General features: G+C 50.9%; 1 protein-coding gene, 1 long non-coding RNA gene and 2 pseudogenes across 7 annotated transcripts; 2 read left to right on the top strand and 2 right to left on the bottom strand.

Annotated features, from left to right (window-relative positions):
- Positions 1–16,127: 16,127 nt before the first annotated feature.
- On the bottom strand, positions 16,128–44,943 carry LOC141955349 (E3 ubiquitin-protein ligase RBBP6-like; annotated as a pseudogene).
- Positions 44,944–48,332: 3,389 nt separating this feature from the next.
- LOC141955345 (ADP-ribosylhydrolase ARH1-like) lies at positions 48,333–55,074 on the top strand (annotated as a pseudogene).
- Positions 55,075–55,374: 300 nt separating this feature from the next.
- Positions 55,375–60,633, bottom strand: LOC141955346 (transcription elongation factor SPT5-like). 5 transcript variants are annotated; one of them, XM_074895191.1, is made up of 8 exons: positions 60,577–60,633; positions 59,832–60,020; positions 59,112–59,181; positions 58,829–58,933; positions 57,821–58,095; positions 56,735–56,938; positions 56,539–56,631; positions 55,375–56,348 (listed from the first exon to the last, which is right to left on the bottom strand). In XM_074895191.1, exons 5-8 carry the CDS (start codon positions 57,998–58,000, stop codon positions 56,328–56,330), a joined length of 498 nt encoding a protein of 165 aa, XP_074751292.1. In that variant the 5' UTR covers positions 58,001–58,095; positions 58,829–58,933; positions 59,112–59,181; positions 59,832–60,020; positions 60,577–60,633; the 3' UTR covers positions 55,375–56,327. The 5 variants fall into 5 exon arrangements, with proteins under 5 accessions (XP_074751292.1, XP_074751291.1, XP_074751290.1 ...); XM_074895190.1 differs by having other exon boundaries at positions 59,016–59,181; XM_074895189.1 differs by lacking the exon at positions 58,829–58,933 and having other exon boundaries at positions 59,016–59,181.
- Positions 60,634–62,336: 1,703 nt separating this feature from the next.
- Positions 62,337–64,138, top strand: LOC141955348 (uncharacterized). 2 transcript variants are annotated; one of them, XR_012632515.1, is made up of 3 exons: positions 62,337–62,518; positions 63,734–63,937; positions 64,039–64,138. It is a non-coding gene; the product is annotated as an uncharacterized LOC141955348 (long non-coding RNA). The 2 variants fall into 2 exon arrangements; XR_012632514.1 differs by having other exon boundaries at positions 64,062–64,134.
- Positions 64,139–70,690: the final 6,552 nt, after the last annotated feature.

The following is a 70,690-nucleotide window of genomic DNA, read 5'->3' on the forward strand; positions in this document are numbered from 1 at the left end:
CAGCCAGAGAGCTCCCTCGGCATTTGGTATTTTAGGTCAGCTGGCTTTAGCTTATTGGAAACTGCAGGGAGATAAATGTCAAGGACTTTCTGAGTCAGAATTGTGGTACACTGAAGACATTCAGGTGTTCATTTGGGGGTTGGGTCAGTCTGTAAATGAATAAATGAAATGCAGAACCGAGCAAAAGCCATTTGAAAATTTCCCATGAAATCAAAAAGCAAACCTTCAGCTGTTTTCTTTCACCTCCCAGGAATATCAAAGGCAGGGAGCTGCACGGGTGAGCCTGGCGGCGGGTTCAGGAGCCCATATGGCACTGTGCAGGTGTTCCTGCAAAGGGCAGGGCTCGTTTGCAGCAGCTGGAAGGGAAATGTAGAAATCCCACTGTGTTCCCCTCGGTCCTGCAGGGCTGGAGATGAAACCTGCTGGCAGAAGTGCTGCTGGAAGCGCCAATGCGATATATCATTGCATCTCGGCGATTTCAACCTCCATTAGTTTGTAAACATAAGTATCCACGGTGGAAAACCTGATTTGCGGAACTCTGCTGGTCTAACGGAAGAGAAAATGGGACCGTCCAGCCTCTCTGCTCTGGCACAGCTAATCAGCATGGCTCAAAATCTAGAGACCAGTCCTGGTGATGAAAGGCTTGTGGACGGCCCTCGCCTCTGAACCAAAGCTCCTGCCGGCGCTAATTCCCCTGACGTCAGTGCTGACATCCCCAGCAGAGAATGTGCTCCCCAGAATTATTCCAAGCGATTGTTTAGTGAATAATTCTGGATAATGAAAATGCAGAGGGGAGGAATTGGAAAATCCTTCGCTGTCAATTCACAAAAGAGGAGAGATGGAGGAATTTGTCATGTCAATGGTTTGTCTGTGAATTATTCACTCACTTCACAAATAACCAGAATCCCTTTCTCCCCAGACCCGCACCCCACCCAGGAGGAGGTTCGCTGGCTTTGCTGTAATGTGGGTTTGACGTGCTGGTCGCTGGCGATGCTCCCACCAGCTCCCCGTGTTGAAGTACAATCGCACACACATTGAGGGGAGGGTCCCCGAGCCGTGAGGGGAGGTAAAACAGCAGGGCCAAACCCGGGAGTGATGCCAGCCGAGCTGTAACCAAGCGGAAAGGCTGTTAACGGCTATAACCTGATGCTGCGGTACCAGTACTGGGAGGGGACGCTGCATCAGCAAGGGCCGTCAGAGCGACGTTTTACTGTCTCCGTGCGCCCCAGCACCCGCTTGGCAGCAGGAAGGGAAATGCCGTTGAAATCCCTGTCGGAGGGAGGGAGAAGAAACACGTTGTGGTGGAAGGTGGAAGGTGAAGGAGGGTGGGATGGGAAAGGACGAATGATTGTTTTCAGCTGCCGTCCCTACGGTGCGCGTGCTCAGACAGAAAACCTGAGTCGGAGAGTGGGCAGAGGTGAGTTGAGCCTATGGAGCAGGGTCCGAGAGGGGAAAGGGCAGCACCAGCCCTGATGCACCCCAGTGCGGAACCTGCAGTTAATCGCAGGCATCTGGTCTTGCTTGGAGATGGCTGAGCTGAGAGCCTGGAGCACTTTGCTCCCAAACTTGGGCTGGGAAAGTAAGTTAGGGAGTGTCTAAATGGTCAGGAGGACCATGTGTTTATTTTTCTTACACTACTATGGAAACTTGCATTGGTTCAGCTAAAGACGCTATTTAATACCCCATTTAAGTTACCATGGTAAGAAATGTCTGCACCAGGGCTTTCAGGGTGCTCACGGAATCGGTTTGAAACCTCAACTAGAAAGTGGTATAATTTACGGAAGAGACAAGATCTTACTCTCGTTTTCATAAAATAGTGCTAAAATTGAGCCAGCTTCTTAAGAAGCTAAGATTATCATGCTAAGCTGAGTTTTCACTGAAGACACACATTTTAGACTAAGAAATGAGACTAGAAAACACCCACAACAAGAGCGGGTTATCATCTATCACCTGCATTACATCTGTACTCTCACACCTGTCTGAAGATCTGCTCGGGGCTGGTCTCTGTACAAGCACGGAGTGAGCTGCTGCTGCTGCCTCACAGCCCATATAGAGGAGAACTGAACAAGGGCAAAGGGACAGGACCACGAAATGGCTCTGATAATTTTTTACAGCCTTTGCATTTTTTCTCATGCCCAGGCTGTGGAGGAGGTGCTTCCCTGCGTGAAGAACAGAGGTGGCTCCAGTGCTGGGATCCCTCCTGCTGAGTGAGTAAAGAGAAACACAGTCGCACCCATCACTAATTCCGAGCAGGGGAGTGCTGTGTGGTGTTTTTACACATACAGCAGACTCTCCTGCGGGGCAACAAATTGTGGGAGAGGTGTTGTATTGCTCCTCAGTGACTCTGGCTGTTGCCGGATGGATAAGTTGGTTCACGGTGGGGGGAAATGTTTCCAGAAATGTGGCTTGTAAAGTGGCTGTTGATCTTATGAGATGCTGCAGAAAACATGTGTCTGGGGTATCACCTACAGTTCTGATTTATCTTTGGATGTTGCCCTGCATGCTCATGGTTCAGCGGAGTTATCCTCTGTGTGTGGGAAATACTGTGAAATGAGGTTTCATTAGGGTTCTCGTCCCTGGGAAGACAACTGAGGAGGCTCAGTTTAGTGGTCCCGGGGCTGGGAAATGTCATCCTTTCTAGTAAAGACCAAAGGTGAAAGGATTCATTCCAGCTGAGTGTGTGAGCAGGGCCAGGATGGGAAGATGCTGACAGGAGGTCCATGGACCAGTTTTACAGTCACAGCCTGGGGTTGAACGGGCTGAAATCCGCCTGCAGGCTCTGCCCAGGCAAGAGGAAAGGCTGTTGATGCTCCAGCTGGCTCTGTCCTATTTAACAACACCCAGCTGTGAAAATCCAGAATTACCAATCTGGAAAGGAAACCACATGGTGCCTGGTTTCCAGGGACCTTTTGCTCTGCTGCTTTAGCCGATGGGTTAGCCTCAGGGTTGGGTAGGAGCTGCTGGGGTCAAACTGGGGTGGTCTGTCCTGTTACCTGGGACTGTGGCTCAGGGCAGGAACAGCAGAAACGTGTGTTTCCCTCTGCAGAGTAGCAGCTGGACCTGGCTGCCCTTGATGAGGACTGAACGGGACAAAGCACAGCAACAGAGCCGACACTGCCCCGTACTGCACTTCCATGGTACGTCTGCTCTCCTGCGTGAGGAAAGGTCACTGCTCTTCAGTTGTACCTGGATTCTGAAGACAGCACACTTTCCTACCATTCCTCTCGATTCCGCCTTGACAACACAACAGAAAATGAGCAATAACAGGTTCTCAGGTCAGTTGGCTTGACACAGGTTTGGTGCGCTGCCCTTCGGGGGAACTCTGACCTGGCCGAGAGCAGCACGTTCCAAACTGGTTCTCTTCTGGGTGCTGCCCCACTCTGTCCTTACAGCAGAGGGTCGCCTTCTCCTCCCAGGATCAACAGGGAGTATGTCCTTTGCCAGGGGAGTGTCTCTGGATTTGCTCCAAACACAGCCAGGTGATGAACAAAGAGGGTCACTGTTGTGCATCAAAATTTACCCATCCCTGGGAAGCCTGTGGGAATTTTGTCCCTGGGACAGGATTTCAGGACATGTCTTCGTACAGGGCTTGCCTGTCTTTCACGAAGGTGCTGTAGAACAGCCAGAGAAAGCTTTCTTTCCTCAAGAGAGTAAGAAGAGGGTCGTGGAAGGAAACCAACTTTTTTTCTTTTTTCCGCCCCCAATTGAGCTGTCCAGTTTGAAGGGTGAGCCAAGAGGAGAAGGGATGAGATGACCCAGTGTGCAAGTGGCAGCAGAACGCTGTGTGTGGGGCTGCATTCACACCTCCATACATGAGGGAGGCCTTTGGGGGTGTCACTCTGCGTGTTGTAGAGCTGCATCTCCGGACAGCTGCGTGTGATGGGGCGTTTGGGTTTTGTACGTGAGGAAAGGGGGAGTCAGAGCTCCGCCAGCAAAAGGTGCGTGGAGATGGTGTGCTCTGATGTCCCTGTGCTGGAAGGAGCTGCGCAGGGCAGGCTGGGCTTTGTGCAGGCAGATGTGTTAAAGAGAGAGTGAATTCCGTGGTGTAAAGATAAAAATAGTCAAGCGTATGGGGTGCTTGTGTGTATGCATGCACGTGCATGCCTGGAGAGACCGTACAAAGTGAAAAATAACACCATGTGTCGTTAATTTGGGAATATGTTGGGCATTTGGGGTGAATGTGTGTCATGGATTAGTGTGTTTGGATCACGCGGGGGAAGGGTGTTGTGCCCTGGCGCTGCGCACACGGTTAAATGGTGAGAAGTGCACGATCGGGGATGAAAGTCTGAAGGATGAGCTGATTTCCCCGGCGTCCCGGCTCTCTCCCACTGTTCTGTCATGGCAGCCTGCGCAGTCTTTTATTGGTCCCATTAAAGGCAGTTGTCTGTGCAGGGATTGATTTCAGAGGAGCACAGAGTTAATTCCTTTCCACAATGAAAGACCCCATGTACAGAAAAGAGTCTCTGTCTGTCCCCCTGCACCCCTCTGGACCGGTGAGCCTGCGTATTTCGTGCCATCTCCTTACAGCTCTGGAAACCCTCACTGAGGTTACAGGGAGGGCAGAGATTGCACTTTGCCTGCGTGTAGATCCAAGGATAAAACGACAGATGTCTTTCATTAAACACCTCCAGAACGGGCTCTTCAGGAGGCAGTATGTGTTCAGACGCTGTCAATATTTCATAAAGCCGTAACAGATGTTGTCATAGATCCCCCATCCAATATGTGTTGCACCATAATCACTGACACATTGCACCGGGGCTCTCCATCCACCCCCCTGCCTGTCCCCCCGTAAGACAGGCACCCAGGTACACGGGGTGTAAATGAAGTGCTAACCCAGTGCCACAATAAATGTGAAGGAGTTTGAAGTTGTTTGTTACTTCAGGCACTTTCAGGCCCAAGGATAATGAAACAAATCTGTTTGCAGAAGGCGTTTTTATGGAAGGGTTTCAAAGTGAGTTGGCTCAGTGTAAATCTCTGGGTTGAGGCCGTTAGAAAGCATTTCAGCTGCAGCGAGGCAGTGGGCTGTGTCTCCAAGTCTGTGGGTGCTGGAAAGCAAAGGACTCAAATTAGCAGCATGGAAAATATGAATCCTGTCCGGAGTCTGCTGCCAGGTCAGCACAGGTAGGAGAGAGCCGAGTATGGCTGGGCCCTTCCCTCCCTGGCCCCACCAGCATCCTACTGAGCTTTCTGAGCAACTGTGGTGCTTCCAGGGGAGCTGTGTAGGGAAAGGATTGGACCTGAAACATTGATAGTTGGGATTTTCAAAGGAGCCTAATGGATGAAATCTGGTAGCCGGTATTGCTCAGGAGGTCAGACCCTGGCTGTGATAATCTGTGGGTGCATAGGCCGGGTTGCTGAACTTTCCGCACACACTGACAGTGCAAAAGTACAACCAGCACTTGGGTCAGAAGGTTAACGACGTCTAAACGCAAGAGGGCCAGAAGAGAAGAATGTGCTTGTTAAGGAAGAAACTGGTAAAGAAGGGACTCATTGGAATTGCAAAAGCAGGAACTTATCTGCTGGCTGCATGCAGGTAGCAATGTTTGTGGGAAGTGCCGAGGCTCGGAGCTGTTTTTTGAAATGAGCGTGTGCAAGAGTAACGCAAGGTAGAAACAAGTACATAAGGGCTTGCTGCTGTTTTGAGAATGCACAAGAATATATAAGGATTTGCTTGCTAATAAAGCTTGAGCTTAACTTCCAGTCATATTGATTGTCTGTGGTCTTGTCTCTGGGGGCCTGCACGGGAATTCATCCCCACAATAACCCTTTCTGCCCTCAGAGCCCATCAGTCTAAGGCAGGCCAGCTGTCACCCTCCACACTTACTCTTAAATTGCTCAAGCATTTGACATCCTAATGAATAAAGTAGAGCCATCCAAAATCAACATGGTGCACATTAAATAAATGGGGTTTGTAATTGTTTTCCAAAGGGAGTCCTGAAAGGAGATTCCACATCAAACAGCTTTGTTTCTCATGGAGACCCTAAATGCCTGGTCTTGACCCTGTCCCATTTAACGTCCCCAGCAACGAGACATGGGAAAAAAAGAGAAGCATCTGTTAAATCCTCGCTGATAAATATTGAAAGTGACACAAAGACTGGGGGTAAAAAGCAGCTCTCACAGAGCCCCAGTTAATGATATAGAGCCTCGGGTTTGCTTGACAGCCCTGGGTCAAGTAAGCATGGTATTTTGGTGTGGTCAAATGTCAGACCATTCACCTCACTTAACCGGGGGCATCTCAATGTTAGGTATGTGGGGTCCACGTCAAGTCCTAGGAAGGGTGGAGGCACCCCCAGAACATGAGCTATTCATTGTACTGTAGATGTCCCTTAGAGTGGGATGAATTGCCTCTGGACAGCACCTGTTTCTCTCTCCTGACTAAAGGGAGGCAACTTAGATGAGTAGCTTACTTAAAGCATGTAACTCCCAAATGGCTAAAGCCGGGGAATGAAGACCAGCTGTGGAGCCAGGGAATGCAGAGAATAATTGCAGGATCTGGTCACTGATGACTCGGGAAAGCCCTGGGGAGACAGGAGGTCACCGATGAGCAACTTGCAATCCTCCGACCCGTTTTGCGTAGGAAGATTATGCTGCCCCTGTACTTGGCACAGGACCCACTGTTCAAAAAGGGTGTGGAATTATTGGAGGAGATTCAAAGAAGAGCCAGAAAAGAATTAATGAATAGGAAATCCCAGCTTTTGGAGAGCAAATCAAGGAGTGTGTTGTGCTTAATTTAGCAAAGAGAGGGTAACAGCTGGCTGAGGGCACCATTACACCTGCAGGGAACTGTTCGTCCTGGAGAGCTTCACAACATGGCAGGGAAAAGCTGCGCAAGCATCGGTGTCTGGACAGCTTTGCCAGGGCAGCCCAGCCCAGGAGCAGGGTGCTGGTTTTTAACAGCCAAGGAAAGGATTTGGTTATATTGCTGGATTTCTCATCACTGGATGTTTTGGAAGCAATTAACTCAAAACCACCCTTTTTCAGGGTTATGTGATGCATCCTACTGTGCTTCTCACAGGGGTTTAAACAGGGTCATGGACTGTAGAAAATGCCTAAGAAACACCTCCTTGACTGAAATTTTATCATCTCTTGAGGCCCATGGGGCCCTGAGGGGAAGCACAAGGAATGTGTGCACGTGTGTGCAGGGGAAGGGATGATTTTTTGTGATGTGTGAAAAACATTAGCCTGAAGGCTCACAGCAGTCTTGAAATTGGATCAGAAGTGAGACAAGATTCTTTCTCTCAGAATAAGGTGCCCGTGAAGACGTTGGGTGCCAAATGGGTTGGCGGCCCTCGGGGAGGCTGGAAGTGCTGGAGAAGGGGAGGTCTGGGCTGGAGCCGGGGTGGAACTGGCGTCCCAGGCAGGGTGGGACTGAGGAGCACTCCTCTCCATGTCTCACTCCGTTGCACCCCTTGAAACAGTGCCCTAAGGCCAAGCATCAGTCTGTAAACAAAGGGGATTTTGGCTTTGATTCTCCATAAATCACTGCAACCATTTTCACTCTGGAGAGCAGTGTGAGGGCTGGAGTATAATGAGCTGGTCCATGGGGCAGGCAGGGAACGTTTTTATTTGACTCTTTAGGGCCCTGTGAGGTTTGACTTTGAGTTTCTGTGAAAGAAAACATTTGCTGATGTAAGGGAACCTGAAATAACTAGGAAAGCTTGGGGGCTGCTGACGCTTGAGTAAATCCAGATGTCCTGGTATTTGGTTAAACCTGAATCTGAACATTTGTGTATGTTTTTTACAACATTTACTTGCCCCAGGGAGCAATCTGTGGAGCTGAAATAAACCAAGAACTTCCCCCCCCCCCCCCCCCCCCGCGTATTTCCACCCTCTAGGAAGTGAAAAGCCTTGAGAAGATTGGATCATGCATTATTTTTACCCCTGCAAATAGTTCCCAGAGCTCAGGCTGTGGAAAATGCGCAATGCACGACCTCAGCATGCACCCGCTCTTGAAATGAAACTGGAGAGCTGAGACTGGACCTTTCATCTCATGGATAAAGCTTCAATAGGGCCCCAGCTGGGACCATGTCACCTCGAGGTGTCTTGGCAGAAGCATGGCCCCACTTTTCCCAAGCATCACCTCTCTGGATGGCTTGAGTGGGAAGCACCTTTGTTCCTCTGAGCTGCATTTCAGATTTCTGAGGACACCTGGCTTCCTGGCAACTTGGCTTCATCTGCTTGTTATATGTAACACATAACCTCCTTAATACTACACATGGTGTGTTTAACTGCTTAACGTACAGGCCAAGTACAGCTGTTCTGCTGATGTATCATTTGCATGATAAACGAGTACATTTTAAGCCACAAATAGATGCTTCTGTGAGCTACCTGCCTACACGTTGTGATAGTTTAGGCCCTGCCGGGACTGGAGACCACGTTACCGTTGTCCGTCCCCCACCCTCGGACCGAGTAGGGCACAAACCCCAGGTTAAAATAAGGAGAAATTTAATACAGCAGTGTAATAAACAATCTGAACAACAACAATAAACAGCAATAACAGCAAACGAGACAAAAGATATACAGAGAAATACCGCAATGGATACAGCCAGCCTGCCGCGCGTGCTCCCCGCGACCAAAGACACCAAGGAAAGCTTCCCACGCTGCACCTGACGTCAACATGATATGAATAACCCGGCTGGAGATCCCTTCCCCCTGCTGGGGAAACTTAACCCTATCCTAGCTGAACCAGGACATAATCCAGCCCTTTATACCATCTGCGTCATGTCCAGCTGCCATTTAGCAGTTAACAGTAACAAAACAATAATTTACACAGGCACAGCAGAGTTCACGGCATGTTCTCACCCAGAATCAAGTCCCCCTGTGGTACGCATCGGACCTCTCCATTGTCCAGCATCACCCACCAGGTACAACCAGGTCCTTGGGCAAAAGCAATCCCGTGGATGGGTTTGCCTTTGCCTTTGCCCGGCGCAGGACTGAACCAGACCATTTTTCCCAATATATTCCTCATGCGCACCACAGGGACTTTATCCCCATCTACAGCACGTGGAGGTTTTGACTGAGCCGGGCCAGCTCGACTGGCAGACCCTCTTGTGTTGACTAGCCAGGTGGCCTTTGCTAGATGCATGTCCCAGTCTTTGAAGGTCCCACCTCCCAGTGCTTTCAGTGTGGTTTTTAACGCTCCATTGTAGCGCTCGATCTTCCCAGAGGCTGGTGCGTGGTAGGGGATATGGCAGACCCACTCGATGCCGTGTTCTTCTGCCCAGGCATCTCTGAGGTTGTTTCGGAAGTGGGTCCCGTTGTCTGACTCAGTTCTCTCTGGGGTGCCGTGTCGCCACAGGACTTGGGTTTCAAGGCCCAGGATGGGGTTCTGGGCGGTGGCGTGGGCCGCTGGGTAAGTTTCCAGCCACCCAGTGGTTACTTCCACCATTGTGAGCATGTGGCGCTTCCTGTGGCGGGTCTGTGGCAGTGTGATGTAGTGGATCTGCCAGGCCTCTCCATATCTATATTTCAACCATCGCTCTCCATTTCGCTGGGGCTTCACCCGCTTGGCATGTTTGATTGCAGCACACGTCTCACATCCGTGGATGATCTCTGCGATGGTGTCAATAGTGAGGTCCACCCCTCAGTCTCGAGCCCACCTGTATGTTGCATCCCTACCTTGGTGGCCCGAGGTCTCGTGGGCCCACCGGGCTATGAACAGTTCACCTTTGCGCTGCCAGTCCAAGTCCACCTGAGCCACTCTAATCTTAGCAGCTTGGTCTGCCTGCTGGTTGTGTCCATGTTCATCAGTGGCCCGACTCCTGGGTACATGGGCATCCACATGGCGCACCTTCACAACGAGGTTTTCCACCCGGGCTGCAATATCCTGCCACACCTCAGCAGCCCAGACGGTTTTACCCTTACGTTGCCGGTTGCTCTGTTTCCGTTGCTGCAGCCATTTCCACAGGGCATTCGCCACTGCCCACGGGTCGGCGTAGAGGTAGAGCCTCGGCCACTTTTCCCGCTCAGCAATATCCAAAGCAAGCTGAACGGCTTTCACCTCTGCTAACTGGCTCCATTCCCCCTGTCCCTCAGCAGCTTCAGTGACCCGTCGTGTGGGACTCCACACAGCAGCCTTCCACCGTCGATGTTTTCCCACAATGCGACAAGACCCATCAGTGAACAGGGCATATTGCTTCTCCTCATCCGGCAGCTCGTTATATGGTGGGGCCTCCTTAGCACGTGTCACCTCCTGTTCTGGTGACATCCCGGAATCTTTGCTCTCTGGTCAGTTCGTAATCACCTCTAGTATCCCTGGGCGGCTGGGGTTCCCTATTCGAGCCCGTTGTGTTATCAACGCAACCCATTTACTCCACGTGGCATCGGTTGCATGATGTGTGGAGGAGGCCTTTCCTTTGAACATCCACCCCAGCACCGGCAGTCGGGGTGCCAGGAGGAGCTGTGTTTCAGTGCCGACCACTTCTGAGGCAGCCCGAACTCCTTCGTACGCTGCCAGTATCTCCCTCTCAGTGGGTGTGTAATTAGCTTCAGAGCCTTTGTATCCCCGGCTCCAAAAGCCCAGAGGTTGGCCTCGGGACTCCCCAGGTGCTCTCTGCCAGAGGCTCCAGGTAGGGCTGTTCTCCCCGGCTGCGGTGTAGAGCATGTTCTGAACCTCCTGCCCTTCCCGGACTGGCCCGAGGGCTACTGCTTGGGCAATCTCCCGTTTAATCTGCTCAAAGGATTGTTGTTTCTCAGGGCCCCATTCAAAATCGTTCTTCTTGCAGGTTACGTGGTAGAGAGGGCTCACAATCAGGCTGTAGTTGGGGATGTGCATCCTCCAGAACCCCACAGCGCCCAGGAAAGACTGAGTCTCCTTTTTAGAGGTTGGTGGGGCCATGGCTGTTATCTTGTTTACCACCTCCACTGGGATGTGGCGACGCCCATCTTGCCATTTTATCCCTAGGAATTGAATTTCCCTTGCAGGCCCCTTAACTTTCTTTTGCTTAATGGCAAAGCCGGCCTCCAGGAGGATTTCAATTATCTTCTTCCCTTTCTCAAAGACCTCCTCGGCTGTGTCCCCCATACAATAGCACTCTGGCGCTATCGGAATGGAGAAGAACGCGTTAGCAATGTCAATCATGGCGTACCACTTGGCTGCCTTCGACTCCAGTTCATACTGGAGCTCCAGCATGTCTGGCACGGCAGCACTCATCGCTGGCGTAACTTCATTCAGGCCACGGTAGTCCACAGTTAGCCTCCATTCGCCATTAGTCTTTCTCACAGGCCATGTAGGGCTGTTGAAGGGTGAGTGAGTTTTGCTGATCACCTTCTGGCTTTCTAGTTGGCGGATCAGCTGATGGATGGGGACCAGGGAATCTCGGTTGGTGCGGTACTGCCGCCGGTGCACCGTCCTGGTAGCAATCGGCACTCGCTGCTCCTCACCCTTAAGCCGCCCCACCACTGAGGGATCCTCTGAGAGGCCGGGTAAGGTGGACAACTGTTCAACCTCCTCCAGGGCAGCTACACCAAAAGCCCACCGGTACCCTTTTGGGTCTCTGAAGTACCCTCTCCTGAGGTAGTCTATGCCCAGGATGCACGGGGCGTCTGGGCCAGTCACAATGGGGTGCTTATGCCAGTCCCTCCCAGTCAGGCTCACTTCAGCTTCCAGTAGGGTCAGCTGCTGGGATCCCCCTGTCACTCCAGAGATGCAGATGGATTCAACCCCACTGTAGCTCGATGGCATCAGGGTGCACTGAGCGCCAGTGTCCACAAAGCCTTATACTCTTGTGGGTCTGACGCGCCAGGCCATCGGATCCACACTGTCCAGTAAATCCCATTATCCCTTTCCTCCACCTGGCTGGAGGCAGGGCCCCTCTAATCCTGCTCAGCATCACTCACTTCTTGTGAGAATGATTTACTGGTCCCCTCAAGAGGGTCAGACATAACGTTCACCATTCTGTTCTGCCTGGGGGATTTCTGACTGGACACTGGAGCTGCGCTCCTCTTGGAGGACTCCCCTTTGGTGATGGTCTTCCCTTTCAGCTGCTCTACTCATGCAGCCAGGGCGGCAGTGGGCTGTCCATCCCACCTCCTCATGTTTTCTCCATGGTCACGGAGGAAAAACCACAGGGTGCCTCGTGGTGTGTGCCTGCTGCTGCCCTTCTCTTGGGTGGGGAAACGTTTACTTCTAATGGCTGAGACATCAGCCCGTGCAGGTGGAACGTAGGACACGTCCTCTTCCACTCTCTGGACCCTCTGAGACAGTTCCTCCACAGCTGAGACCAGGGAATGCTGAGATGAAGGGAGATTTCCCTCATACTGCTGGAGCTGGCCAACCACTCCATCCACTGTCAGAGTCTGTGTGTCTGTCCCCCAGGACACTATTGCCAGAGCTTTCGAGTGCGCTTCTGGTGTGCTCTTCAGGAACTTTCGCCACATCAGGTGTGTGCAAGGGGCCTGATCTGGGTCCATGGGTGACTGCTCCTCATTCAGATCACCACAGATCATCTCAAACACAGCCAGCTCCCTGAGGTTCTGGATGCCTTTCTCAGTGCTGGTCCGTTTGCTCAGCTGACATAGGAGATCACCCTTGTAGGGGTGCCTCTCCCTTACACTGAGCAGGCGTCGCCTCCAAAGGCTGAGGGTTTGAGCCTGTTTCCCTATTTCCCTATCAGTGCCAGCCTCCTTGGCCAAAGACCCCAGCTGCCTGGCCTCTCTCCCCTCCATCTCAAAAGCACTGGCTCCATTGTCCCAGCATCGGAGCAGCCAGGTGCAAATCTGCTCGCCTCCCAGGCGGCCGAAATCTCTCCGCATATCTCGCAGCTCAGTCGGGGACAGAGATCGGACGATCACCTCTGGCCCTTCCTCCTGTTCCCGTGCTGGGCCTGGCTCATCCCCATCCCCCCCTTTGCGAGCTGACTTTCTGGTGTATTTGGCTTTCTGTATCGGGGCGACTGATCCCGGCCCTGGCTGTCTCTCTGGCTCAGCTGCTGTGCTGGTGGAGGCGACCGAGCCTGGCTCTGCCTGTGCCCCCGGCCCAGCTGCTGTCCCAGTAAGTTCACTCTCAGACCCTGCAGCCCTTCCTCCCCCTTGAGGGCAGTGAGTGGCCTTCAAAAGGACACGGCAGGCATGGGCAAGTCCCCAGCACGTCGCAGCGAGCTGTGTCTCCCGGGTTTTGCCAGGTTGCCGACACACCTTTTCTAAGCACTCCGCCAGTTTATCAGGGCTCTGCATTTGTTCGGGGGTGCAATTCCAAAGCCTTGGGCGTGCCCACTGACTCAGGTGCTTGCCCATCTCTTCCCACAGCCCTTGCCACTCACTGTTACCTGACCTCGGGGCAGGTTTCCGGGCACTGCTATTGTTAGAGAAATGCTGCATGGCCCAAAACAAGATCTGGCAGACGCCCCCAAACATTGTGCTGCAAATACACTGGCCTGAATGCTCCAAGAATAACTGAAACTCTCAAAACCCGAGAGGATCTCTTCCCCTGGCTCACCCACAGAGGGGGTGAGACCCCTCACAAAAGCCCAGGCAGCAAACAGGTACCACCCGCCCCCCCCAGCGATACCAGCACATTATAAGCAGTCCAGTGCCGATAGAGTACAGTAAGACCCTTGACACATTTTCCACCGATAACAACCACCAGCACTGGGATCATATACTGGATATAAGGATTAATCCAACCCCACCACGCAAGCAAGTGGGCCAGCATTGCAAACATTTTCTTATCAAACAAATACAAACAGAAAAATTACAACTAACAGATTGCTCTAACACACTCTGGTCAGGGTCTGTCCCTTTTTGATTCTTATTTCAACCCTGTTGTGCTCTACGTTGGTGCGCCAAAAAGGCTGTGGTGGTTTAGGCCCTGCCGGGACCGGAGACCACGTTGCCGTTGTCCCTCCCCAACCCTTGGACGCAAGTAGGGCACAAACTCCGGGTTAAAATAAGGAGAAATTTAATACAACAGTGTATAAGCAATCTGAACAACAAAATATCAATGATAACAACAATAAACAGTCATAACGGTAAACAAGAAGAAGATATACAGAGAAATACCGCAATGGTTACAGACAGCTCGCTCACATGCTCCCCGCGACCAAAGCCACAAAGGAAAAAGCTTCCTGTGCTCCCGTGCCCGGACCTGACGTCAGCATGGTATGAATAACCCAGCTGGAGATCCCTTCCCCCTTCTCTGCTGGGGAAATTTAACCCTATCCTAGCTGAACCAGGACAGTTATTTTTCATACACGTTAGCTATCAGCAAGCTTCTACTGGTAGCTATTTTCTGTCACGAGCCTTTTCTCCGCTAGTGTTCAGCTGTCACTCAAAATCCCATCACACTGGATAGTTCACTGAAAACTTTTTATTGTAAACAAAAAGTGACATAACTGGGCCTGCAAGTCATTCTGCCGATCTTTTAAATCTGATACCAGCTTCCTCTGCCAGGCAATTAAAAAAATATTCAACTGTGAAAATTTTCACAATACAGTAAACTCCACCCAAACTAATTAACAGTGATTAAAAATAAGATGCCCCTGCAAAGACTTTCATGTTACATGGCCACAACTCACAATCCTGTACAAACTGTTCACTTTTATAACACTCCAATGTAAAAGTCAAATAAGCAGCGATAGTACAGCTCAGGGTATGTCATGTCATGTTATTATTTGCAACGCTTGAATTCATTTACATTTTAACAAAATTTGTTTCTTCTGCTTCTTGTGCTTCTTACGCTGCTGCTTCTCTTTTTCTTGCTGTCTTGGCTCTCTCCTGCATTGGCAATCACAGAATCATCTAGGCTGGAAATGATCTTGAAGATCATCTAGTCCAACCGTTCACCCAGCACTGACAGTTCCCAACTACAGCAGATCCTTGAGCGCTAAATCGACCCGACTCTTCAACCCCTCCAGGGATGGGGACTCCACCACCTCCCCGGGCAGCCCATTCCAAAGCCCAACAACCCCTTCTGCAAAGAAATACTTCCTGACATCTAGTCTAAACCTTTCCTGACACAACTTGAGGCCATGTTTCTGTAATAGCAACAACATCGTAATTTTCCTGTTTTATCACAGCTACAAGCTCCTCCTGTTTGTTACCCATGCTGTGCGCTTTGGTATACATGCACTTCAGATGGGCCGATATTTTGCCCCCTTCAAATCTAGTTCAAAGCTCTGTCAATGAGCCCAGCTAACTCCTGCCCCAAAATCCCCTTCCCTCTCCAGGACAGGTGCATCCCGTCAAATGTCAAAAGATCAGGTGCCCTGTATACCAACCCATGACTGACGAATCCAAAGCCCTGATGGTAACACCAGTCTTGGAGCCACCCATTCATCTGCTGAATTCTCCTGTGATCTTCCTCATCCATCCCCCCAACCGAAGGGATGGAGGAGAACACAATGCTGCTGTGGCTTCGAGTCTGACTCTCAGAAGGGCCTTGACTAACACCTGGACTGCTTTGACTTTGACTTCTGCTTGCTTCAGGCAGGTCAGCTGCAGCAGGTGCTGCCATATCCTCTTTGACCTTATCAACAGCTTTTTCTTCCGGCTCTGTAGGATTTTCTCCTGCAGTTTCCTCATCTTTTGCAGACACATTACTCTCACTGTCACTTTCACCGTAATCTGGTACAAGTGTAGCTTCATCAGTCTCTTGAATTAGATCAGAAGAGAGCCACCAGGAGCTGCTTACCTGAGGCTTGGGCTTGACGTTTTGTCCAGTCGCGTTCTCTTTCTCAGTCTTCCCCTTTGGTGATGTTTTTGATACATCAGTTTCTGGTTTAGATGTCTTTATGGAAGTGGCTTCATTTTCTTTATCAACCTTTTCATCTACTCCTCTTTTTTCAGGTTTTGCCTTAGAAGGTTTGCTTTTCTCCATAGGTTTTTTTGACTTGTCCTTTTTGTTGGAGGGCTTCTCTGACTTGGTTTCTTTTGGATGGTCTTTCTTTACCCTTTTCTCCTTGGCTGGTCTGGTTTCTGGGGGATCTTTTGCCACTTTTGGGTGAACTTTCCGTGGAGTAGCAAGTCAGACAGCAATAGAATCTGCTCCCATAGGCTCATCTCTCACAGGGGTGGCATCAGCTCTGCTTGGGAGCATGAACAGAGAGTCCATTTTAACATCTTCTGCTCTAACTGCCTCTCTTTGTTTTCTCATAGATTCTAACAATTCAGCATTGGGAACTCCTTCATTCTCATCCCCTCTTCTTCTCTTCTGGTTTTTTTTTGTGTTTAGTGGGAGACTGGCCTCTACCTACTGAAGACCTTGAATGTGAATGGTGGCTTCTGTACGGGGGTGATCGTGACCTTGAACGGTGATAACCATGTGACCTTAACCTGGAATGATTGTGATGATTCTTCCCTTTGCCTCTTCTGGGATATGGCGGCAATCGCAAGTTGAAACAAGAATGGGAATGACTAGATGATTGATGGTAGGAGCAAGCGTGAGAAGAACCCAGTCTTGACTTGGAGTAGGTATATGAACTTCTAGAGTAAGAAGAAGCACTAGAGAGAGACTGGGACCTTAAAGAAACCAGAGAGCACACTCGCACACACACAGAGGAATTTAATTCAGAACAGTTATTTCTACATAACTGGGTTTAGTTTGTTTTTTCCTCTCCATATGCTTATGTCAAAGCTTCTTTCACTGCTGACAGAATGGTACTGCAGGCTGAAGAACTTGAGCACGTTTCTGCTTACAAGACAAACAGCTGCTGCTTTGTTAGTTTAGAATATACAGGAAGGGAACCTCTATTTCCACTCCCTTGTATTGCAGGAACTACCACAGGTATTGACTGGCCTCTACTGGTACCTGAACATTTCTCGCTGCACAACTACATGCAGTGCAAATCCTTTTTGTGGCAGTAAGGTGCAAAAAGAGCAAGTCTTAATGGCTACAGCACAGTATCAAACATCAGGAAAAGACAGCAAAGCTCAATTTTACAATGCCGCCTTAGTCTATTTAACTTCACTACTTATTTGGCAATAGGTACGGGATGCAAAATACTTGTACTGCAACCTTACATACAAGCCCATTTAATCCACACTTCTAGGCAGATGTCCTAGCAAAATCTTGCACATACCTCTAGCTCTAACCAAGGATAGTGTCGACATGTCAAGAAATATCATATCTAAAAGCTTCTAAACTCAGCCTCTAGTAACTTGACTCAATACCATTACTCTAGGAAAGAAACTGTCAGTCAACTGTAATCTCTGCCATAGCTGCGCTAGTAACCTTCATGTGAAACACTGAAACACCTCTCACTGCTTTTCCCTTGAATCATCCAACCCATCTAACAATAGCGAGTTTGAGTGGAACTCCTCCTGATTCTTCTAGACAATCTGCTTCTCCATTACAATATGTAAAGCAGTTACCTGGAAAACGAACGCCTACGCTCCTTTTGAATCTTCTCATATTCCATCTGTTTCTTAACAAAATCATTTGTAAACTCATCAAGTCTGGACTTTTCTTACCCCTATTAAAATAAGTTTGACTTCTATTACAATTATAGTTTGACCTTTATTACATAAAGACACCAACAAACAAAACATGACCAACATGAGAAAATGTATACTGCATGCAAATGCAGAAGGTGAACATCTTATTTAAGCAAAACCAGTTTAGAATTCCTACAAGTTTTAGGGAAAGTTTTAGAATGAATTCATCTTGTTTCAGTTCTGCATGTTTACCATCTGCAACGAAAAAGTATGTTGGACAAAACTATGTCACTTTTGCTTATGTCAGATGCATTTGTGTGTAACTGCAGTCCAATATGCTATGGAAATACATACATCAAAAACAACAGAACTTCATTGAGCCAAATACTTACTCCTCTTTAAGCCTGTTTCTCTCTGTAAAACAACTCCCTAGGTGAAGGGGGTGCTTGTGTTGTTGGGGTGGTATTTGGATGAGCTGTTGGTCCCCAAGCTGCTGATGTGTTTGCAGGAGCTGGGGGATATCCTGGGGCGGGGGCGGCGGGGCAGTGCACCCAGCAGAAGGAGGCTGCCCAGGTGGGAACTGAGGAGGAAGCAGTGGTGGTGGTGCCACCTGTGGAAGAGGAAGTGCCTGTGGTGGCAGAAGATACCAGGGAGGTGGAGGCACAGGCACAAAGACCGCTGTTGATGTTGGTAGTGATGGGGCCTGAGTCCTTTGGGTACATTCACTGTGCAGGCGTCCTCGACTTGAACTTCTAAAGAAACCCAAACCCACATGTCACTATTTGTCACACTCCACTCTGATTTTAGAGGAAAGCCAATGAAGGAGGAGCGTGGCGGCAAGCACTTCTTGTTCTCAACTTACGCATTTTTCTCCCCGTTTTCTGTTCATTTGAGACTATGCTCATTTCTCGATCCTCATACTTGCCTTCCACACCCTCACCCCCAACAGTTCCCCCCATCTTCTCTCCTTATACTCAGCTTTGCAACTGTGGATGGAGGCTGCCCGTGTCTAAGAGACTCGCACCTCCCATGTGCCAAGTGCCCACCATTCCTCTGCCACTCCTTGGTATGCTTAACACTTCACACTGCTGATCTTCAAAGCAATGCATAGATCTCAACTCATCTTCTCTCGAATTTCTTTTAACTTCTTCTGCATACACTTCCTATGTTGTTGCCTCATGATGATGTCTTTGGCCCGTTCTTGGCTCTGAAGCATTATTGTCTTGCTTTCTGAATCTGAGGTTTTAGACAATATGTGGGGTGGATCCTGATTTTTGTTTTGACTCATCTTTAATATTTTATAAGCACCATGCACCCTTACAATCTATCTATAACTAATACATAGCAAAAGGAAGGAGTAACTTGACGCTGCAATAAGAGACAAAAGAGACTCTCTCCAACTGAGAGAAAGCAGCTTGGCTATTTGAGATGGCTACATTGAGGAAATTCAGAATTGTCATAAAATGACAGCCTTGACTTTTCCAATAATTTGCTCAATCAGTATCAACTGTGTTGTGAAAAAAAAAGAAAGCTGGAGGTTGATTTCTATTGGGAAATGAATTTCTTCAGCCCTATTCTGCCAGTAATCAAAAGAGTGGCTTTCCACCTGATCCTTTACTTATATTTCATTTTTATATGTAATTATGGTTTCCTCAAAAACTGTTCATTTTTCAGAGTCCTCTTTTCAGTCATGTACTGGAGTTTAAATAATCTTACTGCAAGCACAGATCCCTTTGTTAAGGCCAGTTGCAATTAAGCCATTTAAAAATTGGAACCACCAGTATTCTCCACAACTACCCGTGCGTGCTTATTTAATGATAAATCACCTGTTGTACGTTATGTGTTACAGCCTCATTTAACAAGTTGTAAGTAGCAGTATGTTGCATTTCTGTAGAATCCCTACAGTTCCCAGCCTGGTCTGCCACATGCTGAGTGAACTGGATTGGCTCTCCTTCAATGACCTTTTCGAGTGGGGAGAGAAAAGAGAAAAAACAGAGCCAACATTCAGTTTAGCTGAAGATAAGTTTTTAAAATAAATTCTGAAGTTACAGTTACTTACCAATTGTGGGTATTGATTTTCCTTGGGGGCCAAGAAGACTTGGTGATGCTGGCTATCTTAGTGAAGGCACGTGATAGCTCTTACGATAAAACACTAATAGAAAACAAGATACTAAAATACAAGAATCACTGCAGATGTTGAAATAAAATTTACCTCCTGTTCCAACAAACTGCGGATTGGCAGAGAGGAAGATTTAGGAAGTTCAGCAGCAGTCACCAGAGCAGTAAGAGGTAGAACTACATCAGCATCACTACAAAAAACCCCCAGATTTTTATTATTCAAACAATGTTTTGAAGTGCTACTTGCAATATTAAGTTCAAGGTGAGAAAAGGCTGGCTGCTGTAATTGGGGAAAAAAAAAAAATCTTCGCCAGATTTACAAATGTGAAGCACTGACGACAAGTCTGTTTGAACTACTGGCATTTAAAGAGAAAGCTCACTGGAAAGATATTTTATTAAGCTAGCTGCACATGAAAGGATTAGAGTACATGCCACGATTGAGAGACAGGACACAGCTTGATGCAAGCAGAGTCAGAGAGTTTATTGCAGAAATCATTCATTTATATAGAAAATTAGAAGAAATTAGAAGACACGCGTCTTACATTGATTGGTTGCCATACTTCAACATTCTTTATCAACGCTCGTTGATTGGTAGTTAATTAAAACTCTAACAACAGGACTGTTTACGACTAAGTTGTTTTTGCAGACACTGAGTTGTTTTTCAGAGACTTTATATTTTCTTCTTCTCCGGCGCCACATGACTCATAGGGGCAGTAACTCTCCCCCACATCAGCACGTCTTTATTCCCCTTATCAGGCTGCCCAAGGCTTATGGCCTACAAGGTCCAGTACATCCCCTTCTCACAACAACAGTGAAGCAGGGCGCGCCGTCCTGTCTGCTTCTTTCAAGTCCAGCCCCACACCTCCCCCTTCCTGTTGTACAGAAAGAATCTTTTTCATAGAGCGTTCCATCAATTGTTGCAAACATTGTAACAAGCAAGGCAGAAAAAGCAATAAGAGAATAAAAACAGCCAGAGCATAAACAATAGTCTTTACTAAGCTTCTAAGCCACCCTGATAACCCCCATCCTCCAAAAAGCTTGTCTAACCAATCCTAACTATCATCTTGTTGGAGTTTAGAGACTCCTTTTTTAAGCTGTTGGATACTGGCATGAATCGATTCCGAGTGGTCAGAGAGATTCATGCAACACATGCCTTCAAAATCTTCACAACCATGGCCTTGTGCTAAAAGCAAAATATCTATAGCAGCTCTATTTTGTAATGTGGCATGGTGGATACTATTTACATCTAATAAAAGACCAGACAAAGCTTTGCTAGTGGCATTTGTTTGTTTAGCAAGCCAGCAGCCAAGTTTATCTAATGTTGCTAATGCTTTTCCAGCAGCGGCTCCTGGTAGCAGAAAAGAAGCAGCAAAGCGTTTACCCAAGGACCAAAATTCTGCATTTTCGTCACAATCAGGAGTATATGCATGAATGTCACGCTTCACTCTGTGGGATAAACGATGCTGCAAAATCATAGATGTATTAGGAGTCAAAACAGAAAGATGACCAAGGCTACATGGGCCTCCCTTTATGTGAGAAGGGATAATGGGCCATGCTCTATCTGCACAAATAAAGAATATTCCCGATGGTAACAGAAGTGGATTATTGCTAGACTTAGAGAGGTTTGTTGCTGTATAATTACACCAAACGCTGGCATTTTAAAAAATGGGATGGGTAGGGGAAACATCCCAGGCCTCAGATTGATCTTTTCCTGTATAGTTAAACTTAACACAAAACCCCATTTTTATCGATCCAAGAAGTTCAATTTCTTGTGGTTCCAGAGTAGCTTGTGGGAGAAAAGAGAGCCGTACATCCCACTTATCTGTCAAATTTTGCATCAGCGCTGGAAAGACGTGTTTTATACTTTCAGGTATTGGCCACTTATCTAATGGCAGGCCTACGAGACATGTAGAGGAGGGGTAATTAGGTGAAGCGGTAGCAAGGCACAAAGTGTCTTGCCCAGTTACATTTGCTAGCGTGACCCAAACGTTGACCTTAGGAAGTGCAGGGGGAAATGAATAGCCTCTCACTATTGTCATCAGTGTTAAAAAAGCAGAAACTATTTTAAAGATTTCTTTTTGCCCCCTTTTTTCTTCCATGCAAATTACTTCTTGCATTTTTCTTTGATCCCTTCCTAGGACAACCACAACATACACAAAAAACCCAAGGTTTGCAATACCCACATCGAGTACAGACAGTATCTATTATAGGTACTCCTTTGTCTTGACTCGTGTAACAATCCTCAGTTTATGAAGTTTGGTGAATATCCTCTGCAGCCTCAAAAGGATCAGGGAGTTGCTGTTCGGGAGGATGATCTGCAGATTGAGCAGAACCCTCGCTGGGCTCGTCAAGTGCTCGAGGTAGGGATTCACGGAAAGGACGCACGTTCTTTGCTGGAATCCACCTGGGGCCTTTTTCTGTGGAAACACAAGCATAACCTCTTCCCCACATGACAAGGGGATATGGTCCTATTATTTTACCTGTTTCTGGGTCATGAACCAACACTGGAGCTTTAACTCGTGTCTCAAACGAGGCATTCGCATTGAAATGTTGAACTATTGGAGGATTATTCTCTAACAAGGAACAATTCAAAAAGTTAAAAACATACAAAGCCTTCTGTAGTCGTTCCTCAGGGGTGGCAATCCCTGCTCCCCCCTTTTGTTGTTGTAATAAACGCTTTAAAGACTGATGAGAACGTTCAATCAGAGATTGACCTGTAGGGGAATGAGGGATGCCAGTAATGTGAGTTACACCCCAGGAGTCGAGAAAGGCTTTTGTTGTAGTTGAAACATGCAGGACCATTGTCTGTTTTTATCTGAGAGGGTATGCCCAAAGTGGCAAAGGCACGCGTTAAATGTTTATGAACATCACACGCCTTTTCTCCTGTGTGACAAGAAGAAAACAAAGCACCTGAAAAGGTATCAATAGAAGAATTAATATATTTCAGATTACCAAATTCTGGATAATGCGTAACATCTGTTTGCCATAGCTGTAAGCTCTGTAGACCTCTAGGATTAACTCCTCTTGCTATTGATGGAAAAGAATGCCTTTGGCAGTCAGGACACACAGCAATATTAGATGCTTGTTGAAAGGTAAGTCCAAACTGTCGTTCGAGACCTTCAGCATTCTGGTGTTTATCGTTGACTAACACAGCATTATATAGCCTAGGTTTACAACGTCACTTCCGTCCGCTTACATCATAACTACGCGCTATAACGCTATTTGCTATCTGGAGAGGGGTCCTACCTTTCCGTACAGCGCGACATCTTCCGACCGCCAAGCCCTAACTACTACATGACTGATTTGGGTGATTTTCCAGACCCGTCCGTAAATACAGTAAGTGCTTGTAACGGTCGATCACTCTTTTTTGGTCTGGATATCAAATGAATGCTGGCGTTGAGCAGTTTATGCAGAGGTGGATGGGATGTAAGTTGACCCATATAGTCTGCTAGTGCCATACTAAAAGAGTCTGATTGCTGATAAAGCCATTGTAAATATATGTTTGTCACAGGTAAGCAGACATAAACAAAGTCTTTCCCTGATAATGTTAGTAAGCGTTGTCTGGCTTTAATTATCAGAGAAGCAAACATCTCATGCTGTGTCAAAATTATTTTTGTAGATTGATTCGGCAAGAAAATCCATTCAATAATTAACAGTGGATCTGGTTTCTGAGAATCCCACTGAAAAATCAGCGCATGAAGTTGTCAAACGGGATTTAAAATAATTAGGTGAAATGGTAGTTCAGGGGCCCATCGATGAGCTTGCCTGTTTGTGATCGCTGTGGCAACCTTTTGCAAAGGGTTAACAGCCTCAGAGTCAAGACTGTGAGGAGAAAGTAAGTCAGTATCTCCTCTGAGCAGTTCAAATAAAGGATTTAAGTCTGCATTAGAAATTCCCAGCAGTGGTCGGACCCAATTAATTGTTCCCAACAGTTTCTGTACATCATGCAGATTTCTAATGTTTGTCTGTATCTGTAAAGGTTGAGGAATTACAGTTCGAATCCTGATGCGCCAACCTAAGTACTTAAATGGTGGTATTTTCTGATTTTTTTCTGGCACGATACAGAGGCCTGCTGAATTGACAGCAGTAGTGACAAGGGCTACAGCTTCCTCCATGACCTCGTGATGTTGTGCTGCCACTAAGATGTCATCTGTATAATGATATAACAAGACACTAGGCATTGCAGTCCTAACAGGACTAAGTACCTTAGCTACACACCACGGACAAATTGTAGGACTATTCTTCATTGTGGCAGCACAACCCACTAGTATCTTTGCAATGGAGCTTGCATGTTGACGCTTGGAACTGAAAAAGCAAATTTAGGAGTATCATCAGAATGTAGTGGGATATTAAAAAAGCAATCTTTAAGATCAATGACAGTCAAATACCAATTCCAAGGAATCATAGTGGGGGACGGGAGTCCTGGTTGGAGGGCTCCCATGTCTTCCATAGCGTCATTAATTTTTCTGAGGTCGTGGAGCAAACGCCACCTGCTGGTTTGGTTTTTAATCACAAAAATAGGCTAGTTCCAAGGACTAGTAGAAGGCACAATATGCCCTTTTGTTAACTGCTCCATAACTAATTCTTGGAGGGCGCGAAGCTTTTCGAGTGCTAGGGGCCACTGATCTACCCAAATAGGAGTATTGGTTTTCCATGTTAATTTAAGGGTGTTGTGCGCTTCAATGACCCCTTCTAAAAATGAGTTTGGATGGACATTCCCCACTGAGACAGCACATCATGCCCCCATAGAATCAAAGGAACAGGTAACACGAAAGGTTTAACAGAGGCTACATGCCCCTCTGGACCCTGGATCTGGATTAATTCTGCACTTTGGCGGCTGTTACTAGTTACTCCAATTCCAGCCAGTGCATGGGACACATTAGTCAGAGGCCATTGTGGAGGCCACTTGGCCTGAGATATTATTGTGCCATCCGCTCCAGTATCAATAATTCCACTTAGTACTACTTGCTGTCCCCTGCAGATAAGAGTACATTGATATATGAGTCATTTCTGAGAAATAGATTGCACCCATAGGATTTGTGGGTTTTCTGTAGACCCAAATCCTCCTTGCCTTTTAGGAGAGGGATTAGGAATGAGGGAGTCCATCCCTGCTGGAATCAATATTAATTGCGCTATACGACTACCTTTAGGTACTGTGCAGGGAGGAAATGGAGTCCATGCCATAATTTTAATTTCATCGGTACTATCAGAATCAACGACACCTGGTAGTACAAAAAGCCCTGATAATGTGGTAGATGATCTTCCTAATAACAGCGCCTGTGTATTAGAGGGTGAGGGTCCTGAAACATTTGTTGACAGCTGTGGGCGCATATGCCGGGTCGCGAACTGTCTGCGTCACTGACAATGTAAAAGTGTCATCAGCATTCAAGTTAGATTAACGATGTCTAAATTAATGACGCACTTGTGTTAGAAGACTAACGGCGTCTAGATTAACGATGGCTAAAAGCGAAAGTATTTTTGCTCATTAGGGAAGAAACAGATAATAAAGGAACCTGTAGAATAAGAAAGCAGAAATTTATCTACCGGTTGTGCACGCTTAGTAGCGCTTGTTGAAAGTGCTGAGAGGAACGAGTTTTTGAAATGAGCATGCGCCAGAGCAACGCACGGATTTGCTGTCACAAGAATAGATAAGGACTTGTTTTTCTAATAAACATCGGAGCTTGACTGTTAACCATATTGGTGTGTGTCTTGTCTCACAGCCTCGTCCTGCAGCTAAGGGGGTTCCTGCTACAGACAGCAAGTGAACTGAGCAATCAAGTATCCTTACTGTGTGAGCGGTTGTCAGGTCCAATCCAGCACTCCCGGCTGTTGCTGGACGCAGACTTGTGACGTTGCTGCTTCCCTCCGGGGGGGTTGGAATGCCAGCTGCAGAACTTGTATCTGCACGCGTTGCCGCCCCATGCTCCGCGACCAGTTTCCCTGTATCAGTTTGCCCTGAAAATCATACTTAGACCAACATTGATTAGCATAATGACGCCCTTTTCGGCATCTAGGGCAAATTCCAGGGTTTTGATGCTTAGCCCCCGCATTCATAGCCAGGCAGTTCTTTTTTAAATGCCCTGGTTTGCTACAGCCGTAGCAATTCCCCATGCCTGACAGACCACGCACGGCTGCAAAGGCAGCAGCCATGGCCTCAAATTTATGATCTATAGTGCCAACTTTATTACAAGCTTCCACCATTTCAACCAGTGTAGGATTCTGGTTAGGAAGGGATTTTAAGAGCTTCTTATAATCCGCATTAGCATTTTCTACAGCCCATTTCAACAACAAAATCTTCCGTGCTTCCGCATTATCTATCTGACGCTCCAGAGCCTCTTTTAATCTATCAATAAATTGCACATAAGGCTCTCGGGGTTCTTGAGTAATATTTGTAAAAGCTTTCTGCAGCTTTTGTGTGTCAGGGACTTTGAAAAAAGCCTTTTTCGCTTCCTCGTGGACCGCTTCCAGAACCTCCCGAGGGATATCCCGTGCCTGAGCTACCAGATCAGTGTGCTGACCCGTACCTGTAAGATGTTCTATAGTTAAAGCAGCCACAGCCTGATTTTCGTGACCCACAAATGTGAGAAGTGGTGCCTGGAGCCCTCTTCTCCAATGCGACTTCCCACAGTGAAAACTGAGTCGGAGTTAACAGTAATTCAGCTGGAGACTTTAAATCATGAGGAGTCATAACGTAAGTGTCAAAAATAGAGGATAACAGGCTCGCGAAATAAGGAGAGAAAAGCCCATGCTCGGTAACGGTACGGCGCAGCTCCTTAATTACAGAAAAAGACAAAGCCTCCCATTGTACCCCTCGGCCCTGATATATTACAGGAGCAACTATCATTTTAGCAATCTCGAGATTCCCCTCCTTTAAAGCTTGACGTTTTATCTTAGCCCACACATTGCGTGAGTTAGGGGGATATAAATCTGGCTCCTTCTCGAGATTTATTAGCTCTGGATCAAAGGGGTCATCCTCCAGAGGATAATTTACGGCACCGACCTCTGGAGGTCCTTGGCAGCTTTGACTTTCAGAAGGCAGAGAAGGGACCGTGGGGGAATTCCCTTTTGCTTTTACATCACCATCATCACTCTTTTCTTGAGCTTTTACGATTTCAAAAATGATCCTCCACCACGGAAGCATACGCTGTGCTTCTACGTTCCCCGATGTGGCAGAGTCCCACAACTTCACCCCCACGTCGTCCCGAAGTTCCCATGTCAAAATACTAGAAGCAGTTACATCGGGCATCTTCATCTGCACCCATTTAAGCACAGTTTTAAGGTCATGCCCAGAAATAACTTTCCCGTGCTTTTTAAGAAGAGCTTTCATAAGCTCATATACGTCTCTTTCTGGGGAAGACGCTTGATTCCCCATGTTTCGTTTCCCACAGCTCACCTCTCTACCCCGGAGGGATTTATTGCTGGCCAGCTCCTGCTTCTTTTCAGCAGCTCATTCAACGTTCTGCAGGACTCGCAGCAAGCCGCGCAGGCAGGCGGTTTCTCAGTCCAGTGATCACGACGACTGGTCGGGTCGCGTCGCTCAGAGCGCATTGCTCGCTCAGAGCGCATTGCTCACTCAGATCACGCCGCTCGCTCGGATCACGTCGCTCACTCGGATCACGTTGGGGTCATCAATTTGCCGCGATTGAGAGATGGGACACAGCTTGATGCAAGCAGAGTCAGAGAGTTTATTGCAGAAATCATTCATTTATATAGAAAATTAGAAGAAATTAGAAGACACGCGTCTTACATTGATTGGTTGCTATACTTCAACATTCTTTATCAACGCTCGTTGATTGGTAGTTAATTAAAACTCTAACAACAGGACTGTTTACGACTAAGTTGTTTTTGCAGACACTGAGTTGTTTTTCAGAGACTTTATATTTTCTTCTTCTCCGGCGCCACATGACTCATAGGGGCAGTAACTCTCCCCCACATCAGCACGTCTTTATTCCCCTTATCAGGCTGCCCAAGGCTTATGGCCTACAAGGTCCAGTACATCCCCTTCTCACAACAACAGTGAAGCAGGGCGCGCCGTCCTGTCTGCTTCTTTCAAGTCCTGTCCCACAAGTACATGTAACCCACACACCGAATCTCAGCTTTGGAAGATCCAAGAACTGAAACTCTCTGAAGAAATATTTATGTGCTAGTTCAGCCCTTGAAGGCTCTTGTCAATTGGGATCCTTTGTATTCAACGGTACAGCTGAGCCTGACAGTCTTCTGGGCAGAGCGGCTGTTTGCATTCAAGGCATAAAGCTGGAAGGACATAAGCCCTAAACAAAAGTACAGACTCTTAACGTTTTTTCATGACTTCACTGGCTTGCAAACTTAGACTGTCATGTTTGTAAATACTTCAAATTTACAGTGTTTCAATGTTTATTATCCCAAACTGGTTTACAAATTTACAGCGTTTCAGTGTTTATTATCCATCACTGACTACACTGTGTATTGCCAAGGATGACTCTGACATTGTAATATTGATGATAGAAATACTGGAGAAAATAGTAATGTGAAAACACATAGTCCATTTTAGCTTTACACTTTTGATGAAAAGATCATTTCCTCAGTACTAAGGAGAAATTAATGCACTCCAGAAGGTTTGACATAACTAACTGTTTACTTTAGGAATTGCTAGTTACTTAAAATCAAAGGGCTCCTGGGGAAAAAAAGTTCCTCTTTCAGGGTGAACTTGTACTGAATGACTTATAAACAAAAACCAAAACATACTTCTGAGAAAATGCTTGCCTGAGGCACACTTTCAACTTATGGAACTGTCCTCGTTCAAAGGGAAAAAAAACAACCCAGAACTTACACAATTGTCTGGAACCGTCACTAATGATACACAGCTTGCTAGCAGAGAAGCCCAAGAAGAAGAATCTAACTCACTTCAGTATTCTGGTGTCTTTTATGCTCACGTTGATCTATAGATTTACTTACCGGAAAGGTCCACCTGGCTTTTCAGCACAGAAAGATGGGGACACTGGTGGAGGGAGGCCAGAGACAACAACAGCAGAGTGACTGACTGGCATAAAAAGGGAAAAGAAGATTGACTGATTGACATAAAAAGGGAAAAAAGCTTTCTGACTTTTTTTTTCCTTTTTAAGAGAACAGTCCTTTCCTGTTCAGGATATACTTAAGTATTAAATGGAGCTGGTCACAAAGTAATTTCATTATCTCCTATTTCTACTTTCAGAAGATCAGATATGATGTTTTGGATTAACACATTCATCACAATAACTGTTTCCATAGCAGGCAATATCAACTGCATCAGTCATTATATCTTTACAAAGAAGACATAACAACACATCTGGAATAGGATTACCATCATCTGAGAAGGAGGACAGCTCCTCTGGTAAAAAGGGAGGCTTTTCCATCTTTTCTCTAGCATAAGCTTCCCTGGAGGGGGGGGGGGGGGGGGGAAGGAAAAAGAAAAAAGTTAGATGGATAAAGGAAAACTTTTTCAAGCTTTGGATTTTATCAAAGGAAGATAATTCTTCTCACTCCTCATTGGCCTTCAAAAACATAGACATTTAGTTTAAACTACTTTTCTATACCCATAAAACCAGAAGAGAGAGGGGTGAACAATTTTCCTTCCAAGAACTCTCCCATTCTTTGGATCAACTAAGAAATTAGCTCAGACTAGAAAAGTCATTTTTTGACAGCTAGAAATCAGATGTAATGAATCCCACCTCTCCTTTGCCAGAGGGTAAATGTAAATTGCAGGCTCGGTATAAAGTTAGGCTTCAAGTAATTACATTTTATGAATGAAAGTCTATGTTACGGCTTCTACAGAAGGAGATCCATGGCAGAAAACCAGGTGCTACCAAGTGCATTTTAAAACAGCCACTCTTGTCAGCAGTCAGTAGTATTTTCTTAGGTTACAGCAACAGGAAAACATCACTCTGTTTCACACACGGGATTTGATAAATGTCAGGGAGAGGAAATCTCACTCTAACAGCTATTTGTTACATTTTTCAAGAAGTCTTTGAAACAGAAAACAGAAGCAAAAGGAGCTTTCAAATAGAACGACTCCACTGTAAACACAACTGAAATGTTTTGTAGAAATACAGATTCTGAGCATACCACAGGTTTAACCAACTTCCAGGGGCATGAACAGCGGGACCACCCTATTTTAATATTAGAAAGTATCACATATTTTAAGGTTAAGATACAATGACAGTGCTTCTTCCCCTGTAATTACAGATGCTGGCCTGCTTGGTTGCATTGCCACTCAGACACTGACACGTGGCTTCTCTCCTTCACTTTTTGGTCAGACCAACTAACTCCATACTCACGCATTAACAACTGGTATTGCATATTTTCCAGTCTTTGTCAGCATTGCGCCCTTTGTATGGTGATCTTTCACCTCAGTCAAGAAACTACTTGTTCCTGTGCTCTGTTTAACTCTGGGAACAGACCCACAATTTCTGTCCTGTTAAGAAAAGAATTGCAGACATATCTCATCTTAAGATGCTAAATGAATTTCAATTATTTTTTAAGCAGGACAAGCCTCTAACTCTCTCCCTTTACCTAGCCTAAGGCTTGCTCAACTAAAATAGTTATTTTCCTAAATGAATATATAGCCAGGATGCTCCAAAGGCTCGAGTAGTGTTTTGAAACCATTCAACATTCTTCGGCTTAACTTCAGGTTCCTGAAGGATGAAATATCCCTCAGCTCACCATCCACACAGAGAAGAGACACAAGCCCCCTCGTCCTCCAAAGTGCAGTCCAGAGGGAGGGCTTAATGCAAGGCTCTGAACTGGCCACTGGGGAACCTGATATTCATCATCTACAGGTGAAGACTGAATTCCTTCCTCATGCATATACATTTAGTGAGTAACGTTAAATGACATGAATTAAGTGATTAAATGGCATGAATATTCAACCAGAGACTTGTGTAATTAAAACATACAAATATTCAATAGATAGGGTCAAGAGAAACACCTTTTTATGCAAAGTACTAAAACCTCTGAACTGTCATTAAAAGGAGTTAAAACCAGAAATATTTCCAATAATACTGAAAGAGATAAAAATATGCATGAAAGTGCACAGAGAAAGATCTCTGGACATATTTAATGTCCATGACCTAGAACAAAGAAAATGTCACATTTGTAATTCCAGATTTCCCTTAAATTTTGAAGGGCTTTGCACCGTTGGCATATAACCTCTGTGTTTCACCCCAAGAGAAACAATTCTTAACGTGAATATTCATGTATTTGTTATGTAACTGCCAAGGTAAATAAATTAAAAATTAAGTAACACCAGAAGTCCCCCATGATCTTACCTCATTTGTTGGGCAGTCCTTTCTATAGTGGCCAGGTTTTCCACAATGAAAGCAAACATATGATGGCGGAGGTGGACCCACAGGTTTCTTCACGTAACTACAAGTTTTTTGGGAAAAAAGAAAGAGGTATGCATGTGTCTCTCTTGTTCAAACAACCATCTCTACAATTTTTCCATAATCTTCAAAGAACAGATTTGACCTTATCAACACTTACATGACTGGATCATACTGATGACAAGACTATATCATCATAGCTTTTATTTTATCTTCTTCAGAAGCATTGGCTTCAGCCAGATTGGAAGTCTGTTTAACGGGTAATTAATTATTTGACACACACATTAGAAACACATTTAAGTCCACACAGCCAAAGACAACACTGCCCACCCCGTCCTGTAAAGAGCAGCACCACGCTAGCTGAGGTTGCATGAAAACAGCTGCTTACATGAAACAGAGTTGTCCTGAAGATGTTCTGGGGAGCCCTTACATGGTGTTGATGTGCCTGTTAACCTACTTGAGAAGAGCATTCTTGGGCACTCAAAACCTTAGGCTCTGTTTGTCCCTTACACAAAGACCTGTGTAACCAATCCAGTTTTCCTCCAAGTGGACTGAAGCTATGTGTAGAAAACATTATACTATCCAGTATTTTTAAGCTGATTTTTAAGCTGCTGACTATTTGAAGGAGGAGATCTCCACTGTGCATTTACCTGAGAGAGATGTATGCAAGTATGATTTACATTTTGCAGCCTTAAAAGGACACACGACTTCAGAGTCAGGGAAGTTGTTTTAGCTTGCTGAAATTCGGCTTCAGACACAGAAGCATTAAAAGCAATCAAGCTTTCATAATGCCTCAGCAAGGCAGAAGATTCTTGTCAGTACAATTTTGACCATCAGGTGCTGTAGGCAGCCCAAACTGCATGTCCCCTGCCTACTGACTTCTTCATATTATGTGATTCAACTACAGTCAGCACTACCTGCTTTTTTTTCCAGCTGACTCTGTCCTTTTAGCATATAAATTGTAACGGAAACCTTATGCAGAACTAGATCTTCAAATTATGGAAGCCATCTGCTTTTTTTAAAGCAGTATTTGCTCAGACGTCTTCATTATTACACAGTAGTGCAGATACAGGCAAGGCCTAAGGGAGTGACTGTGAAGGATTTACTTGGACCTTCAAGCAGCTATCATTCCGTCAGGTTTTGGTTTTATGTGCATTCATTCACAAAAGCAACCAAGTGGTTTCAACATCCTATGAAATCATTCCTATTGACATTTACAGAAAACTTTACAGATACTTGACTGATTTGTCTGAACCCAAGCAGTTTACAAAACACATCCAGAACCCACAAAGGAATAGACCACAATTCAACCATGGTATTCAACACACAGTAATAACCAAACAGAAAGTGCTCAGCACATTGCCTCCATGCTAAGCCAGCCTGAACAGAAGGGCTTAGAGTAAGTAACTGCTTTGAGCTGACTTATGTCCCTGCATTTTTCTGAAGCACTTGGATTTTCTCAAAAGCTTAAGTGTGTACACCGCTTGGGCAGTTTTTCACATTTTAGAGTAAAACTTCACATGAGTTTACAAAACCAAGGACATGTTTAGGGACAGCACTAATGGAGACCAATTTCTTTTGGTGGCTACCTTCCAAACTTTGTGAGGGGTTTTTTTGGTCAAACATACACAATTTAATTTCTACAGTGAGAGAGAGAAGAAGAAATCTCGTCCAGTGGGACGAGACTTGTCTTTCTTAGAAATTCACTCCAGCCTTTATTTTCAGAAGAAAGAACTAGCTCCTCTGCGTCAGGACCTGCCTTCTCTAATCTTCACAGATTTAAAGACTAGTAACTTAATTGGCTAGCACTAGTCCTTTCCACAAAGTGCAATCACTAGTGCTTGCCCAGACAAAGTTACACATTACTGAGCAAAAAAGCAAGCAGTTCCATAGCAAACCATGGCATTACAGCAGTCTCAGATGGTCACCTCTGCTAATATGCCACACATCCACATTCCTGCAAACAGGTACCATTGCCCGATTTGCACAGTCTGAATTCAAATAGATTAGATTGTGTTGTCCACTGTATATATACTGCAATTTATGAAACTGTGTAACAGTCTCTAACTATAGTGACTAGAAACTCAAAAATAGCCACGCAATTGTCCATGTTACAGCAAGGCTCCGATTTTGGCTCTTGCAAACACTCCCGAAATGTCCATCGCTTGCAGCCAATTAAATTCTTCCATAAAAATTGTGTTACTTCCCAATGCAAAATTAACAAGCCATATGAAAAATGGTGAGCAGCTTCTGAAGTGCTGCTTCTTTGTGTCTTGAAGATGAGTAATCTGCAACATAATGTTGAGCCTGGTAAGGTACTCCCACCTTCAATCTTCCCAAACTGGGAACTGCTCTTTACAGGGTAGTATCAAAATAGACACACTTTTTAAAGTTAAAATTAATCCTCTGAATTATTTCAAACTAAATTAAAGTTTTGTTCACATTACAACAGTTATCCAGATATAGATCACAGTAAAAGGTCTAAAAATATGAAGCAAACATTCTTCTTTAAGTGTTTGACAAGAATATATATACACCTTAGTAAGCTGGGCCAGAGAAATAGATGCAGAGGAGTCATCAATCTGTTCACAAAAAAGTAAACACATACTCAAGTTCTACAGCCAAAACATAGCAAGAGTTAACCTCTACTGTAGTCTGAAAGTCTGCACTATATCATCTGAATGTCACTGAAAGAGGCATTTCCAGCCTAGTGTAACTGTATTTGTTCAAAACAAAGTCCAAACCTATGACAAATTAAGAGTGCCAATGTGGTTAATGAGAAGAAACAAAAATAACCAAACCTGCTTGAGATCAATGTATTGCTCCAGAATATCTGAGACAGACCCTTGTCAAATGCTCACAACTGCTTAAAACTCAAAGGTGTAACGACGCTGTCAATTTTCAGTTAAAAGGATTTTTAAAAATATTTATTTGAGGACGAAGCATCACTACAGGAAACTTATTTTCAGTGTAGTTCATAAATTGATCAGTTAATGTTTCATCATTTATAAATGATAATAAAACACATGGTTATGCTTTTACAAACATTAATTTTTTTTGAGGCATCTCTGTTAGCTTACGGTAAGATGCCAGAGAACACGTGAAGCTAAAAGAATGTCAACCCTATTTATGAACACGTGATTTGTGTTTATACACATGCTAGTAAGCAAAAGGGAAAAGAACTCTTTTCAAGCAATAAAACCCCCTTTGAATTAAATCAAATACTATCAACATGGTTCGTGTAAATCTGTTACATTCACTACTAGGGTCACTGGGCCAGTTAAACTAACTGAACCTCACAGCGAAAGGCATTCATGTCCAAAAAGGAACTCTAACCAATCAGGGATAGAATTGCAGATCTCAGATTAGTGGTTTTAGACCTACATTCAAAAAGTTTTCAAATTACAGTTGATTGTATACAATTCCACAAGAATCAGAGGCTGTATTCTTCACAGAACACACAGACAGAGCTCATAGATTTCTAGATTAAGTTATCCTAACAGCTTATCAGTGATCAGATCCAATGATCCAGGGTTAGTGTGATGCCTCACATCATTCTCATGAGGAAAAAGCAGTTATAGTTGAAATGAAGAGGGAAAATAAAAAACAGTACATAGTAATTTTTATACTATAAGGACTCCTTTGAAATGTGTAGTTACACACAGTATTTGACCCAAGTGGCAAATCAGGATCTAGACCACTAGCAGTCAAGTATTTCCTTGTGTTACCTGTTTACATTTTAGCGGCTGAATGTTTTCAAACGCAAATAAAAATGCTGCCTCTTTCCCAAATGTAAATTCCAAGTGGTGGTATACTAAAGAAAAGCTTTAACTTTTGCAAAACTAAAGCAGCAGTTAACCCCCAAGTCACCCAGATTACAAAATGTACTGCAGGCAGAAGTTAAGAAAAAGAACAGGTATTACCCACAAATGCACCAGGCTCTAACCTTGTGCCAAAGTTTGTACACTGTATTAGAGACAGTGATGGACTCAGGGGCCCAAACAATATCACTTCAGTTATACAGTTTTAGGAACGAATACCCAAGTACTTCAGAGCACGGAAAGGAATCACTGAGCTGCACAGAACTGTCCCCAAAACACAGGGGATGTGTTGGGTTTGGTATTTGTTTGAACACCCAAGTCAAAAGTAATAAACAGTACCAAGTTAAACAACAACGGTTTCTCAGTGGGTTTTGATAACATTTTCCAGAACCATTAGGCAAAGAAACTGTTTAAAAACAAAAGCCAAGTGACACAAAGTGAAAACGGCAAAAAATACATTTCAAACAATTTTAATTGCAAGAAAGCAAAAGCACACAACCGCGTATACAAACGTACATATTACAACCTATAGACAGGCAGATGTAGAACATGGAACCAAGTTCAGTTGTGCAAGCCCTGAACCTACTTGATCTAACATGAAGTCATTCAGGAAATATTCTAGCATATTCAATATGAAATACAATGCATCACTAGGCACAAATACCAAGATTTGCATCAGAACAGTGCAAATGATGGCGTTACTCGGTCTTTGCTATATTGAATCAAATACACTGTCTTTACACTGTATACTATGTTTTACTGGAAAATATATTAAGTTAATGCTTGGAAAAATAATACAAGGCTACATTATTTAGAAATAAGTGCAGAATGTAGAAAAAAGTGTGAGGTTGTGTTTTTACATACTGCTTTTGATGCTCCACTCACTGGCTCCATTTGACTTCTAGAAGGAGAATAAAGAAGAATAAAGGTGATCAGAACTTAAAGCACTTTTACTGAGCATAAAGCAGTGAAAACAGATTATAAAACCTGAACATTAAAATACTATGTTCTGATAGTCTAGTGAATGTGGAAATTCATTCATCTGCATAAAGTGTCCTCTCTTGGTACATTCAGTGCAACTAAAAAAAAACCCCAAAATTACATTTCTACTTCGGCACCAATTATTCTGAGACCTGTAGCTGTAGAACACAACAGTGCAATAGGGACTCCTCAGATATTTTGTCTCTGCTACGTATGTATCAAAAAGATGAAATCTGTACTACAGTTTTGTGTCCTTAAATAATCAACCATCAAAATAGGAAGGCAACTTCAGCCAATCTGTATATCTGTATACCAAATACCAGGAACCAGTACTTTAGTTGCTAAGAAAGGACAGTGATAGTCTAGACAGTCCAAAGTGCAAGTTTACTTAAGTGAAAACAGTCATCTGACAAAGAAATAACGAGACAGTCAGCAGCACAGTCCTTAGAACAGTGTTCCTTTGTGGAAGCCCAAGCACTGTGTTCAGATATCCACCATACTTAGCCATGAAAGTGCCAAAATACTGAACGTGTTGCATAGGCTATATCAACTAAAAATAGTAGTAGAAATGTCACCTGAAAGCAGTTGCTAAGATTTTGTCTGATTTAGGAGCCCTGTGACACAAAAACAACAACAACAAAAAGGTCTTAATTGCCAGAATTTGCTTTAAGATAATCTTGAAAAAGCTGCAATATTTTAGGAAAAATATATTACATTTGAAAATTTGCTGAGGTTCCACATGCTCATTGATCTGTACCTGCAACCACTGATATAGTTAACAATTCATACATCTAGTTTGCATGGTTTGCCGGCTGGCAACCCTTCCTTCATCTTGCCTCTATAGCTAGTATGGAAAATACCCAGATCTGAGGTGTAAGAATACCTGCCATATCCTGCCCCTCCTTCCCCAAGTGCAACAAATAGTTAACACTGAGAATCAGACTCTTGTGAGGTGGGAACAAATTATGTTTATACTATAACGTGCATCTGTCTTTACTACAAAAGCAATAAAAGCAAACACATATAATAAGGAATCTCTCTACACAGAGGAAACAGGATCTACAACTTGGCTCTCAGAAAAATCAACCCAAGAACAAACCCAACAGAATCATCTTAAAAGTCACCATTGGTGGAGTTTGAGCCCCCGCGTCCCAGCAGGGCTAAAAATGTGACTCTACTGTGGGACAGACACATCAAAATCTATCCCATGACAATCAGAAGGAACTGCACCTTTAACAAGAAAGATACAATTCCAATGCCTCTGTAAAATAACCTCCATAAAAAAAGTTAACCCACTGAAAGCCCTCACAAAGACTACAGTACTTTATGGGTACTTACATAACACGTGTTTTGCTGGCAGCTTTAATTCCTCCAGCAGTCATTCTTCTAACAATTACCAGGGAGTTCTTGGGAATCAGGGCATTATCGTCTGTGTATTCTGAAAATGACATCAACACAGAGGAAAACATTAGTCAATTTGTAAGAATGTGTATTCATATGTAATTACACGGCACTTCAGAGAACCCCCTCACAGACATAAAAGCAAAATTTTATGTGTAACATCGTGCTTTTATTGTCTCAACACCCTAACAGGACCTTTCAAGAAATCTTCAGGTTTGAATATCAAACACAAGTAGCAAACTCTTTTTCAGTTTTTTAATAGTTTGAATGCAAAATGGTCTCAAAGGTCACTAAAGGAGGGTCTGCTAATGCATGAGGTTCTGTCCTGATCTGGCTTAAGCTGCTTCTGCTTCTGTTAGGCTGCCCCCCCAAGAGATCTTTGGAGAGGAACAAACCGCAGCAAAGTCTCACCTGCATAAACCAGATTTTAAAGCCTGACCAGCTTGCCCTGCAACAAAACTGCACACGGCTAAAGCATGAAAACTCTGCGCTGTTGCTTTCAGAGCTGTTCACCAAAAATGATTCACCTGTGCTGAAAGTGCTGCAGACTGACAGAACAGAAGAGAGCCACATTCTCTCTGTTTCTTGGAGCTTCATCCGTCGACAGCCACACTTGTCAAGCTCAGTGCTTTACATTTAAATGAAAATGAAACTGTCAGTGCTAGAAATTTTATCGCAGAAATTTCAGGGGGCGGAGGTGGGGTTTGAGCTTGCTTTCACTAGTAGGGCAGAACTGGCCCAAACTAAAGTGGTATTTCCCCTCGTAAGCTAATCATCTAGTTTGAATTAACCAAAGGGACATGATTTTTTTCCATTCATTTTTTTGCAGAGCAGAGAGACTCAAACTAAATTACTCATGAAGACAGCCTTGAAAAGTCCCCCTCCCCATCATTCACCATCCAGCCAGTCAGCAGGACAATTGTCTTCTCCGTCGTGTTCATCACCAGCTTCCAGAGCCCCTTCAGCACCCACTTCAGCACCATCTGCTCGCAGATCTTGGCGGAGCGTCAGGCTGCAGCGAGGGGATGGAGCTGAAAGTCCCGGCACAGCACCCTGCTGCCACCCCTTGAGCGGTCACCCTGACCCTGGAGGTCCCCCAGACTCCTGGGGGGGGCCCGGGGCATTGGGGAGGGGAGGGTGTGTCCCCGTTGCCCCCACACTCTCTTGCTGTCCAGGAGGTCCATGACGGGCTGCAGGACATTGTCAGCAGCTGATGACTGACTCACACCGCTTTGCTGAAGGGGGAAGAGCAAACGCCGCCGCCCTGTGCGCCAGCTCCGTTCATTGCCCCTGTTTACATCGGTTCCGTTTCACTTTTGCATCCCACTGACCTCCAGGCTGTGCCTGTTTATTGCTCACACGCTCACCAGACTCTGCAGGGGGTGTTTTTTGCTGCTGTTTTTCACAAAACACGGTGTTACACAACACTGCCGCAGTTTCCCAAAATTATTCTTCTAGCCTCAAGGTCAGTTCACCTTTTGGTAACCACTAGTTCTTAATTCCCACAGTGGGGAAACCTGGGGTGACCCAAGAGGACACTGGGGACCACAGGGGAACAGGTGACAACCAGACAGGTTGTGGGGCGCTCCGTTAGCCCTAACGAGGCTGGGGGAGGGCCTTGGGGACATCCCTGTCACCGCTGCCACCCCCATTTCCCACCAGCAGGTCAAGTCACACACTCCATGGTGCCCGCTGGGGCGCCGTCCCCTGCCGCCTGGCCATCAGCCCCAGCAGTGTCTTCCTCATGTCCAGCAGCAAGTGTCCCTGTCCCCAACCCTGTCCCCGCCCCTGCCGCTCATCTGGGAAACGAGAGCGCCAGGTCTCAGGCTCCTCGGCCACTGCTCCCACCGCCCTGTCCCCATCCCCTCCCCGCTGTCACCCCCCTGGGGTGACCAAGGGGACCTGAAAGCCCCCTTCTGCTCCCCAAATATCTGTATCTGCCCCCCCCTCCCCCCTTTTATGTGTCCTCCAACCGCAAGAACCTCCATGAGGCTCCGCAAACTCTCACGTCCCCTCCCCACCACCAGCTGGGCTGCACCCACCGCCATCACACCCCCCGGATGCCTGGGTCCCTCCTGGACACCTGCGTCCCTTGGGGTGGGGGGCAAGGAGGGGTCCCAGGGGGCAGGGTGTCCCTGAGCCCCCCTATCCCAGCAGGCACCTGCTACTCTCTGTGGGTGTTGGCTCAGGTCTCCAGGCCCAGGAAGAATTGAGGGGGTCCAGACACCCCCGCTCCCCAATAAAAGGCTCCTATGAAGCTGTCTGCCTTGTTGGGGACACCAGGGACATGGGGGGGACACTTGGGACACACACGAAACACATGGAAGGACAAGGGTCAGAGACACAGAAAGGATTTTATTGTTCAACTCGGCAAGCCCCCATCTGGGACAGCCACTGCCCTGGCGGGGCCACAGGTGTCCACAGGTGTCCTTGTCCGCTGCATGGCAGGACCAGCCCCTCCCGGGAATAAATTTTATGTGGTTAAAACCCCCAGGAACAGGGACAAGGACAGCGATGGGGATAGGGGTGGGGACAGGGACCAGGACACAGAAGGAATGGGGACAAGAACAGGGGTGGGGACAGGGATATGGGGACAAGAACAGGGACGGGATGAGGACAGGGATATGGGGACAAGAACAGGGACGGGGACAGGGATATGGGGACAAGAACAGGGGTGGGGACAGGGATATGGGGACAAGAACAGGGACGGGGACAGGATATGGGGACAAGAACAGGGAGGGGATGAGGACAGGGATATGGGGATGAGAACAGGGACGGGGACAGGGATATGGGGACAAGAACAGGGATGGGATGAGGACAGGGATATGGGGACAAGAACAGGGGTGGGGACAGGGACAGGATGGTGACAGGAGGGGACATCAGGGTGGCAGAGGGCTCCCCCCAAGCGTGCCAGCGCAGGCAGCCAGTGGCAGCTGGAGGGGCGCAGGGGGGTTGATGTCGTCATCATCCTCATCCCCATCCAGCTCTGTCACCCGGTTGTTCAGACGGTTGAACCGCTGGGCCCACAGGCTGTGGGGGACAGAGGGGACACAGTGAGGGACCCCAGCGTCCAGAAGGGGGAACTCCCAGGTGTCTGGGGTGGACACCCAGGCATCTGGGCACCCAGTATGAACCAGGATGTACCAGTATGAGTGGCGCTCATCAGGGCTGAGGCTGTGCCAGAGCTGCGCCAGCTCCCGCGTGACCGCAGAGGAGGCCACTCCTGGGTAGGCTCTGGCACCATTGTCGGGGGTGTCACCACCTCAGGACACCCCTTCGCCAGTCCCCGTGTTCCCCCACAGAGCTCATATGCCCCTTGGCTGTCCCCATCCTCCTGGGGTCCCCATGTTGTCCCAGGGTCCCCATATACCCCCTCCTCCCTGGGGTCTCCATCCTCCTGGGGTCCCCATGTCCTCCCTGGGGTCCCCATGTCCTCTGTGGGGTCCCCACACACTCCTCCTCCCCTGAGGTCTCCAACTTCCTGGGCCCCCATGTTGTCCCCAGGGTCCCCATGTCCTCCCTGGGGTCTCCATCCTCCTGGGTACCCATATTGTTCCCACATCCCTCTTCTCAGGTCCCCATGTCCCTAGAGTCCCCATGTTGTCCCCAGGGTGTCCATGTCCCCCCCAGGGTCCCCGTGTCTCCACCTCATGTAGTTTCTCCGGTTGATGCGGCAGAACATGATGAACCCATTTATACATCTCTTCTTGGGGCGGAGGGGGACACCCTGTCCCTGTGTGCGCGGTGACCCCCCCATCTCCACAGCCACCCTGGGGGTCACCGGGCTGCCACTGGCCGCTGCCTCCTGCGATGCCACTGCTGGGGCCTGCGGGGACAGTTGTGTCCCCTAGGGGTGACACTGGGAGGGGTGACATCGGAGGAGGAGAGGTGACACTTGTGCGCTGACAGTCCCTACCTGCGGGCCGAGATAGACGTCTGCGAAGAGATCTGGGGGGGGATGGTGACACTGAACTGGGGGGGCACAGACACATTGTCACACCCCCCCCGGCCCCCGCAAACCTACCTTGTAGCACTTCATCAGGGGGCCCCGGGGGGGGGTGGCGAGGCCAGCAAGGAGGGGCTGAGCCCCAGCAGCCCCTCCCGCTCCGGAGAGGGGCTCAGGGGAGCCCCCCCTTCCCAGTCCAGTGCCTCCCAGCAGGGCCCAGTAAGGCCCATCCAGGGGTCACTGCCCCCCCTCATCTCCTTTTCTTCTTCCTCCTCGTAAGGCACCAGCTGCTGCTTGGGGGGGCTGAGGGGGGCAAGGAGGGGGTCAGCACCTGGCAGTGCCCCCATCCATTTGCCCCCCGCCCATCACCTACCTCCATGTGCCTCTAGTGCTCGGTCCCGCCTCCGTACTCTCACTGTCACTGTCACTGTCACCGGGGTTGCCTGTGGACATAGGAGGTCTGTCACTGGGGGGGCAGTCCCCCAATGCAGAGGGCCTTAGGGGTGGCCTGTAGAGCTTGAAGTGGGGGTGGGTGGGAAAGGAGGAGGTCGGGGGGGGTCTCAGCAAGTAGAGGGTCCCAGGGAGGGTACTCAAAAATTTGGGGTGGGGGGTCAGGGAGTGTGTCCCTGGATGTGGGGGGGATCTCCATTACCTGCATCACCCTGGAGGACACTCAGGATTCCCTGCAGGTACTGGATGTACCCCAGGACATTCTCTAGTATCTGCACCTGGGGAGGGGAGTCCGGGAGGTCCAGATGGGTGTGGGGGTGAAGCTCCCCTCAGCCCCCAGGGCCCCCGCTAGATCTCCCAAGCACCCAGATGACCCCCAGCACGCAGATCCCCACCCCAGTCTCCCCCTGGCGCCCTGCCCCCCATCAGCCCTCTCTGAGACCCCTCCCCAGCACTCAGGATCCTCCCACAGACCTCCCTGACACCCTGCCCTCCCCCCTAACACCACAGTGTGTCCCCACTATGAAGGGTGACCCCCCTGTACCTCGGTGTGGGGTCCCCCATCACCACGGGGCCATGGCACCATCTGTTCCAGGTCCAGGAGCAGCAAGCGCCAGTTCTGGCGAGGGCGCCTGGGGGGGGACACCACAGGGAGGGACGAAAAAGGGTGACATGGGGGAGCACACATGGGGGGAAAACGGGGGGGGGCATGGGGGGCTGCACCGATGGGAGGTACATAGTGTGGACACTGGGGAGCCATGGGAGTACACGGGGGGCATGGGAGGACATCAGGGGAACACCGAAGGGGGGGACACTGGAGGGGAGGTGACACAGGGGGGCACAGGATGGCAACACCGAGTCCCATTGCGGGGAGACGGGGGGCACCAGGAGAGGAAGAGGTGACACCACAGGGCAGGGTGAGGGACGGCTGGAGGGGCACTGTGGGGACAACCAGGGGGTGACAAGGGGGTGGGGGTTGACACGCGGCAGGGTGTGGTGCCTCCCCTTCCCCCTCACCGGCGGCTGCCAGTCTGATTCGGGTCTTGGGTGCTGCCTCCCTGCTGCGACATCTGCTGGGGAGGGGCAAATGTTGGGGTCAAACGGCCTCGGGGCGTCAGACCAGGGGGGAGGGCACATTGCCGGGGGTCCAGGGTGAGAGGAGGGATCAGACCCGGGGTGGGGGCAGAAATCACAGGGGGTTCCAGGTCCAGGGGGTTCCCAATTCAAGAGGAGGGCTGAGAGCCTTGAGGGGGCCAGGCCCAGGGATGAGGGGGGCCAGGCCCGGGAGGGGCAGGCCCAGACCCGGGAGGGGCAGGCCCAGACCCGGGTGGGGCAGGCCCAGGCCGGGTGGGGCAGGCCCAGGCCGGGTGGAGCAGGCCCAGGCCGGGTGGGGCAGGCCCAGGCCGGGTGGGGCAGGCCCAGGCCCGGGTGGAGCAGGCCCAGGCCGGGTGGGGCAGGCCCAGGTCCGGGTGGAGCAGGCCCAGGCCGGGTGGGGCAGGCCCAGGCCGGGTGGGGCAGGCCCAGGCCCGGGTGGAGCAGGCCCAACCCGGGGTGGGGCAGGCCCAGGCCCAGGCCCAGGCCCAGGCCCGGGAATCCCGCCCTCACACCTCTCCTGCGCTCCGCTGGCACCAGCCCGCGGTGGGGCGTGTCCTGCGCCAGGGGGCGTGGCCAGTCCCACGCAAGCCGCTGCTCCGGTTGGACGAGGCTGCCGGGGGGGCGGGGCCTGCACGCGGGCAAGGTCCGGTGGGATGCTCGGTGGGATGTGGGCACGTCGGGGGCGGGGCCAGCAGCAGCCGCCTCTCGCTCTCATTGGCTGTTCTCCCCCCCCACGGCGCCTCGTTTTTCCCGCCGCGTGGAACCGGGTCTGAGAGACCGCGGGGACGGGCAGTGGGCCCCGGGAGCAGCGGGTCGGCCCGGGGGAGCTTGAACAACCCCGGCGGGTGGATCGGACCCGGGAGGCCACGGAGGGTGACACCCGGTAGTGCCGAACCAGCTCTATTGCCCCAGGGTGGGTGAGCACAGGCCTGGAGGGGGATCACTCCTCTGGGGGGGCCCAGAGCTGGGGAGCGGGGCTGGGCCTGAGGGGACACCGGGGAGCTGCGGCGAGCAGGGGGACACCGGGAGGAGACTGACTGAGGGGGACTGGGAGAAACCGGGGGGTCCTGGGGGATCAGGCAGGACCAGGGGGAACCCAGCAAGATTTTGGGGACCCAGGGCGACCCAGCAGCACTAGAGGGACATGGGGGCACCCCAGCAGGGACACAACAGGGGGACTCGGAGGGACAGTGAGGACCCTGGAAAGGAACACACAGGATCAGGGGGACACTGGGTCACACCAGGGCAAGACATGGGGATCCCAGGGCGAGCTGGGAGACCCTGCAACACACTGGGGACATGGGGTGACTGGTGGGGACATTGGGGGCCATGAGGTGACCCAGGGGGGCACTGGGGACCCCGAGGGGAATGATCAGGATGAGGGAGATCATGGGGCACACGAGGGTTACCCAGGCAGACCCCAGAGGACACCTTAAGCTGACTCAGGGTGATACTGGACATCCCAGAGGTCCAAGAGAGCGTTTTGGGGATCCTGGAGTGACCCAAAGGGACACTGGGGACTGTGGGGAGGCCCTGGGGTGACCCAAGAGGACACTGGGGACCGCAGGGGAACAGGTGACAACCAGACAGGGTGTGGGGTGCTTCATTAGCCCTAACGAAGCTGGAGGAGGGTCTTGGGGACATCCCTGTCACGGCTGCCCCTCCCATTTCCCCCCGCCAGGTCAAGTTGCACACACTCCACACAAGTCGAACACAAGCAAAGGAGTGCCTCTGCTTCCCCCCCACCCTGTGATGCGAGCCTGAGGAGCCAGCTGGGCTCTGAGGGAAAGCACTGGGCCAGAGAGCCCAGCACCTGGGTGACACGTCACCGCCACTCACACAAAAGTGACCATGCGGAAGCTGCTGGGCCAGGCAAGGATGAGGGTCCCGCAGCAGTCCAGGCCCAGCGGTGTCTCTTCCTCTGCACATCCGCACGCTGCCTTCTCCCTGCACAGCACCCGGAGCTCACTGAGACACACCCTGTGCTGCAGCCAGAAGCTGGTGCCACACCTGCAGCCAGGAAGAGCAGGGGCTGATGGTGAGGTTGCCTTCGGTGGGGGCAACTATGGCAATCCTCCTTGGGAGAGCCTCTGCACCCAGACAACCCTGGGAAGGGTGGCTCAGAGTTGCTGGTCGCACAAACCGGCAACATCCTGGCTGGGGAGACACCCTGACTCTTACAGCCCTGGTTTCTGACCGCCTGACCCTCCCAAGGAAACCTCCCTGCGACGTTCTTGGACACTGGACGAAAGGCAAGCCTGTGAGGGCTTTGTGAGGTATTTCCTGAAGGCTGGTATTGGAGGCAGGAGTTGGGAAGAAAGAGTACTGCCATCTTCTCCTCTTACCTGTGCTTGGCAATAGCAAGGGCGTCTTGGAAAACCAGGAGGTGTCTCCTTCTCGTCCTCCCATGCCAGGTCACCTCCATGCAGTCACAGCGGAGCAGCTTGGAATGCCGTTGGGTCACGAGGACACCCAGCTGGCTGCCACCAGAGCTGCCTCAGCAAAGACACAGTGTGGACATAAGACACGGGGCTCTGCCGGGAACCGGCCATGCCTGGTGCCACAGAGACAGAGCGGGTACGCACCGGGAGAAGCAGGAGGTCAGCTGGCCCATCCTGCTGCGGCCAGGCAGACACCTGTGCTGCGGAAGTGCTCAGCAAGGGGAAGAGCAAGGCCCCGCAGAGCCTTCTGAGGCTGGCAGGCCATGTCCCTGTGCCAGGGCAGTGCTGCTCCCATCGGAGCCCGTCTCTCCCCAGCACTGCCCATGCCAGCACAGCGCCACACTGGGAGGCACTGGTGTCCCTTTGTGATGCATGGGGGGGTCATGCCCAGGGCAGAGGACAAAGAGCCGCTCCTTGCAAACAAAAGGAACTACATCCAAGCTAAGGGTCCTGAACAAGGCAGGCAGCTGCTGGCAGGAGTGACCTTGGAGCCAAGAGAGACACTTCGTGCCTGACTCCTGCCAGCTGAGCCAAGGCTTCCAAAAGGCAGCCTTAGGTACCTCGGCTCCTACTACCTCCACCTCTCCACACATGATGATGTCCAGTCCTTCCATCTGGTCCCCCGTACTGGACCCAGGGCTCAGGCCAGACTTGGGGAGACTCTGGGGTGGAGAAAAATGAGTAACAGTCTGGATTTCCTGCTCCAAACAGGCTGTGGATGGACAATCCTCAGCAGCAAGGTGCTGGGGTTAAGGAAGACACAATACCCGTGAGCCAAGGTCACAGGCAAGCACACCTGTGTCACCTCAACAGTCCCACCAAACCTCTTAGACTCCCCCAGTGCCTTTGGTGACACAGCCCATTTCTCTGCTTGGGTGGGTCACAAACCTCCTGTCCCAGGGCACAAGCGTCACACCACAGGCCCAGCATCCTCTACAGCAGCTACCCAAAATGTTTTGTTGACATTGGAGGCATGTCCGTGCCCAAGAACATAAGCAACCCAGGAATCCAGGACCAAAAAGCCCAGATTTTGTCCCTAAAATAACACACCTTAATGCTATCCCCCCTACACTCTGCCATCCCGTAACCCTAACACCCCATAACCCCAGCTCACTGTAAGCCTACGCCCCCATAACCCTGGCACCCAGTAACACTGGCTCTCCCTAAAACTACTGTGTGATAACCCTGGAAAACCATTACCCCAGCACTGCATAACCCCAGAACCCCAACCACCACGAGGCCCCGAGAACAAAGGCAATCAGCAGCTGCTAGCCCTGACCAGCCAAGAAGCCCAGTTTTCATTGGGCGGGTGTGCGAGTGTCAGCCCTGCGCGGCCGTGGGAGATTCAACATGTTAAGAGGCAAATCGACATCGGCCACTCAGCTCTGCACAGGCCTGGGGAAGCAGCAAGGCTTTGAGGAGAAACAGGCCTTGGAAGGAAGATAAGAAACTGGAACCTGCCGGCCTTCTTTCTGTCTTTCCTGACTGAATAATCGCAATGATGAACAAGGCAGCCTGCTGAGTTCCTAACAAAGTTCCTAACAAAGTTCCTGAAGGGAAGCTGCTACAAATATACTTGAAATTGCTAACGTACAGAGACCTGTAAAATAGGACTTTTAGTTTTAACGTCAGACATCTTTTGTGGTTTACCAGCTTGTATTTGTCCTGTATTTTACTGTAATGTATGGAATTTCATTTATACATTTTCTTAACTACCCTCTGTAGTTGTTACCCAGTCACCCACTTGTAAGATGTTTGAAACCTTTAACTCCTTGCCTAGTAAAGATAAGACAGACCTGGGACACTCTGAGAAACTCCCCGAGTCCATCCCTAGTAGCAGGATCCTCAAGCAAACAAAGGGCCTAAGAAGACGCCAGTGTCACAAGTGCTGAGAGCTGGAACAAACGAGCTGAAGGAGGGATGAAGTAACTCCGTGACCAGAGATGGACACGAGAGACCTAAGGTTCACTAAGGGACAGTGAGAGAAAGGCTGTGGGGACCCCTAAGGAGGGGAGAAGACCCTGACTCTGTTTTTACTATGTAAATGAGTTCTAAGAAGCCATTAGCATCAGACTGCCTTTTCCAAGAGATCTGGTGCCGATGAGTGATTTTGTGTGTATTAGTCAGAGAGGTTTGTTAGTAAGCGGGCACTTGTAGTGGAGTGATCCCCAGCACTGTGAAAAGGAACCCTGTGAGCGGTTCTTCGCAGTCCTGACTGGGGAGTGAAGCTCTTTGTTTCAGGGTTTTTGTAATTTTCCAAACTGACAATGAATTTTAAACCCCATTATTTACCTGTTTTACTACCAACAACCTGCCGGACCCCCTCACCCCAACAGGATTTTTCCAAACAGATCAAAGATTTCTGTATCCTTTGGCACAATTTGTGCAAAACAAACAAAAAAAAAATTAAAAGCTGCTGCTAGGAAAGCAGGAGTTACACTTTTCTGGCCTGGCTGGGGCCTGAGCTGAGGCCTTGGGCCTGACTCCATAATTAGGGCTCTGAAATTTAAGGACGATCTTTTAACCACTCGTTGCCCACCACCAAACATAAATTTACCATTTTTGAATAACAAAACCCAGAGGTTTTTGGTTGGCATAGGCCCCAGTTGTCAGAGCAGGGCTGCATATCGCTCCCCCAAGCCAAGTGATATCAGTTTTGGGGGATTGTGCCCCAAAATATGGCTCAGGGCAGTTTTTGCCCCATCCCAGTGAAATAAAAACAGGGAAAATGTTTGGCAGAGACATTTTTCCTTGGAATGCTCCTTTTCTCCCCACACCACCTTCCCCCAGGGCTGCTAAACCCCAGCCCTCCCCCAAATCCTTTTGGGGCCTCTCTCCCCACTGGGTGCCCCCCTGGCCCTTTTGGGTGCCCCCCCATGTACTTGGGTGCCCCTTTAGATGCCCCCCCCCCCCCTTTCTGGGTGCTCTCCATGTGTTCGGGTGCCCACCTGACCTTTTGGGCACCCCTGATGTGCCTGGGTACCCCTTCAGATGCCCTGCCCAGCCCTTTTGGGTGACCCCATGTTCTTCTGTGCCCCTTTGAATGTCCCCCCAGCCCCCTCTGGGTGACCCCCCCCCAGCTCCTCTGTGCCCCTTTGGGTACCCCAGCCCTCTTTGGGTACACCCCCTATCCATGCCCCTCTGGGTGCCCCCCCCAGACCCCCCCCACCATGCGTTTTGAGCCCCCCCTGAGCCTTCTCCCTCCCTGCCACCCCCCAGGCACAGAGGCCCTGGGGTCCGTCACCCCTCATCCCCATCACCATGGGACCAGGCCCTGTCCCCTTCCCAAAAATCCCCGGGGTGTCCTTAAGGGATCCCGGCCAGCACTGGCCCCACGCCCTGAACCTGATGGGCATCCCCAGCTGCCACTGCAATGGAGGAGACGTGAGTGCCCCCGGGGGTTCCCCACACTCCCCCCAGTGCTGGCACCCCCCTAACCCTCCCGTTCCCCCCAGGGAGCCCTCAGTCAAAGCCTACGAAGCAGCCATGGTGCTGGGTGGAGTGGGGGACGCGCTGGGTTACTGGGGGGGCCGCTGGGAATATTGTACCTCGGGCCCCCAGATCCATGCCGAGCTGGCCGAACAGCGGGGGCTGGAGACCATCACCCTTGAGCCCCCCAAGTGGCCCGATGTGGCGATGACACTGTCCTCCACCTCGCGACTGCCGAGGGCCTGGCCACAGGTTTGAGGGGGTGGGGGAGATGACACGATCTCCATTGTACCCCACAAACACTGGGGAGGGTCCCCAGCAGTGTGGTGGTGGTGGTGGTCCCTGTTATACCCTGGGACTGCATGGTAGGGGGCTGTGGTGAGGTGGGGGGTCCCCATTATACCCCTGCGCTGTATGGAGGGGACCCCATTATACCTCTGAGCTGCTTAGGGGGGTTTCTGAGGGGGTTTGGGATCCCTGTTGTACCCCTGGGCTGTATAGGGAAGTCCTGGGGGAGGTGGGGGGGTCCCCATTATACTCCTGGGCTGTATGGGGAGGGTCTCTGATGAGGTTGGGGGGGTCCTTGTTATACCTCTGAGTTGCTTAGGGGGGGTTCTGAGGGCATTCAGGGGTCCCTGTTATAACCCTGGGCTGTATGGGGGGTCCTTGCGGGGAGCTTTTGGGGGTCCCTGACAGGCCCTGGAGGGGGGTTGGGGGCATCCTAGTTCCACACACCCCTCCTTTTAGGGGATCCAGGGAGGCTTCCTATTTCCCCAAAAAAATAATTGGAGGGGTCCCCATTTCCCCTCAGGGGTGGGGTGGAGGTGTCCTATTTTTCCCCCCGGTTTGTAGGAGTTTGTGTTCCCTTCCCATATTGGGTGCTGGAGGGGGCCCATTTCCCCTTCTCAATTGGGTGAGGTGCAGGGGGAGGGGGTTACTCCTTTCTCACCCAATTTGGGGTGCTCAGGAGTGTTCCTATTTCTCCTTGAGTTCTGGGGTGTTCACGGATGTTGTCCCCCTTCCCCTCCTGTATGGGGGAGGGAGGTACATGGGGCCTCACCTTCCTCTCCTATACGGGTGGCCCAAGGGGGGGTTCTCACTAGTCTCCCCCTCCCCAGGCCTAGAGGGGGAACCCCTCTTACAGGAGCTGGCTCGCCGGTACGTGGCTGCCATGGGTGACATGGAGGGGCGCAAGCCGGGGCCCACCAGCATCCTGGGTGAGTGGCAGGGGGGACAGTCTGGGGGGGTTCAGGGGGTGCCAGGGGAGGGTCTCACCCCCTCCACACCCCCTACAGGCACCTCGCAGCTGCGGCCGGGGGAGCCCGAGGGCTACCGCATCCCCTTCAACCCCAGCGGCACCGGCTGCGGGGCCGCCATGCGCAGCCTGGCCATCGGCCTCAGGTGGGGACAGGGACAAGGGGGAGGGGGGGGGGGACATGGGGACACACATGGGGACAGGGGGTGGGAGTATCAGAGCTGGGGGGGCATGGAATAGGTGGGGAGGGGAATGAGGGGGTGTCAGAGCTGGAGGGGACAGGGATGGGGACACCAGGCTGTCAGATCTGGGGGGGGCGGGATGGGGACATGAGGGTGTCGGAGCTGGGTAGGGGGGACGGACGGGGGGGACGGACACACACATGAGGGGATGGGGACATGGGGGTGACAGGGACATGGAGGTGTCAGAGGCCGGAATATGGGGACACAGAGGGGGGTTGGGACATGGGGGTGTCAGAGGTGGAGGAATGGGGACATGGAGGGGACAGGGGTGGGGAGATGGGGTGTCAGAGATGGGAGGGGGATGGGGACGTGGGGAGACGGACAAGGGGGGATGGGGACATGGGTGTGGGGCCTGGGGCGGGTGGGGAAATGGGGGTGACAGGGACATGGGGGTGTCAGAGGCAGGGGGATGGGGACACAGAGGTTGATGGGGACACGGGGGTGTCAGAGCTGGAGGGGACAAAGACCAGGGACTGCCGAGATGGTGGTGCTGGAGCCGGGAGGCTGGTGACAGGGGGATGGAGACAAGGATAGCGGGGCCAAGAGTGCCAGGATGGGGATGGAGACAAGGCTGGGGCTACAGGGACAGGGCAGGGGACAAGGGGAGGGACGGGGACAGGGCTGACCCACCACAGGTACCCCCACGCCTGGGAGCTGCCGACGCTGATCCGGGTGAGCATCGAGAGCGGGCGCATGACCCACCACCACCCCACCGGTGGGTGCCAGGCCTGGGGTGCGGGGGGGGACACGGACAGAGGACACCAGAGACCTCCTGAAACCCGTCACCTTTAGGGTACCTTGGGGCGCTGGCAGTGTCCCTCTTTGGGGCGCTGGGGGCTCGGGGGGAGTCCCCAGAGCGGTGGGGGGTTGAGCTGCTGTGGGTCCTGCCCCTCGCGTGGGACTACGTGGAGGGTGCCGGGGTGGCCGTGGAGGACAACGCTGCTGCCTGGCCCTTCTTCGGGGATGCCTGGCACCGGTGAGGGGGTCACTGGGAGCACTGGGAGGGGATCAGGGGGGTCACTGATGCCCGCCAGGCTCTATCCCCGTCCTGGCAACGCCTTGGTCACTGCTGATCCCAGTGCCCACCCTGTGTCCCCATGTCCCCAGTGTCCCTGCCAGTGCTGCCACCCTCAGCCCAGGGCCACCCCCCACTCCCAGTGACCTCAGTGTCCCTGGTGTCCCCACTGCCACCATGCCCCAATTGTCCCCAATGTCTCCACAAGTACCTCGTGCCACGGGGGCTACTGGAGAGCCACAGCCCGGTGCCCCCCGTGTCACTGCTTACCCCACTGTCACTGGTGACACCAATGACCCCAATGTTCCCAGTGACCCGTGTCCCTGGTGACTCCAGCATCTCCATGTCTCCTGTGTCCCCAATATCCCCATGTCCCTGCTGACCTGTGTCCCCAGTGACCCCAATATCCCATGACCCCAGTATCTCCAGTGACTCCAGTGTTCCCAGTGACTCCAGTGTCCCCAATATCCCCAGTGATCCCAGTGTTCCCATGACCCCAGTGTCCCCACTGACCCCAATATCCCCCATGCCCTCAATGACTCCAGTGTCCCCATGACCCGTGTCCCATGTCCCTGCAGGTACCTGGAATCCCGAGGGCTGCTGGAGGGTTGTGGCCCGCCGCAGGTTCCAGCCCTTCTGTCACCGGCCGAGCGGGACGCAGCATACCTGGGCTGGGCACTGGAGGGGTGGCCCAGGCGCAGTGGCCACGATGCGCCCATGGTGGCCCTGGAGGCCCTGCTGGCAGATGCTGGGGGGACCTGTGTGCCATGGGGTGCTGCAAGGCGGGGACAACGACTCGACGGGGACCATCACTGCTGGGTGCTGGGGATTGCGGGGGGGGGCTGGTGTCCATCCCCCCCCGGGCTGCACTGCCGCCTCGAGCACCGTGGGAGGCTGCGGGATGCTGCCCACCGCCTCCATGCGCTGGCCGGGGGAGACGCTGAGCCCCCGCCATGTCCCCGGTGTCACCAGCTGTCCCCCTCCTTCTGGAAAAGGTCCTGTGAGTTCCTAGGGTGGAGCAGAGACATTTGTGGGGTCCTGGAGGGGATTGGGAGGTTCGATGGGGGGCAGAAGGTCCCTTTATGGGGTGCTGGGAGGCTCATGAGGGTCCCTGGGGGTCAACAGGGACCTTCATGGGGTGCAGGGGGGGGAGCTTAAGGGAACTTCATAGGGTCCGGGGGTGCTCAGAAGGTGCCTTGGGAGACCCTGGGGGTCAGCAGGCACCTTAAAGGGGTGCTGGGGGGCTCAGGCAAGCCCCTGGGAGGCCACCGTAGCCACATCCAGGTGGCCTTTTCTCCCTCCACCATCAGAGACCTCCCCGAGGAGCCTCAGTCACACCCCCCCCAGTAAAAAACATGTCTCCCCAAGTCACTCTGTGTCGAGGTTTGTGCTCTGCGCCCCTTGTCCTGTCACTGCCACTGCTGAGGCCCCACCTGGGCGGGACTACCAACACCCAAACCTTCTCCAGGCTGAACAGTTCTTTACTGGGCTCTCTCCCAGTCACTCCATCTCTGGTAGCCCAGGACTTAGACCCAGTGGCCAGCGGGTGGGCTCCTCAGTGCTGAGTGGAGCGGGAGCACAGGACCCTACTGCCGCACCCCTCCGAGCGCCACCCAGGATGGAGACAGATTTCGTCGTCACTTCAGTGGGTGCCACAATCCCAAAGTCCTTTGAAGTAAAAAGTGATGGGCCCCCGGGGTTCACAGCCCCCAGGGTGATGTGTCCGAAGGGTGTTGGGCCTGGCTTTAATTGCCCCAAGGGTGGTGGGTCCCAAGGTTAACCACGGCAAGGGCAATGGGCTCCCCTCACCGCTGGGCCCCCAAGGTTGTCCGAAGGCCTCACACGGTTTATACACTATTCCTAAATGTATCACCTAAGTCCAAAGTCTTCATAAGTTTCCACTCAACCTTTCAGTTCTTGATGCTCATCATTTATTGAAGTTCACTACAACACCCTGTCTCAGTCTAATTATTCTCTTCTGGTTCCAATCCTTGTTGAAACTGATTTCAGGGTCATCTTTCGGGTCATCATCTTCTTCATCTTTCTTCCACTAGTTTTCACCTCGCACAATTCTAAGACTTCAAGACATTCTATTAAAAGCTTCGGTAGAGCAAGCAGTTTCTAGATACTAAATTCTCCTAATCTAGCAAACCCCCCGTGTTCAGTCAATTAACCATCCTTTGTTAAACCTGTCTCTATAGGATCAGCTTGATGGGGTTTTAAACCAGCCTTGGGCTGGGACTATACAAGCAGCAGGCCAAGAATGCTTCTCAGGCCTGTTGAGCAGCATTCCGGTTGCCTTGGTAATATTACAGTATAGCTCAGTCCTGGACACATTTCACTAGGCCTTAAAATCTATTTCAAATATACCAGAGATTATATTTTAAATTCTTCTACAGGTGTGAGGCCAAAGGGCAAGTAAAGGGCAGAAAATCGTGGAGTGCAAAAAGGGGTGGGAGACAGAAAAGGGCTGGGTGGGCAAAAAAGGGTCAGCAGTTCAAAGAGCACATAAAGGCCAGAGAAAAGTGGGGGCCGAAAAGCAGCAGGAGGTCAAAAAGGAAGGCTGGAAGGGAAAAAGAGGCCAGAAAAATGTGGAAGCCAAAAAGGGGTGGGAGACTGAAAAGAGCTGGGAGGCCGGAGGGAAGTAGAGGCCAGAAAAAAGCAGAGGCCAAAAAGGGCTGGAAGGGACGGATTGCAAGTGTGGGCCAGAAAAAACTGGAGGCTGGAGGGCAAATGCAGGCCAGAAAAAAGCAGATGCTGGAAAAGGCTGCAAGGTCTGAGGGGCTAATGCCTCTCGGTTTCAAAAGGGGTGGGAGGACGTGGGGGAAGTAGAGCTGGAGAAATCACTAGAAAAGGAATGAGGAGTCCTGCAGGGACGGGGTGGAGAGAAACAGGGTCAGGGAGCAAGAGGGAGGGAGAGAGAGAATGATGAGTGGAGAGTAGAAAGAAGAGAGAGAGAAACCAAATGTGGGGGGGAGGGAGGGAGGGAGGGAGAGCAAGAGACGGTAAAAAAGGCAGAGGGCTTGAGGGGGTGAGAGAGGGATCGGGACAAAGAGAGGGAGAAAGGAAAGACCGTGATGGGCTGGAGGGTGAAGGGGAAAAGGGCACAGAGCAGGACAGGTTGTCTAATCCTAATAATGGCACAGGGAGCTGGGCACGGGGTTATACTGGGAAACAATGGGACAGGGAGTGGTATGGAGCTCTAGAGGCAAAATGTTCAGGCGAGGCTGGAGGTCAGAGAGAAGAGAAAAGGGACAGGCAGCGAGGCGGTGGTGGAGAAGGAAACCGAGAGACAAGGAGAAGGACGGGAGCGAGGCAGAGAGGGGGAGAAAGGACGCCAAGGCAGCGATGGGGAGCAGGCCAGAGGGATCAGGAAAGAGAGGAGGCAGCACAGAGGCATCTAGAAGTGAGGGACAGGGAGCCAGAGAGCAGGAGACGACTGCGGAAGGGAGAGGGACGGGGCACAGGATGCTGGCCTGGCACCAACAGGAGCAACAGAGAGAAGGACAGAGAGGTGGAGCGTTAGAAAAGACGGCGACAGAGACCAAGGCAGAGAGATGAAGCAATCAATAGTCGAGACCAGGAGCAGCACAGAGGGTCTGAGAGAGGGCGAGGTGAACAGGGTGGAGGAGGGGGACAGGGAGATAGAGGAGCAGGGGTGGGGCACGAGCGAGAATATGGGATAGAGGGAGGAAGAGAAGGAGGGAGGGAAATAGGAAGGCAGGGATAGGGAGCGGCACACACAGGCATGGAGAGGGAAAGAACGCCAGGGAACAGGCCAGAGAAGTTGTGGGGGAAAAGAGACTAGTGCCGATCAGGACAAAGAGCTGGAAAAGGGAAAAAACAGTGCTAGGCTGCAGGAGAGAGACAGAGGATGAAAAACAGGAGAGGGAGCAGGACAAGGGCGCCTAGAGAAAAAGAAAAAGGGAGAGCTAGAAAAAGACAAAGAGGGAGCAGAAGAGGAGAGCAGAGGTAAAGGGAAGAAAAAAAAGTCACAGCGTTGGATAGAGGGGAAACAGGGGAGGGCCCAAAAATCACAGGAGAAGCGACAAGGCCCCAAGTGCCCCGAACCACAGCTGTCGCTCCCAGCGCTGCCAGGGACATTTCCCAGTTCAGACCCCTCTTTCTCCTTTTCTCCTCTGTAGCTCCAGTCACCTGGCTGTTCTCCACCTAAAAGAATACACGGTGTCTCTTGGCTCTTATGAGACCAGGCTTCCCACACACGCAGCCTCGCTCGCTCGCACGCTACGCGGCCGGACCGCCCTCGGGGTGACACACACAGCCCCTGGGCGCCTGCTGGGGTCTCTGAGGGGGCTCCTTCCTCACCCGGAGAGGCAGGCTCTCTCGTCTGCAGCGGGAGGCAGCTGCTGCACAGATGGCCTTAATTTTCTCCTTCTTTCCCTTTCTCTGCCCTCTCGGGCTTCAGCTGTGGCAGCTCCTGTCCACTGCCCCCAGCCAGGCAGTGCCCTGCCCGTCCCTTTTCACCCCCGTGCCCTGAGAAGCGCAGGACCAGGCAGAGACACCCGATTTGTGGGAACAGACTCTACCACTGCAACAGTGGGGATGTTGACTCCAGCCGGGGTGCAAGGGGATTTCTCCACAAAGCTCGCACCCCTACCGCACATTTTACCAGAGACTCATCGAGTGTGGATACAGCTAGTCGTTGGGTTCCGCAACACAAACATCCGTGTGCAGGATGAGGGTGGGTTAGTTCTAGAGCCTGGTGCCAGCAGTTGATGTTCTCTTTGCACCTGCCCATCGCCTCCTGGGGGCATCTCCGGGGGGCTTTGGGAGGAAGGCTCTAGTCTTTCTCACCTTGTTTTTCCCCCAGAGCACGTGCAGATTCTCTTGGCCAATTTCTTGAATAACAAGAGGGTTTTTCAGCCGGTTTACTCATTCTGTCTTATCTAAGAGAAGCAATGGAACTTCTCCCGTCTGTACATGGCTATCTTTACTCATTATCAAGAACCAACTAGTTAGAGCACACCTGTTCCCCAAGGACAAAACCATGATATTTTGCTGAACATTGTAGTTCTTGGTAGATTTTCACAGTGAACTGCTTTATTTTGATGAACACAGTCCTGGGTAAAATTCCACAGAACAGTCTGGGCAAGCAGGATTCTTAGCAAGATTCAAAAATACTGTAAGTAAAACTGTAAGTTGCTATAACTAAGTAAATAAGTTGCTAAGCAGCTTGCTATTAGTAAGTAGCTAAGTAAGTCTCAAAACAAGTCATCAGTTCTCTGCATCAGACACAAAGAGAACAGGGGGCAGCAGGGGCTGGGAAGTACAGGAGGCCCCCCCACAAGCTTCCAGCAGTTTGCTGAGGAAGCGGCGGCTGGAGATCTTGATCTTGTCTTCTAAATCCATATGGACGAGCCCGTCCTCCCTGTCGCTGTAGATCAGGATCCCGGTGGCTTCGCGGTCCTACCCCAGGATCATCCAGACCTGAGGGGGGGAGAGTGGGCCTTGAGGGGGCTGGTGGGGGGTCCCAGGGGTGCTGGGAGGGTCCCAGAGGGGCTGTGGGGTGGTCCCAGAGGGGCTGGGGTAGCACCTGAGGGGATCTAGAAGGTCCCCAAAGGAGCACGTGGCGGCGGTGGCTTAGTATAAAGAGGGGGTCTGCGGGGGGGGGCCCTACCTTGTTCTTGGTGGGGGTGACAGGCTCCAGGTGCTCGCTGGAGATGCTCACCACTTTCTCGCTGTCCTTCAGGCAGACGGAGCACATCCCACCCTACAAAAACAGAAAAAGGTGGGGGGGGAAATCAGCATCATCATGTGTGTTACACCCTCCCTGTCCCAAAAGCACCCCCCGAACCGGGGCAGGGGGCTCTCACCGTGACGCTGCGGATGACGCCGATCTGTCCCACCGCCTGACTGTCCGGGTAGGTGTCACGGACCTTCACCTCGATGTCGGTGGTCACCCAGTCGCTGGAGCTCTGCTCGATTCCCGAGCTGGGGATGTGGGGGCTGTTATCCCCCCGGGAGGGGGACCCAGGGGTCATGGAGCTGTTGCCCACAGGGCTTGGGCTGCGGCTGTCCTGAGGAGAGAGACAAGGTGGTGTTGGGGGGTGTAGGGGGGCTACAAGGTGGGTTTGGGGGTTATAGGGAGTTTAGGGGGGCTGCTGGGGGGGCCCTTGGGGATGCAGGATAGGGATGGTGGATGCTCGGGGAGATCCCCCCTGTTTTGCTGATTAAGGATAGCAATTAAACTCAGACACCAGACTGAAAAGAGCAGGCGTATTTCACTGGTGATAGTCAAATTATATAACAGCGTAATACAGAAAACATGCAGTAAGAAAAGGCAGAGTAGTGCAGCTAAAGCAACAAACAGGAGAGCACAGGGTAACGCCTCAGAGCATCCCTGCCCGAGAGAGAGCACAGGGGTTAAGGCAGATCCCTCAGCCCTTGCCCCCGCTGCCAGCCCCCAGCCCCGCGGGCAGCCCCGGTTCCAGCGAGGGTTTGCAGAGCCTGGCCCGGGCAGGGGGAAATCCTACGCGGTGCCTCCGCCCGGAGCTGAGGCCTCCAGAGGCGCTGGGAGCGGGCCCGGCCTTCTAGCCCCAAAATCAGCCCGGCAGGAGAGCCGGCGCCTTTGTTTGGAGCGGGAATATCTGGTTTGGCTCTCACAGGAGATTGCCCCCGAGCCTGGCCAGGGCTCAGGGGAGAAGCTCAGGGGTTTCCCTGCTCATCTCTTGGATCACGCGCAGGGTCTCACGGGTACGGCAGCGGCACGAGCCCGCGGGACGTCTGCCCAGCCCCCGTCCCCACCCGCCACGGCACCGGGCGCTCCCAGCATCAGCGCCAGCCCAGGGCAACGCGCGCGGCCGGTAACTCCACGGTGCCGGGGGCCCCCGGCAGCCGGGAACAGCGTGGCCGCCCCGATGGCAGCGTGGTCGCCGGGAGCGGCGTGGAGCAGAACCTGCCTGGCAGAGCGAACACCTCGTCCCACGCCGAGGTACAGCCGTGGGGGGGCTCCTGGGCGTGGGTGCTCGGGGACACCGGGTGCTCGGGGCCTTTGCGTCCCCCCGGTGCTTTGGGGCCCTGGATGCTCGGGGTCCCTGGTGCCCCCAGATCATGGGTGCTGCGGGTCCCTGGTGCCCCATGTCATGAGTGCCCAGAATCCCGGGGTGCTCCAGGTCCCTGGGTTGCCCGTAAACCCTAGAAAGTCGATCTGCTCTCCTCTCACAGACATTCGAACCTGTGATTTACAAAGAACTAGTTGTGGTAATCATTTTTTATTGTTGGTGGTTGGTTGTTTATCTGGGAGCCTCTGTAACGGTGCCGCTCACCCCCCCCGTTGTTCTCAATGCAGGACGCTCCGGTGACACGGCGCGACCTCAAGCCGCCAAGCGCCATCCCTGTCCCCAAGGATGGGCCCCAGGGGACAGACGGGGACTCCCCCACTGTGCCTGGCACACTCCTCCCGGCACAGAGCCAGGAACACCCACATCCCTGCTGAGCCACCGCAGCAACCCTGGCAAACCCCCTGGCAGAGAAGAGCTGCCCAGAGACCCTCCTCTTCCTCACCTTCAGCCACCCCGACCAGCAACACCCGGCTCCACGCCGGGAGAGAAGAGCGGAGCCAGGGATGCCCCAGGATGTGCTGTGCCACACGCTCTCGGCACCGGTTTTCGCAGTGATCCCCCAGTAAATGGTTTGCCGACAGCCAAGCGTTTCCTCTGACTCTTTGCCGGGGTGGGTTTGGCACCGCCGGGACTCGAGGGGCGCCCGGCTTCCCTCCCGCTGCCGGCACGGCATTCAGCAAAGGCCCGGCGCTCTCCATCGCCGCGGCGCAGAGGGCCCCCTGCCTCGAGAACAGCCCCGCAAACTCCACAAAAACTCGCACTTTTCTCCCCAAACGCGAGCGGGGAGGCTGGATTCGGTGCAGCTGGAACCTGTGGCTCACCAGTGGCCCGTTCCCCGGTGCCTACCGGGAGCCGCAGAGGCTCTGCCCCCGCTCAGAACCGCTGACGTCAGCGCTGCAGCGGGAGCTCCAATCCCGCTCCAAAACCGCCGGCACCTGCTCCTGGATGGAGCTGCGGGGAGCGAGGAGACCGTCACCCAGCGCCCACCGACCCGTCGCCTGCCGGCACGCCACGCTCAGGCCATGATACTCACTACGGCCATGTTGCAGCGGGTCTGGGCATCGGCGATGGCGCCAAGGGGTTTGAGGAAGGCAAACGCGGTGACTCGGCTGTGTCACCAACAACCCACCAGCAAGCGCACCTTGACCCGGCGCCCAGAGACGGCTTTCCGCAGCCAGTTATCGATCGCCGGCCAAAACCTGCCGAGGGAAAAGGGTTCAGGGGCACCGGGGCCAGCAAGTCAGGACTGGCCTAAGACCCCACACACCTTTGGGGGTGGCAGAATACAGTGGGGGGTAGGGAGCTCAGAACCGCAACGTCCACGAAGGCCTCGGCGGCACCGGCGGAAGGTGGCCAGGCTGGTAGGTGACTGTGGGTGCAGGAATGGGGGGAGGGGGGGGCTGTGGATGCAGGACAGGGATGGGGGATGCTTGAGAGGCCCTGGGGATGCAGCACCGGGGAACCCGGGCGCTTGGGGGTCCCTATATGGACGGATGAGTGTAGTGGGTGCCAGGTCCCATCTCCCCCACCCTCACCCAGAACACCCCCATCCTGACGCCCTGCAAGGAGCTGCCAGCAGCCCCCGGCCCGGTGAGCGCCGCAGCCGGCAGCGCGGCGGCCGTGGACTTTGCCCTTCCCAAGCTCCCCAAGCGGCCGAAGAGCCGCCAAAGCAGCACCAAGCGCCGCAGCCACCGCGGTGCTGCCAGCGGCGGAGCCCCGACGGCCACGCGCAACGCCGTCCCGCTTAACAGTGAAGGAAGCGGCCGCCACCAAAACGCAGGCGATGGAGGAGCCACCAGGGAAAACAGAGCTCGCTGGCGGGGCCGCCGAAGCGCCGGCAGGTACCGACCTGCGGTTACCAGCCGTGGAGGCGGCAGTGCCAAAAGTCACTGTGGGGCTCGGCCTCGCCGGCGCGGCGGCGCTGGCCACCCCTCAAGCCAAGGAGCCGGTGTTCCAGCTGCCCCACTTGGAGGGGGCTGTGCTCTTCCTCCTCATCCTCCTCCAGGCCCGCGGTGTGTCCCAGGGGTCACTCTGTCACCTGTGTAGCAAGGGGACACAGAGAGGGGGGGCGCACACCGGGAGGAGGGGCGTGAGGACACCCAGGGACGCTTCGGGATACTTGGGGATGGTCCAGGGACAGTCCAGAATTGCTGGGGACACTTGGGGACCCCCAGGGAGCTCTGGGCATGGTCAGGGACACCCCGAGAGCCCCAGGGACCTTTAGGGACCCCCAGGGATGTCTGAGGATGCTCAGAGAGCCCCAGAGACACTCGGGGACAGGCAGGGAGTGCTGGCGGGGCCGAGGGTGGCCAGGGACAGCCAGAGGGCCCCGGGAACAGCCCCGGAGGCCTAGAGGTGGCCGAGGATGGCCAGCGACAGCCGGGGAGCTCTGGGAACACCCAGCGCCAGTCAGAGACCGCCGGCGCCTCCCGGGGAGGGCGGGGGACCCCCGAGGACAGACAGGCCCAGGCGCGGGGCGCCCAGAGAAGCCGGGGGACAGGTGGGCACCGCTGGGGACACCCGCGGAGCCCCGTGCCCCCCCTTCCCGCCCGCCCGTCCCCTCAGGCCCAGGTTCAGCCCCCTCGCGGCCCCACCTGCTGCCGCCGCAGCCGCTCCCGCAGCACCGCCTCGGTACCGCCGGCGGCCCGGCCCGGCCCGGCGGGCTCCCAGGGCGCCGCGGAACTCACAGGCCGCCGCCATCTTCCCGCACCGCGCGCCACAGGGCGCACGCGCGGCCGCCGCAGCCAATCTTCTCCCTCCGCTTCCAGCCAATGAGCGGCGGCGGGGCGGGAGGGGCGTGGACTGAGGGCCGACCACCAATGGCGGCGCGGCCACTGGCCAATGGTGACGGTGGGCAGGCGGGCCCGGCGGCGGCAGAGCCAATGGGAGGAGGCGGCGGAAGCGGAGGCGGGGTGTAAGGGCAGAGCATGAGCGCGGCCGGCGCTGAAGCCGCTTCACTCTCCCCCCGCCCCGCAGTGGGGTCCCGGCTCAGCACCCCCCACCCCCGGGGGTCCCGCTGCAACCCTCTCTCGGCCCCGGGGGGGCATTTAACCGCCCTTTCCCCAGCCCTGGGGGGCGCGGGGCCCTGGTTCATCCCCCCGGCTGCACCCACAGGCCTTTATTGACAACTAAACCTCGTTCCAACCGCCGACACTGAGCAGGGGAAAGGGGTGTGGAGAAAGAGAACGGGGGGACACAAAGAGAGCGGGGGGCAGCAGGGGGTGGGGGGCACAGGGGGCTCCCCTCAATCTTCCATCAGTTTGCCGGAGGCGGAGGCTGAAGATCGTGATATTGTCGTCTAAATCCATGTGGACGATCCCGTCCTCCCCGTCAATGCGGAGCAGGGTCCCGGTGGCTTCACGGTCCTCCCCCAGGGTCACCTTGACCTGAGGGGGGGGGCAGATGGGGGGGAGAGTGGGCCTTGAGGGGGCTGGTGGGGGTCCCAGGGCTGCTGGGAGGGTCCCAGAGCGGTTGTGGGTGTTATAAACTGACTTCTTAAATTTGGCTGAGTCAGAGTTCCCAATTTCTTTATTTAGCAAGCGGCAACAAGCAAAACAGCGCTGGGCGGCCGGGGAGTCTCGTACTCCAACAACGGACCGCCCCCCCCAGGGCACTCTGTGTCAATCTTATCAATCATTATACTACAAAGTATTACATAGTCATTATACACATATACATATTCATTACTTGAACCCGCCTACTCCCGCTTCGTATGGTAATTAGCTTATCAGTCCTTTACGCTTGCGCTGAAGTTGTTAAAACTACGGTCAGGGGTCTTCAAATCGTGGGGGGTGGTCTTCTGGGAGGAAGGCCGTAGGTCCTCCTCACAGTGTACGTTTCACCTTTGGCTTGGAATGTGATGATCCTCTGAGTTTGCAGAGTTCTTCTCAGTCTAGGCCCAGTAATCTCTTTGCATAATGAGATTCATGGTCGTGAACACCCTCCTGTTTTAGTCAATTATGTGCCTGCAATTCTCCACATCTTCTGACGTACAGATGCTTCCTCTCTTGTTGTTCCCCCCACCCTTTCCTGTCACTTTTTTTTTTTTTTTTTACACTATCATGTTAGTTCAATTAAGCATTTGCTGTTAGTATTACACAATATGCAATAGTTCATATTACAGTTCGCTGAATTTGATGAACAGACGGTTTAACACCTATCACAGTGGGGAGGTGCCAGAGGGTCGGGGGTAGCACCTGAGGGGATCTAGAAGGTCCCTAAAGGAGCAGGGGCGGGGGGGGGAGTGGTGGGGGCCCAGTGTAAAGGGGGGGGCTGGGAGGGGGCCCTACCTTGTCGTATGTGGTGGGGGTGACGGGCTCCAGGTGCTCGCTGGAGATGCTCACCACCTTCTCGCTGTCCTTCAGGCAGACGGAGCACATCCCGCCCTACAAAAACAGAAAAAGGTGGGGGGGGAAATCAGCCTCACCATGTGTGTTACCCCCTCCCTGCCCCAAAAACACCCCCCGAACCGGGGCGGGGGGGTCTCACCGTGACGCTGCAGATGACGCCGATCTGTCCCACCGCCTGACTGTCCGGGTAGGTGTCACGGACCTTCACCTCGATGTCGGTGGTCACCCAGTCGCTGGAGCTCTGCTCGATCCCCGAGCCGGAGGTGTGGGGGCTGTTATCCCCCGGGGAGGAGGCCCCAGGCATCATGGAGCTGGGGCTGTGGCTGGCCTGGGGAGAGAGACAAGGTGGTGTTGGGGGGTGTAGGGGGGATACAAGGTGGGTTTGGGGGTTGTAGGGGGGCTACGAGGGGAGTTTGAGGGGGATGCTGACGTGGCCCCTGGGGATGCAGGAAGGGATGGGCGATGCTTGAGGAGATCCCCCCTATTTTGCTGATTAAGGATACCAGTTAAACTCAGACACCAGAGTGAAAAGAGCAGGCGTATTTTACTGGTGATAACCAAGTAAAGTAAGAGTGTAATACAGAAAACGTGCAGTAAGAAAAGGCAGAATAGTGCACTTAAAGCAGCAAACAGGAAAATACAGGGTAATGCATCGAATCATTACTACATGAGAGAGAGAATAGATATTAGGAAAAATACATCCCCACTTGCATATATTATCATCCCCCATCCCTCTGCGGGCAGCCCCGGTTCCAGCGAGGGTTTGCAGAGCCTGGCCCGGGCAGGGGGAAATCCTACGCGGTGCCTCCGCCCGGAGCTGAGGCCTCCAGAGTCACTGCAACGGGCCCAGCCTTATAGACCAGAGATTGACAGGCCAGAACAGCTGGCACCTTCGTTTTGAGCGGAAAATTTCTGGTTTCATTCTCCTGTTGGATTCCACCCAAAGCCTGGCCAGGGCTCGGGGTGGGGGAAACCAAGGGAGTTTCTAACAAGGCCAAATACCTGGGTTCTTGAACAAGGCTGAGAAAGGAAAGTTGGATGCGTTCTCTCCTCGCTACTGATTATATTTTGTCTAAGCTGCATCTCTCACCAGCGAGTTTACGTACTTTATTAATGACCACGTGCTAAGGTAGCAGCTTCAGCTCGGGGCCTGTTGTTCAGGCTGCAGCATTTCAATACTTGAGCACTTTTTACGTCAGCACAGGCGGGTGGCTATAACTCAGTATAATACCTGTTAGCACAATGGTTATCAGTTATAAAATAGACAGGATTCATCTATAGGTCAACTCTGGCTTGGGCTTGTTGTCCCAGCCTTAGCACTTCATTCAGCCCTTGGACCTATAGGTGAATCATGGCTCCCAGACCATTTCTGTGGTCAGTGACATTAGTTTTCGTTCATCAGTTGAGGATCTCCCATCAGGTGTAACTACAAATTGCATTTCCATTACTGCGTGCCTAATCAACTGTATACCGCAAGGAATGAAGCAAGCAATAAACACTAAGCTAGCAACAGCACATAGGAAAAAGAAAAGGACACGTTTGATCCAAGGGCCCCCCGGCAGCCATGAAAATGGATCCAGGTCCCAGCCCTTCCATCTTTGGATCGGTACGTGAGCTAATTTTCTCATCTCTAGAGTTATTTGTTTTACTACCTTTCCATTATCCTTAATTTGCAAACAACATTTGGATTCATTTAATTTCCCACAGACTCCACCTTCTTCTGCCAACAGGTAATCTAAGACCATACGATGCTGAGAGACTGCACTCCTCATTTGAGTGGATTGGTCAGCCAGAAGGTCAAGAGCTGTATCTGTTTGGTTAGTTATTATTTCTAAGACAGCTTGTAACCGAATTATCTGATTCAAATTATAGATGGGTTCTCCGGCACCCGCCACTATTTCGTTGGGATCCCAAGAGGCTGGTCCATAATATTCTATGATTCTTTCAGGTGGCCATTCATCTTGTCCCCATTTTTGCACACTCCCCTTAGTTAGGGAAGTGTCAATGAACCGTTTTTCCCTAACCAAATCTTCATATACTTCGACCCCAAGCCCCTTTCCCTAATCTTGTGATAGTAAAAAGAATAGGGGTCTGATGTATCCCACACAGCATATTCTGACCAATTTGGGAGTATCCTCCGATAAGCAGGTTGGCCACAAATCCAATAATGTCCCTTTAAAGCCCAAGCTCCATTGGCAAAGGGGCCTTCCCAGGTTTCGTCATCAATTGGTGGGTCAAAATATAATGTGTTTCCCGGGCCTAGTGGTCCTCCGACCACAGTTGCTTCACCGTAAGAATCACAACAGGTGCAGCTCCAAGCTCCCACATGGGACTTCCCTTTACAATCGCATCCCCAAGATGTTTTGTTAGCTTTGGACCAGAACTCGCTGAAGTGAGCTCGAGTGCCATTTTGATGTTGCCACTTGCACTGATAATCATGGACAACATGAGTCTTACTTGTAGAGTTATCTCTGGGACAGCTTAAAAATAGATGGTCAAAATAGCCATCCCATCCTACTGCTTTACAACCTTCAAAAGCTTGCTTGTAATTGTGGTAGGAACACCTTGCCCAACTACCATTAGTAAGTTTAACATGTGTTTGATTCCATCTGCCCCGATATTTGAAACAATCATAGGGAGGACAATTAGGAGTCCAACAATCAAAACCTGGAGACAAGGTCCATTCACGAACACTTTTCCCCATCTGAACCCCGTGTTCTCTTGTCCGATTGAGACAGTAAAGACCCTTTCCAGGAAAGTGCAATCGCCAAGGGTCGCTGTCGTCAGTCCAAAATCCCGTTGTCTCATTTACATCACTTCGTGTGCTGATCCCCCATTTAGGTGACACCGGCTGGGCTGTCCAAGGCCAATCCTCCAATCCGCCTGGGCTCCCGCAGACCCAGCAGTTGCGGAGATCGAATATGTTTGCTATTGTTTCTGCAAGGGATAAGAATCTGTTTTCCCAATTTGCAATCTGATTAAAATGATAACATATACAATTGAGCATACTGACTGCTTTGTCCTTCTCCTGTGCTTTCTAAAAATTTTCCTGAAGGAGGGTGATAAGCTACTGCTTTCCAAAACCTTTTCCCTCCTGTGTACTTCGCTGATCCCTCAGTGAAGCAGACATGTTCCTCTGCAGAGGGTTCTAGTTGATGTAAAGCCTTTCCCATTGTACTGGGGATTCCAGTTCAGGTGTAACATCAGGGTTTATTTCTCGATCCTTTGTGGGGGTAGTTACCACTTGCTCACGGAGAGTGGCTACCCCACCTACTCCTACCTTAGCTCTATCTTGTATACACCATTTCCATTTTATGATACTTGATTCCTGAGCGTGCCCAATGCGATGAGTTTTTGGAGAACTTTTTACCCATTGCATGACAGGAGTCTCGGGGCAAAGAACCACTTCATGTCCTGTCATGAGTTGTTCAGTTTCAACTAATGCCCAATAACATGCTAATAATCGTTTCTCAGAAGGAGTGTAATTGTTTCCTGCCTCTGGCAGCTTTCTGCCCCCAAATCCTAACGGAACCTTCTTCCTCCCTTGTTTCTGCCACAGGCTCCAGTTAGCATATGATTTATTTACTGACACATTTAACTCTACCTCCCCTTCCTGTAGGGGCCATAAATCTAAAGTTTTTGAATGGCTTCCTTAGCTAACTCAAAAGCAACTTGTTGTTCACTTCCCCATTCAAATTCATATTCTTTCCTTGTCACCTTGTGCAAAGGGGTTAAAATCTGTCCCAAATGGGGAATATGACGCCTCCAGAAGCTGAATAGCCCAATGAATCTTTGAGCTTCTTTTTTATTTTGTGGTACAGCAAAATGCAATTTTTTTTTCTCGGGTTTAGGCAGTATTTCTCAATGCCCACAGTGCCACTGAATTCCTAGAAATTTTACTGTCTGAGACGGTCCTTGGATTTTTTCAGGGCTAACTTCCCAACCCTTCTGTTTCATGTGGTCTATCACTAATTCAAGAGCTTGTTGTACCTCCCCCTGATTATTTCCTTGATCAAAATACCATCTATATATTGACTTAATTGTGTGTGAGGAGGCAGCTGTACTCCCTCTAAGTGTTCAGCTACAATTCTATGACAGATGGTGGGGCTGTGAGCCACCCCTGAGGTAATCTAGTAAAGGTGTATTGCTGGCCCTGCCATGTGAAGGCAAATTGGTCCTGATGCTCTTCTGCAATAGGGGCAGTAAAAAATGCACTAGCTAAATCTATGACAGCGTACCCAGTTCCGGGATGTCTCTGAACCCTCTCTATGAAAGTGACAGTGTCCGGCACGGCCGCTGCAAGCGGTGCAGGATGTTTGTTTACTTCTCTGAAATCCACCGTCATTCTCCAGGAGCCATCACTTTTCTTGACAGGCCATATCGGGTTGTTCCACGCTGTCGTGGTCGGCTTTAAAGCTCCTACATCTAATAAATCTCTATTTGCCTGTGATATCTCTTCATGTCCCCGCGGAATTCTATACTGCTTCCTTGTGACTAACTCAGCTGCAGCCGGGATCTGCACAGGAGGCATTTTTACTTTGCCGACGGTAACAGGTCTGGCACCAATATAGGGTCTGACTCCAAACTGATACTGACCGTCAGGGAGATTTAAAGTCAATCCTTTCAAAATGTCTATGCCAATTATATATTCAGGAATAGGAACAATCATTACGGAGGACAATTTCTTTGGGAGGTTCCCTATTTTCATTTCTATTTGTGTTTGTACTGCCCCAATTTGTTTTCCTCCAAACCCAGTAATAACTACAGGTTGTTCCCTATACTTCTTTGGCTTTCCAAATATTAGAGAGGCCTCCGCTCCAGTGTCAATTAGGGCATTTACAGTCTGTGGAGACGGGTTATTCCAAAATATTTTGAGCTCCACGTGAGGCCATCGGTCCTTCCGTACCCCCTGCACTGGAGCTTGGCCATTAATTCATTTGTGCTGAGCATAATGTTGACTCACCTCCCTTGCCTCCTGCAAAGGGTACAAGTCAGAGAATGGTGCCCAATCCTCCTCACCCCCCGGAACCGGCGATCCACTCGCGGTGGCCCCCCCGCGAGTAGATGGATGGTCCCGTCAAGGCTCCAGAGGTGGTGCCGTAGACTGAGTTGTCCCTGCCTTATTGGCCTGGGAATTTTGTACCTTTTTGTTGGGTTTATGCAACTTTCTCTTTTTATATATCTTCCACATTTCTGGGGTTGAAATGCCATCAATTTGATCACGGGGCATACCATCCCTTAATAAGGCAGTAAACATTTCTGTTCGAGAAATCCTGTTATCGTATCTGTCGGAATTCTCTCGGTTCCCTGCACTTCTCCGGCGGCCCCACTCTCCAAGGTCACGTAACTGTTGCACTTTGTCAATTACTTCACTGAGACGATTCCCCGTTTCATTAGGGAGAAGAGTCATAATTACATTCTTATATGCTGGTGGAGCAGTTTTAATCCCCCTGTTTCTCATAGTGACTGACAAAGGATGCTGCAGCATAAGGTCAGCGTCTCCTATAAAAATAGCTGCTTGCATCCCTTCCTCTTTCATCCGCTGTATACAGTCTCGCAAAGTACACCAGGGACGGTCAGATGCCGGCCAGTTATTGTCTGTGGGATATTTGGTATACATCCCAGAGCAGCCAGTGCTAACAAATGAGTATCCTGAACATTGTTTCGAAATGCATCTTGCACAAAAGAATCTGAGCATAAAATCACAAACTTTTTAGAACCCCCTGCATCTAGGATTATCCCTGCAGCTCCCTGACCATGCAAACGCACCATCCAAGCAAGCAGGGCTTCCCCTGGTCTCTGCTTAGACCTTTCAATTATATCATTTACTTCATGCTGTGCATAATCCTCTATTGTATCCTTCCTTACAACTTGCCCGTGAGAATCGGCTTTGATCTTTCACCTCAACACAGGTTTTGCATCTACAAATTCATCTGTGGAACCAACCTCGTCAGAATCTGTGGACTCCCAAATATCACCATCCCACGTCTCAGTCCCACTGTGCACCGGCACCCGCAATCACTGCGTGCACCTTGTTACGATTCACTCGCCCCTTCCTTTTCTTATATCGTGCTGCTCACCCCGCAGCTTTCTCCGCCACTGTCTGATCAGTATCCAGCTTATCAGCAAGCAAATTATTTTGGCATTGCAGCATCACTATTTGACTCTGCAAATCACTCATCTGTCACTCCAGCTGGGAGAGCTCCAGCAACAGCCTCTCTTTACTCTGGTGGTGTTTTCTATATGCAGTTAACAAAATCCGTCCTCGTTTACTTTGATTTGTAACCTCTTTTCCAGTAGGTTTCCTTTTCATACAGTTTAGAACATCTAATGGTTCGGCTTCTTCCAGCCAGCTCTCCCGTTGTTCACACGGTCCTCCGACCTGAGCCCACTCCTGGGCCGGCGAACTATAGGGAGGATTTTCCCAACCAGGAATATCTGGTAGACTTCACCAAATACCTTTGAACTTAAATAATGGCATTTTTCGCCAAAACCCACTTCTGATACCAATTAAACCCAGACACCAGAGTGAAAAGAGCAGGCGTATTTTACTAGTGATAACTAAGTAATGTAAGAGCGTAATACAGAAAACGTGCAGTAAGGAAAGGCAGAAGAGTGCACTTAAAGCAGCAAACAGGAGAGCACAGTGTAATGCATGAAATCATCACTACCTGAGAGAGAAAACGGCGATTACGAAAGATCCTTCTCCAGATGGATGACGACCCCCAGCCCCGCGGGCAGCCCCGGTTCCAGCGAGGGTTTGCAGAGCCTGGCCCGGGCAGGGGGAAATCCTACGCGGTGCCTCCGCCCGGAGCTGAGGCCTCCAGAGGCGCTGGGAGCGGGCACGCCCTTGTATACCAGAGATTGACAAACCAAAATAACTTTTTTTTTCCCAGTTTTCTCCTGTTGGATTCCACCCAAAGCCTGGCCAGGGCTCGGCAGCTGAGACCAAAGGAATTTCTACCAAGCCGGAATACGTGGGTCCTCAGCCTTGAACAAGGATGCGAAAGGAAAGTTGGATACTTTGCCTCCTGACACATTCCGTACAGATTATATCTGGTGTCTAAGCTGCCTCTTTCCCTGGCGAGTTTCCCTGCTTTATTAATGACCACATGCTAAGGTAGAGGCTTCAGCCCGGGGCCTGTTGCTCAGGCTGCAGCATTTCAGTGCTTGAGCACTGTTTACACCAGCACAGGCGGGTGTTTCTGTATGTACATGTCTGGTTTGTGTATGTGCAAATATATATATATATATGAATAAATTAAGGTACCGTTAGGTCAGTTACAGTGAATCTTGTCATTTTAGAATATGTGAATAAGTCGCTTTTCTTTCTGAATTATTTTGTATTGATAAATTGCTGTTAGTTATCAATAAATCTAGATTTCTTACTAAATCAATACTTGCATCTGCGAGAGGGCTGCCACCCCATTACCACCCCACAGTGTCTCTGTCCCCTGCATCGGTTCCAGGGTGAAAGAAAGCACAGACAAACGTGCCTGCAGAATCAGAGCTCAGCGTTCGCTTCACTGCAGTTGGTTTTTTTGATTCTCAGGTGTATTTGGATCGAGCTGAACTGAACAAGGCTCAGAGGGAGCCATAAACTCTTCTGGAAAAAAAAACCCCAAACATCTTCAAGTATCTTTACATAAAATTGTAATGACATTGAAGTGTTTTCAGTAAAGACTTTCTAGTGCAGAAAATGTGTTGCTTCAGGAAGGCAAGACCCTCCCTTTTAGGGTAACTTTCCTGATTTTTTTCTCTAAGAGTGTTGTGGAAGGCTTCCATCTTAAACCTACTGTTAGAGCAAGAATACTCTCTCTATTGCTATATCCTGAGCTGATTTAACTTGTGATAGAAGTTTCGTGGTTTTGGAGAGTGACAAAGGAGAACATGTTGCTGTGGCAGAGGGACTGGAATCAAATCGTTACCCATGGAGTCAGTCAGCTAATCAGGGGATTAAAGGTTAAACAACCCCCCTGCGAGATCCATTAATGAAATGTTTGCATGTGACACGGCAAGATCTGACTGGCAGATGTGTCTCATGCCTTGCAGTATCATACGGGTAAAGCATCAGCCTAGGTGTTAGAGTGCTGTATTATTTGTGTTTCTAAAAACCTGAGAGATTGCGTGTTATTTTACAGTGTGTTTATAAGCATGGGAAAGATGGTCAGGAAAGCGAAGAAAATGTGTATTGTGGTGACTAGAATAAATCCGAGGAAAGAGCAATGGAAGCAAACCTGGAGAAACGTCTGTTGGCAGATGCTGTGTTGTGTATTGTATGATGTATCCGTGGGACACGTATGACACTTCACATAGGAAGGGCAACAGCGGTGTCTGCCCTCACGGCATTGGAGTGAGA

Source organism: Athene noctua, unplaced genomic scaffold (assembly GCF_965140245.1).
Source record: "Athene noctua unplaced genomic scaffold, bAthNoc1.hap1.1 HAP1_HAP1_scaffold_156, whole genome shotgun sequence".
NCBI classification, from domain to species: Eukaryota; Metazoa; Chordata; class Aves; order Strigiformes; family Strigidae; genus Athene; species Athene noctua.

Coding starts and splice junctions, on each gene's coding strand:
- LOC141955346 (XM_074895188.1), bottom strand. CDS start 58,680: ATGGAGAGCGCCGGGCCTTTGCTGAATGCCGTGCCGGCAGCGGGAGGG. Junction 58,096..58,424: donor GCTGGTCGGGGTGGCTGAAG/GTGAGGAAGAGG, acceptor TGTAAATCACAG/GTTCGAATGTCTGTGAGAGG. Junction 56,349..56,538: donor TCACCCCCACCAAGAACAAG/GTAGGGCCCCCC, acceptor TCCCCCCCTCAG/GTCTGGATGATCCTGGGGTA.